Source organism: Erigeron canadensis, chromosome 4, assembly GCF_010389155.1.
Source record: "Erigeron canadensis isolate Cc75 chromosome 4, C_canadensis_v1, whole genome shotgun sequence".
NCBI lineage: Eukaryota > Viridiplantae > Streptophyta > Magnoliopsida > Asterales > Asteraceae > Erigeron > Erigeron canadensis.
Window position 1 is genome coordinate 19,450,609 of NC_057764.1, and position 72,089 is coordinate 19,522,697.

At 33.4% G+C, this 72,089-nt stretch overlaps 7 protein-coding genes, 1 long non-coding RNA gene and 1 pseudogene across 9 annotated transcripts; 5 read left to right on the forward strand and 4 right to left on the reverse strand.

The window, feature by feature from the left end:
- Positions 1 to 3,955: 3,955 nt before the first annotated feature.
- On the forward strand, positions 3,956 to 8,233 carry LOC122596543. Of its 2 annotated transcripts, none has more exons than XM_043769142.1 (3): positions 3,956 to 4,146; positions 6,876 to 7,075; positions 7,880 to 8,233. In XM_043769142.1, exons 1-3 carry the CDS (start codon positions 4,057 to 4,059, stop codon positions 8,133 to 8,135), a joined length of 546 nt encoding a protein of 181 aa, XP_043625077.1. In that variant the 5' UTR covers positions 3,956 to 4,056; the 3' UTR covers positions 8,136 to 8,233. The 2 variants fall into 2 exon arrangements, with proteins under 2 accessions (XP_043625077.1, XP_043625078.1); XM_043769143.1 differs by lacking the exon at positions 3,956 to 4,146 and adding an exon at positions 6,520 to 6,749.
- A 7,637-nt stretch (positions 8,234 to 15,870) lies between these two features.
- LOC122597740 (probable small nuclear ribonucleoprotein G) lies at positions 15,871 to 17,320 on the reverse strand. The gene is made up of 4 exons (XM_043770308.1): positions 17,186 to 17,320; positions 17,065 to 17,087; positions 16,145 to 16,266; positions 15,871 to 16,049 (listed from the first exon to the last, which is right to left on the reverse strand). Exons 1-4 carry the CDS (start codon positions 17,218 to 17,220, stop codon positions 15,987 to 15,989), a joined length of 243 nt encoding a protein of 80 aa, XP_043626243.1. The 5' UTR covers positions 17,221 to 17,320; the 3' UTR covers positions 15,871 to 15,986.
- An 801-nt stretch (positions 17,321 to 18,121) lies between these two features.
- LOC122597100 lies at positions 18,122 to 19,945 on the forward strand (annotated as a pseudogene).
- Positions 19,946 to 21,823: 1,878 nt separating this feature from the next.
- On the reverse strand, positions 21,824 to 23,345 carry LOC122595736 (acetylglutamate kinase, chloroplastic-like). Its single transcript, XM_043768164.1, has one exon. The coding sequence runs from the start codon at positions 23,080 to 23,082 to the stop codon at positions 22,069 to 22,071; it is 1,014 nt and encodes a 337-aa protein (XP_043624099.1). The 5' UTR covers positions 23,083 to 23,345; the 3' UTR covers positions 21,824 to 22,068.
- Positions 23,346 to 25,969: 2,624 nt separating this feature from the next.
- Positions 25,970 to 27,028, reverse strand: LOC122597101. Its single transcript, XM_043769734.1, has 3 exons — positions 26,819 to 27,028; positions 26,518 to 26,752; positions 25,970 to 26,442 (listed from the first exon to the last, which is right to left on the reverse strand). Exons 1-3 carry the CDS (start codon positions 27,026 to 27,028, stop codon positions 25,970 to 25,972), a joined length of 918 nt encoding a protein of 305 aa, XP_043625669.1.
- A 6,532-nt stretch (positions 27,029 to 33,560) lies between these two features.
- LOC122597102 (dof zinc finger protein DOF1.4-like) lies at positions 33,561 to 34,304 on the reverse strand. Its single transcript, XM_043769735.1, has one exon. The coding sequence runs from the start codon at positions 34,302 to 34,304 to the stop codon at positions 33,561 to 33,563; it is 744 nt and encodes a 247-aa protein (XP_043625670.1).
- A 7,085-nt stretch (positions 34,305 to 41,389) lies between these two features.
- Positions 41,390 to 43,098, forward strand: LOC122594822. The gene is made up of 3 exons (XR_006323112.1): positions 41,390 to 41,634; positions 42,407 to 42,480; positions 43,044 to 43,098. It is a non-coding gene; the product is annotated as an uncharacterized LOC122594822 (long non-coding RNA).
- Positions 43,099 to 45,595: 2,497 nt separating this feature from the next.
- LOC122597103 lies at positions 45,596 to 46,618 on the forward strand. The gene has a single exon (XM_043769736.1). It carries the CDS (start codon positions 45,596 to 45,598, stop codon positions 46,616 to 46,618), a length of 1,023 nt encoding a protein of 340 aa, XP_043625671.1.
- Positions 46,619 to 51,157: 4,539 nt separating this feature from the next.
- LOC122597105 (protein ALP1-like) lies at positions 51,158 to 52,402 on the forward strand. Its single transcript, XM_043769737.1, has one exon. The coding sequence runs from the start codon at positions 51,158 to 51,160 to the stop codon at positions 52,400 to 52,402; it is 1,245 nt and encodes a 414-aa protein (XP_043625672.1).
- Positions 52,403 to 72,089: the final 19,687 nt, after the last annotated feature.

Consider the following 72,089-nt stretch of genomic DNA (forward strand, 5'->3'; position numbering starts at 1 on the left):
GGAATCAAATTGTATGTCTTGTGAGTCAGAATCAAATAGCGTTGGGATTGGGTTTGTTAATTTCAATGGGACGAGGGTTTGTGTATATGCGTTTATTTGCTAAGATTTAGGGTTTAGGTATTATATGCTCAAAATGACTTCATTAAAGGCCAAAAATAGACGGTCATTAGTATTTGGACTGCGAATGCAAAAAAAATATGTTTTTATACCAAAATCACAACTTTGTATAAGTTTGGATCATTTGTGAGCTGAAGGATAACACAGGGATCAAAAAAATAAATAGTTCTTAAACATTAGAAAGAATTGAAATTTTTTTCTTTCCTTTTTTTTTATATATATATAATTTTAGTGTAAATTGCATTTTTGGTCCCTGTGTTATCACCTAACTTGCAGATATAGTGCAAATTCACTTATCGTTGCAACCACGATCCAACTTTTAGCTTTTGGTTGCACTTTCAGTCCAAAAAGTGATGTTCGTCTATTTTCCATTGTTAGTTGGATCATGTAAGAAGCATATGATGGATAAATATGTCATTTTCAGACAAATACCATTCTTGCCATTAACTCTTTTTTTATTCTTTTTACCTCTTTATTTATCTTCTTCAAATATATATATATATATATGTGTGTGTGTGTGTGTGTGTTTTCAAACACAACATATACATATAAAGTATATATATCTTCATCAAAATTACACGTATATAATATATCTATCCTCGAAATCTATATCTATATTTCTATATATCTACTCTAAACTATTTTCATGTCCACATGATAGCTATGTCTCATTCCAAAGTCCATGGATTAACAAAAAATAGTTTTCAAAAATAAGAAGAATTGAAAAATGAAAATAAAACAAAACCCTATAAATTTGAAATTCAAGAAAAAGAAGAAACAAAAAACCGGTGGTTGTTTCCGGCTGAGGAAGGTAGCGGTGGTTGTTTTCGGTTGTGGGGTGACGGGGTTTCTGCAATACATATCTCTCTTTTTCCCTCAAAACAAACACACAAACACTCTATTTGAAGACCCACTTCATCTATTCCACTTAAATCTGGCCACTACTGTAACATCCCAAACTTTTCGAGTTTGACTTATTGACTTGATCGTTAGTCAACATTAGGTTCGTTAAGTTTATATGCCCTATATGTGATTATGTGACTAAATGCTTATGTGTTTTATGTGAAACGATTAATATGATGTATACGAAAGTAATTAAAGCAACGTTATGAAAGTTAAGTGCTGGTTAGATCGTTAAGTCCCCCGGTAGGTGAATTAAGCTAAGAAAGTCAAGTTTAAAAGTTGAGGGGCCCTAAGTGTAAGATTAGGAGTTGATGGCCAGGGGTTAAGGTGCAATTAGGTATCCCTAATTGTCACAACATCAGGTCATACGTGAGAAATACCCCCAGCCGATCCTCCCCCCCTCTTCGTGCAAGTTTCCTTCAAGATCTCATCGTTTTGTGCCGTTTTGATCAAGTTTTGTTTAGATCTTGAATCCATAAAGTTATCTACAGGTATTATAGGTAAATTTCCTTTGAAATCTGATCATATGAGTCTTATATGTGAATTCAATTCAGGTCATGGGGTATGGGTTGGGTTAATTAGTTGATTGATCACCGATTTCATGTATTCGGGTGATTAAATGATTGATTTATGTTAGCAAAAGAGTAAAGGTTTTATTGATGGATTAAAGTCATAAAAAGTGTTGTAAAAGAGGTCAATTTTAAGTCCCCAGGTCAGGCTAAGGGTTTGAGATTGAATGAGAATCGTTTAGAGCAATTTCGAAATTGGGTTTGCTGGTGTGGCGCACCACTGCCCAGATTGGGAATTTTGATTTTCGAAGGGAGTCCGATATGCGACGCACCAAGGGCAGGTGCGGCGCGCCTATACCTGATCTGAGTTTTCTGTATGATTCGTGCGACGCACCACTAGGGAGGTGCGACGCACCTGATGCTCAGGTTGTACAAAATATTTCGTTTAGCTTATAGATCGATCGTGTACTCATTCTAGGTAGTCGGAAGCACTTAGCAAGCACTGTAAGATACTCATAACTGGTTGGTAAGTTGTATCGAGATAAGATAACATCTTTTGTCACCTGTTGGTACAACAAAACACATTTTCATAAGTTAAACGTTCCAATTGAATATGTATGTACATTTTGTGTTTATGGGTGATTATGGGAGGTTACTATGGGGTATGATGCTTACCTTTTATGATATATGAAATGTATATGCAGGTTGCAAAGGCATAAGGTAAGTTGCCATGTTACGAAGTGATGATATGCTTATGTAAAGTGAATATGTAATGATGACATGATTATGATAGGTGATTATGGAATGATGTTATGATTATGTTATATGGCCATGAAGTGATGATACGTTTATGATAAGATTTCATATGTGGCTTGATCACTTAGTAACTAGTCCTTTGATTAGGATTGTCATGTTCACGTGCACGTTAAGGGCCCTAAAGTAAAGATGATATGTGATTAACTTAGGTGAAAGTGTAACCTACGTTAATATAAAGTAAAGATAAAAGTGATTAGTTTAGGTGAAAGTGTAGCCTAAACTAATGTAATAAAGAAGTCTAGAACATATTTAAAGTTGTGTTAAGTTTAACCCGTGCTAGTTGTAAAGCTAGTGCGTATGTGGTCACTTGAGTTGCTCCTTGTGGCATAGTTATGTTTGTTTATTTCGGGTGGTGTAACTAACCACCAATGGGTAACGGCATAAACGGTTTATTCAGTTGGAAATGACTTAATTTGTCTTTCCTTAACGACGCCGATGGACCCCTTATTGGTTACCCATCATGTCGGGTATGAGGACTCCCTGTATGGTCTATGACCACCTACACACAATCCCACATCCCTATGTAAGTGGCATAAGTCACTTAGCCTACGTCTAGGCAAAGAAATAAAGAAAAGATACGAAGTAAAGAAAGTTGCGTCTAGGCATAAGTCACATTCCGGTTATGAATGGGCAGAATTATATGAGATCTTTTTCCGCTATTATTAAACGCCGTTAGGCAAAAGTTTTTGAAAATCCAGGTTTTTAAATGATGCGTGTTACAACTACCGCTGCGCGAGATACAAATATGGCTGATTGCATTTATATATAGTTGAAGCAACCATTCTACTTTAATTGTTGAAATCATATAGATGGAAATATTCCCAAAAACTCAAAATCAAAAACCCTTAATTTCATATGTTTAGGGTTCTTATAAAAATAATATATAGTATTTGTGAATATTGAACCAAAATATCACATAATAGATGGTGTCGATCGTGTTTGAAACAAAAAATCAAGTTGTGATGGTTGCTTATAAAATTGTATGTAAAGTATTTGGGCATAGTGGGCTTTGTGAGGGGCAATATCATCAAATCATATCAACAAGTAAGCTTTGTGATTTTTTTTCCCCTTCCCCGCTAACAGATAGTAGTTGGTAGTTGGTTGGTAACTTGGTGGCAGGTGGGACACAAATTCACCGTGTGTTGAAATGTTTCGATGAAGAAGATGGATATATTAGATTGTTAGCGATGATGATATTCATAAGTTCAGAATTTAGATGGATGAGATAAAATGAAATTAACAATGTATTATTAGTATTTATATTAATTAATTAATACAATATATAAGGTGTTAATGAAAGGACGATATTACCCCTCACATGATCTAGCTGAAAGTTGGTGTTAATGAAAGGTGTTAATGGTGTAAAATAGAAGATGATCAACTGAGAATGCAACCAAAAGCTGAAAATTGGACCGCGGTTGCAATGATAAGTAAATTTGGACTATATATGCAAATTGGGTGATAATACAGAGACCAAAAATACAATTTACTCATAATTTTATTTATGAACTATGAAAATCCACCGCCAACATATGACAGGGAAAGGCAAAAAGAAAAGAGAAAATAAAAAGAAAAAGATACTCACGCTACTTTCACATTTAAAGGGAAGAAAGAAAGCTTCTTTTTTACAAACAAAAAAAAAAAAAACCATTTTCTCCATATTCTTTAATTTCTTGTTAAGAAACAAAAACCCCAAAAACCAAAATCATAAATGGCATCAAAACTGTTGCTTGTTCTTGTATTTGTGTTTGATCTTATTGCTTTTGCACTTGCTGTTGCTGCTGAACAAAGAAGAGCTTCTGTCAGTTTCTTTCTTTCTGTCTTAATGTTTTTTATGTGTGTGTTTTGTTTGATCTGATATGGGTTTTCTTTGTTTCGTTATAAAAGTGATTGATTTCATGTTTCTTGAAATACACTTAGAGCAATTTTTGTTAACTTTATGATTTAAGCCACTTTAATATAAAAAAGTTATGGGGTCTTTTAGCTCATTGTTTATATAGATTTATTTAGTAATAATCTGTTCAAAGTAGTAGTGAAGCAGCCAAGAAATCATTATCGAGGGGGCAAATTTCGAAAAATACCTTATATACATTGTTTTAGTTTAAAAAGATAGTATACCCAGAAATTATTTTCTTAGACAGGGTTGGACTGTTGGAGAAAGTAGCCGAGGGGTCAACCGCTCTGCTCCAATGTGACTCCGCCCTTATATACTCTGTTTTGTTTGAGTGTAAAAAGAGAAAATTCGAGCTTTGTTTTACGGAAGTAGCAATGTGTGTCTTTTGAGCTGTTGAGCTAGATATTTACAGTATTTGCGGTTAGTTCATGTTAGGAGTAGGACTTGTTCCCTTGTTAATAACCAAGAACATGCTTAACACTTTTTACATAAGAAAACTGGTCTGTTTGACTTGTAAAATTCAATTTGGACTCTAAAGTGGTTTATAAGTTGTGTTCAAAATAAGCAGCACAGTTCTATTAAAGATAAGTGTATTTTCTTTAAAGTAATCTTTTGCACCTAAAAGAATGCACTCTCAAATCTGATGTTTCATGTGGGTATATGTTTAAAATAGTCTTTTTGGTGAGTAGGTAAATGTTGCTTTTGTCCAATTTGAAAATTAAATTTCGAAATTAAAATATTCAAATTCAAATCCGCATTTCCTCAATTATTTTATTAGTATTTTATTGGAATACTACTTTGTTATGTAAGTGTGGTCAATATTTCCTAGAAACCGGAATAGCCTTTATTTATTAACAGTTTAAACTTATGAAAATATGAACTGTATTATCTTATAGGTATTAAACGAGAAGTATATAATTGTTACTATTGAATTATTAAAAGCACTTCTATCAGTATAAGTATTGCAATCAGAAATCATCGTATGAGTGGTTAATTTAATCTTTTAAAACACTAATTACCAAGTAGTGTTGCATTTGATCATTTTCGTGTTTGAATTATGTACTTGCCCAAACATGATAATGAGAACTTAAATGTGAAACCATAATCTGTTCAAGTGTCATGTTTTATAAGAAACTGGTAAACTGCTGGGGATCGCTTTTCAGACCAGGGAAAAGAGATTTGATGTGCACGGCATAAATGCTATCCCGGTGACCATTTCCAGACTTTATCCCTGGCCATTCCAAGATGTTTATCTAGTGACGTTGTACCCGAGTATCTTCTGAAACCCATAGGACACTATATCACTAGGCCACCTTGGAACATTTATACTACTTTTTTTTTTTTTGAACGGCAGAAAGCCAGAAAATATTTGTATATTTATATATATGTAAAATATACATGGAACACTAGCAAGGTGCTAGGGCCCAAAATTACACGGGTTACATAGTTACATCTAGATACACCGAAAATCGCTACGATCTAGAACCATCCCGAGACCTTAACTGCTAAGACCATAAAAGAGGTGAAAAAACTCCCGCCAAAAACTGAGGCGAGAGAAAAACCCCCGCCCATGGAGGCCGAGCCACCGGTTTTCACTCCAAGGCGTTTTTGATATGGTCCCAAACAAGCCCCGGGGAAAAAAATAATAAGGATCAATTATAAACTACTTCATTTTGTCTTATAGAAGTGAGTAGAAGGATCTCATTTTTGGGAAAGGGGAAGTATATGGTTGTATTATAGCTGGATCCTAAATACATCGTCTGTGTATTGAGGTCTCATAAAGGAGTTCTTAGTCTCATGTCTAATGTCTTGGAACAATACATACTGCGGTTTTTGCTAAATTTCTGATTTGCTACATTTAGTACCGCTGAAGAATTTTTTTTAGCCCAAGTGCCTTCATTTGTAATTTAGTCTTTTTTAGATTAATGTGGCCATCTGTACTTCCTCAAACAACTTATTCATTTGACTTCTACAGCTCAAATCGGATTATTGATTCATGGTTTAATGTAGTGTAATACATGATGTATGTTTTCAAGTTATCTATGTGTTGTTTTAAACAGTAAAACTAATATGTTGTTTAGCTTCTAACAAACAGAGAACACTAGGATCAGTATAAAGGGTATGTATATTATCCTCTTCCTAAAATTTACGCACTTTGTGGTTAGATTAGTGTATTACTCCCACCTTTCTAGTTGAAATTCACTTTGTCACTTGATGTATAGTTTAACCAAGTGTTTGACTATACTACTATAGTCAGAATACCTAGAAAGCCATTGGAAAATAAAGGTATCTTGTGATCCAAATCAATGCTGAGTTATTTTTTTAAAACACTTAACTTTAATTTGAAGTTGGAATAGGTTGTTTTAACTTGGCATCATTCCATAAAATAAGTTGAAGTTGTAATAGAACCTCTCAGATACCTTTAATTTTCTTGGAATGAATGAAGTATTAGTCATCAAGCACCAGAGTTTTGCTACATGGACTATATTCTATCCACTACTGTAGTGAGGGTAATTGATGTTGCACTTGTACTTAATAGTAGATTCATATATACCATAGAGAATGCTTGAAATTTTCAAATTGATGATAAGATTTCCCAAATGCTGGTTCTAATCTAATGTTTTTTTGTATGACAGGCGCGAATTGCTCAAGATGCAAATTCAAAATATTGTGTTTACGAATCTGATATATCAACAGGGATGGGTGTGGCAGCGCTATTGTTCCTTCTTTTGAGCCAACTCCTTGTAATGCTTGCAACTCGTTGCATGTGCTGTGGGCGAGCTCTGAGCCCTGGTCGTAACAGGGTATTAGCCGTCTTCTTGTTCATTACCTGCTGGTAAGTAATGTTCGTGTCCTTGCTCGTACCTAAAAGCACTATACTATTACTTTTTAGGTCAAACGAGTCGCATTTACCAAAGTCAAACCATACCTCTTAGCTTGGAACACATTCTAATCATAGGAACTCAATCAGTATAAACACATTATTTACATTATTGAACAAGTTGGATTCATTTACAGACTTTTCCAGGATTCGTATTTTGTAAATTGTTGATAGAGATTCAGACAAACTTAATAGGCTGATATCTTGATTATTAATGTACTTTCAAATATGTCTATTTATGTCCCTTAGTACATTTTGTAGTGAAGTCCCTCTATTGGACAGTTTCAAAAGAACATTGCGTTTAAGTGGTAGTAGCCCAAGATAACTGAGAGACACAAACTGCCTTCCTAGATATGAAGATCAATGAAATTCCGGCGAACCAAGCCCATATCTGGCAAACGGCTCAAAATGTTATTAGATGTGGCAATTTGACTCATTCACATATAAATTGTTTGGCATGATTAAAGTTTATAATAATCATCTGAATATATTCTTAATGCATATAACCTTTTCAATTTGCTTTGGCAAAACTGGAGTATCATTGTTACGATTTTTTTAATGATGTTTAACACACAGTATTCATAAAATATTAAATTTTACAACTTTTTGGACAAAGCAATGTTTAGGGCCAACATGACTCGCCCTTTTTCACCAGTATTCAACCCACCCAACCTGTCCATTTTGGCACCTTTACTTCAGGGCGACATGGACTTGCATTTCTTGCCAATCATACTATTTGTTGTGAATGATTTTCATTAGGGTGACATTCATCATTGCTGAGGCGTGCTTGCTTGCGGGCTCTGTCAGAAATGCACATCACACAAAGTACAGGACTATAATCTCAGCTGACCCTCCTTCATGCGAGACGCTAAGGAAAGGTGTGTTTGGTGCCGGGGCAGCGTTTGTGGTATTCACTGGCATCGTCTCTGAGCTGTATTATGTTTTCTACTCAAAATCTGATGAAGGTGTCATCCCTACCAGAGATACCGGCATAAGAATGGGAGCATTCAACTAAAAGTTTGTCACAAATGTTATATCATGTTACTTCCGTTTTATGGGTGTAGATTATTGATTTGGTTTATATAACATTCTTCATATGGTTTCGTTTTTGTAGTACTAAGGTTAGAATTGAGGATTTGAGATATTCTGACATGGTGCTTTTGCCTTTAATTGCATTTGTGATTGTTGTACATCATAACCAACGTTTGAACTCAAGACCTCACATATATATGGATTTCCTATCTGTTAATTGTTGGCGCAAGTACTCTATACAATTCGCAAGTTATGTCAAACCTACAATTTTCAAGCTAAAAAACTAGAAAACATGATGTCTGACTTTATTGCTCAGTAAATATTCATACGTCTTTACTTTACCTCAACACTGAAGCTCTTGTTGATACAGTGACCAACTTCGTAAATTTTTGTTTCGTGTAGGTAAAAGAGTTCCGTGCTAATATCATGAACTTGAAGAAGTACACAAACAAATCAAGAGGAATGGTCCAAGTTATCCTTTTTACAAGACTCCAACCATTTGATATCTCGTCAAATGGTCCAACTTTTCCTTTTTACAAGACCGAATTTGATAGCGAGTCACATACCTGGGAGTTGGGACCAAAGCAAATGGAGCTCAACGACCATTTAGCTTGAGTGGACCTTAAGTTTGTAGTACAAAAGGTAATTAGCCGCCACCTTTTCATTATGTCAATCGGAATTTCTCACATTAAACACTTTGGTGTGGATGTGGTCTTTCTTACTCTTGTAATAAATAACTAATACGGAGTATTACATAAAGAGATGATTATGCACATAACATGCATAGACCTTATAATTGCATAACATCTTATGGTTATATATTATTTGATCGAACACATATGTGACTATGTGAGACATTGTGTAACTTCACCATCAAATAATTACTACTAGTAATTTCTTTTTCGGGTTTTTGTAAAAATGGGATCAAGGATCAATCACGCGTATATGAAGGTCGAAATATAGAAAAAAATTCTAGATTTTAGACTTGTGTCCAACACTAGACATATGGTTTATGATATTTATCAATATAGATCTTCATATATTTAATTTATAAAAGTATAATTTTGAAGATATACGGTTCCAAGTGTTATATTTTGCAAGTTCTAGTACAATAATCACATGTTCATCACTGTCATTATTAGCTGAGACATATTGATGAAATTATTTGTCATAGTCGATCCACAAGACGCATGCTACAATAAGTTCTCTATTATATAATTGTTTGAAACCAAATGTACTCATAATGTGATATTATTATTAAAGATAATTAAGATTTAAAATATAACATATTTGTGATCCTGTACAGTTTATGTATTTGATCATGATATAGGCCCATAACATGAACATGTTTATTTTCAATCACTTATATTATTATATTAGATTAAAATTAAGATTTTTTTTCATATTCTTTGATTACAATTATGACTCTTGATTTGAGTGACAATTGTAACTTTAAAAATTTAAATATAAATACCTTATTTTTAAAATTTTTTTAAGAAAATTTACTCAAGTTGATGGCTAAAAGTAAATATAAATTAAGTATTCAGGGTTAAAAAGTGTAGATTATTGATGGAAAACAAAAAAATATAAATTAATGAGACTTTTTTATAAATTAATATAAATATCAATTAATTATTTACCAATAAACTAAAACAGGATTGTACCATCTTTTAATCGACACATGACGTAATATTTAAGCGACATGTGTTTTTTTAATCGATATCTTAATTTTGAGCTTCCTTCTACTAATCAAACTTATATTATACTATTAATATTTATTTACTTACCATATATATTATGTCAAAAAATATTGTTATTATTAAATAATAATTAATTTGGATACAAAACCAAACGGAATTTTAGTAAGTTTATCTCATTTACGTTTAAATATAGCCTAACTTAATGAACACTATGATTAATATTAAAAATTTGATACGTTATATTTGAAAGCCTGATAAATATTTTTATAATCTTAACATCTTATCAAAAAATATTATTTTATATCAAGTGATATATATATATATATATTTGATTATTATCCACTAACAAACTAATTCTTAATCGTGTCTTTTTAATTAATTAATTTGTTTTATTAAATTAGTTTTTTTAATTGTATATAAATTCAATTTCTTTATTATACTTATAATTAAACTCTAACTCTTGACTTATAGATACAAAACATATTATAACCTTATTTGATTGATCATTTTCTCATTAATAAAATTGTCTTTCTTTTTCGCAATTTTTCAACCCCTATTACTTATATTACTTATAATAAGTTATTAACATGAAGACTTCAAAGATTTGAGTTTACGATCCGAAATCATAAGTCTATTTTCCATAATCCACTATGCTTACAAGTTCCGACTTTGATGTGATTGTAAAAATTTAAGATAAATCTAAAATTCTAACTAAACATATATTATATTTATCATTACTGTTTATTATAACTTAGCTTCGATCATCGGTTTACTTTAACCACAATTTATTTCATACTGACAAATCATGTATGTGACCTATTCGAATTTTTTTATGATACAATCTATATAGGTATATAACTACCGTACATCGTACGGGTATTAGGACTAGTATAATAATATATTTGGATAATAATTATTAGGATTTTTAATTTATAGTTAATCTAAATGATGACATAAATGAGAGTCAATTTGATTAATAATTCATTAGTTCAACTATTTTATAGTATATATTAAGATTAAGATAAAGATATTTTTTTGCTGCAAGGCATAGCTTCCATTCACGGGCCCTGAGTATGTGGGAGAGGTGCGACGGAATAGGGCGGCCCTGATTGGAAGTATTTCCTATACATGTAAATTTTATAAAACTAGGAATGAAATTCAAATAAACAATAATATAGAAGCTTTGTATGTTCACAAAACATGGACTTCTATGTATACTTCAATTCGTTTTATTTCCATTGGGGATGTCTTTCATATGGGCATATAATTATGCCAACTACTACTAGTACAATATATATTGTCATATTGTGTTGTGTTTTTATTTTACTTCGAATCAGAAATAATAATAATAGACTTGTCAAATTTACTAGCTATAAAGTGAGTTGCTCTCATGCTATTTTATTTATATGCTAGTTGCATAAATCCGTGTATAGTATATATAAGTTTTTTGTAACATATATATAGATTTTAAGTAATACATGTGAGCTATTATGTATTTGACGTTTATCTGCTACATATGATTTGTACATGATTAGTTTGAGAATGAGATATCATACACAGTTTAGCTAATCATACTAATCGGGGTTTGAGTGAGTTTTTCCCTTTATATTTCTAGATAATGTGGGTTTATCATTGAGAAGTTTAAATTGAAAACCCAACGACAAAGTTTCCATACTTAATATGCCGCCTTAATAATATTGAAAATAATACAAATTAACAATCTTATATTTTTGGACTTTTTTTTTTTTCGAGGTAGTTTGTTAGATGACCAACACGTACTTTTAACGTTTCGTTTTTTAACAAGGGATAACTGTTAAAAATAGAAAGCACCTTTCGACCAATTCACGAAAATAGTAGTGACCTTTAAAAGTTTTCTTTTTTAGAAATGAACTTTCATTTATTAACGGAAATAGCAACATTTGACACGTGTACATGATGATGTGGACTTTTTTTTTATTACGTGGCATTTTTTTAATGACGTGGCATTATTCTTTATTTATTTACTATTTAATTTTTATCAGTCATGTCATTTCCCCCCAAAAAAAAATAATATGGCTCCGTTTCAGTTACAGTTCTGGCAAGGTATTTTTTCTCGTCTTTTTATTCTGAAGCTAATTTTAGCTTCTTTTCATTGATTTTTGTTGAATCTCTTCCATTTTCAAGCATTGAGAAGCTTTGTATGAAGATCATAAAGGAGACATAGATCTATATCTTCCTCATCTATCTCGAGATTTAAAAAACTCTAAAATTAAATGCCAAAACGTCTTTGTTTTTATCGGAGAGAGATCCCGAGGGTGTTCAAGGTGAGACGAGAGTTTCATAGGCAGGATTTGGGTCATTTAAGAAGAGTTTGTCCGTGGATGACATATATCCGGATGACGAAGGTCTAGAGGTTAGCTCGAACTCGAACAAACTGTTGGCAGTTTCTAAGTTTGTTAAAGAAATCGAAGAAAAAATCATCTCCACATCCAACACCAACAAGGTGTTGGAGTAATCCGACAATAAATTAGAGTTCTAAAAAGTAAACTTTTAAAGGTTATTGTTATTTTCGTAAATTGGTTGAAAGGTTGTTTCTATTTTCTGTGTTATAAAGAATGTCACATCATTAAAAAGTGCCACGTAATCAAAAAAATGTCCACGTCACCATGTCTACTTGTCAAATGTTACTATTTCCGGTAATAAATGAAAGTTCATTTCTAAAAAATAAATTTTTTAAAGATCACTGCTATTTTCATGAATTGGTCGAAAGATGCTTTCTATTTTCTGCAATTATCCCTTTTAACAACAAGCTTACACGCGCAATTAGGTTTATTTAGTATTGTTTGTGAAGTATGCATGTACATATAACATTGTGAAAAATGGTTTTACATCTTACGTATCCCTAACATACTACCTAAGCAACTCTAATAAGTTACTCGTTTGATCCACCCATTTTATGACTACCCAACCTGTTTTTGCCACCTCTACTTTTTATCTTTAGCGACATCTTTCTCATTTGTGTGTACATGCAGACTAGCTATTGGCCTATTGCAAGAGCTCTCTATCAGAATCCTTCTATACTGGTTTTAGATGAAGCAACTTCTGTTTTGGATTCGAGGTCTGAGATGTTGGTGAGACAAGCTTTGCAACGTTTAACTAAAAATCGTACTGTAATTAAAAACTAATGACTTGTCAATTTATTTGCTCCAACTTTTACTATGGACCATTTCTGAGAATTTGGTTAAGTTATTGATCGATAATAAATCATGCAGGTTATTATCATTGCTCATCGCTTGGAAACTATTCTAATGGCAGAATGAGTTTTTTCTCTAAATGATGGACGAGGAGATATCTCCCTCATCCCTCCAGACTGCTCAGAATGATCCATTGGCATCAATTGGCTTCTGATGTGAGTGCCAATGGTCTTCTCACTTTCTTCACTTTAAACTTTAAAGACACCACTGGCACAGTGTCTTTTCCTTTGGCTAGTCGGTTTCTTTTGTTCGGTTAGCGACGAGGTCACGAGGCAAAAAACTGCACGCATTTGACAATCTTCTTCTTATTGTCTGATTTTTTACTATTACCCTTTCCACCCATTAGAGATAAAGTACTAAGTTATTAACCAACATCATCCAATTTACGTAGAACGGATTTAATTGCTATTTTTGTCTATGTTGAACTGTAGACCCAATCTCTTAGAGCTGATAATTGTGTCAAACACTTTAAATGGCCCGTGGCTTAACCAATTATACAAGAACAAAACAAAAAAACAAATACAAAACGGGGACTTGAGTGCAATATTAATAAATAGAATTCCTAAAACAGTTTTGTTTTTTATAAATGGAACTACATTCGACACCCTGCTTAATTTCTCCGTGTAAGATACTACTGTGTAAGATACAACGGACACTTTGACCACGGATTGATAGTTTTCACCCATTAGCCAACCCACCGACCATGCTCATTTTGCTTCCTCTTTATGCAAATTATATAGGGATAAATGGATAATGACTTGCGAGTGTAACTAACTAAACAAACATGTCTATGTAATATAACCATTTTTAAAGCCGTCTATGCAATGCAACGAAAAAAGTATTTGTGTCTATGTGATGTATGTAACCGACTAATCTATAGGTCACCGGTCATCAAAAGGTTAAAACATGATTTATTTCATATAAAATGACAAAAAAAACTTAACTACTTGATTAACCATGGCTAAACCATTTTAGTTTTCTCCTATTGTAGCTAGAAGGTGAACGGAATAAAGGGAATATCTGTTGGGTTATACAACTATTATCAAATCAAATCACAAAGCACGTAGCGGAAAATAAATCTATGTAGTTAATTAATTAACCAAGATAAGAAACGTATACCTTAAATTGGAGAGAATAAAGCAAGAAACCTTTATAATAAGGTTTAAATTAAACCTCTCTACGATAGCACACACAACGTTGTAATGTATGTATGCTAGTACTTGATCACGAACCGAACAACCCTTTGTCAATACCCCTATTACTCGAACCAAACATAACCCGAAACCCTTTGGTGTTGGTGGGATCGGCCGAAGCCAAGAGAGAGGGGAGAAGGAGAGATTTTTATGGATTTAGAAAACCTAATAAATTGTGTGTTAAAAAACAATTAGATTAGGCCTCTATTTATAGTGTTTAGGAAACTTGATGACCAAGTTTAGGGTTTTGGAACCCCTTGATCGACCGGCCCCTCTAGGAACATTCTAGAGGGCTTTCTAATTGTTTCCTAATTCCAACTCTCCTTTGTTAAGTCCGTTACTTAAGTACCGTTAACTATTAACTCTTTTAACGGATCATCGTTAGTTTTTCGTGATCAAATTAATCAATAAATTACATTTAATATATTAATTAATTGTTACATTTACGTTGAGGTGTGACTCTGTATGCTTAAATACTTTCCGGACATACATTCATTTTACGTGATCATATTCTAACAATATCTACATCATATCTATATCTCTGGTAAAGTGTATATCTATATCATCATCATGGATTCATCCATTCACACAAAATATATATCTTCCGTTAAAGAAATATAATACTCTAGTATTCCATTCATCCTTCCATTCTCACTAAATCAGATATATATATATATACACACACATATATTAGAATGACAATAAAGCTGAGAGATGAGAGTGAGGTGGTGGTGCAAGCGATTACCGATAGTAGTGGTGGTGCCTCGTGAAGAGGCAAAAGAGTTGCTGCTTTATAAACCTCATAGCCGCCAACAAAAATTGTCGCTAGAATTACGTGGGGGAGATCTATATGTGTTTATGTATAGATCTATATGTATATAAATCGGAATATGTATAGATCTATATGAATATATATTAATAGAAATATGTATAGGTCTATGGCCATATTTTTCTTACGGTGATGAGGGGCATGCTGCTCTTGGGGGGCTGCTACTCTTGGGGATGGTCTATAATCTGGATTTTAGATAGAGAGACAACATACACACTCTAAAATTGTGTATACATACATACCATTTATCCTCTGAACTAAGACGGGCTTGTGAATCTAAAGGTGTCTTTAGAAGGGTTCGACCCGATTCTGCTTCAACGACCCACTTCTCAAATTCCATTAGAAGTGAAGTAGCAATATCTTGCATCATTGTTTGCAAGTGAAATTCCTGAGCACGCTGATTCGAAGGAGAAAACTAAAATAGTTTAGCCATGGTTAATCAAGTAGTTGAGTTTTTTTTGTCATTTTATATGAAATAAACCATGTTTTAACCTTTTGATAACCGTTAACCTATAGATTAGCCGGTTACATACATCACATAGACACAAATAAGTTTTTCGTTGCATTGCATAGATGACTTTAAAGATGGTTACATTCCATAGACATTTTGGCTTAGTTAGCTACACTCGCAGATCATTATCCCAATTATATAATATTTAATATGTAAAACTGGTAAACTAAAAATTATCAAATTGAAAAGTTTATAAGGTTGAAGTCAAAACACAACTAGTTTGCACTAAATAAGCAATTGAAGATAGATAACTGGCCGCCAAAAGTGCAAATCAGCTTTTAGTTGAATTTAGTCACTACTAGAACTGTTCAGGGAAAAAGGAATTCAGTTACAGAATACATCGTTATCATACTCATAAGGATCTCGAATCATTGACTCCTAGCAACTGGCTCAAGTGCTTCAACAGTGACCACACTATTCCCTCTTATAACCTGTTGAAATAAGAAAGGATGATTTTTTTTTATCAGTATGAGAATATAGATTAGATATTTTATACGATCTCTAGTCTTGTATACAAAATACTTACCACCATGCCAATATCATTTTTCTCATCACCGTTAACTTCCACTGTGTTGTCGATCACGAGGTTCATGAACTGGTCAAAGCCACGAAGTGTTCCAACCACTGTCCTGTTAGCATTCAGCTTGACTGCAGAACGATATTAAGATTGTTATTCTTGCATCATACCACAATTTGATTTTCTAGTTGTAAGTTATAACTGAAACAATGAAGATAGATAGTAATGGTGTAGCATTACACAGTAGCATATCGTGAAAGTTTGTTTCGGGCAAGTAATTTAGACAGTAACAAGGAAAATTAATGCCGTGCCAAGAGTAAATCCAAAAAGTAGAGACATGTAGGGACTAAACTGAGTAGTGTTGTGCCAACTTCTAAATCAAAATCATAACTCGGTTTTTCACTTAATTACAGAAAGACGTGATTTGTACACCAATATAAATTGATTCACGTACAACTAAAGTAAGGATTTTAAAAAAAATGATCCAAATCAATCCTCTCCTAGAAAATATTTCATACTTAGACCAGCTATAACAAAACTTAGCAAAAGACAGACTAAACTACAAACTAAACTTCGTAGTAAAAAAAACAGGCCACGGACCATCCTAACGTCCATATAGCAGCTGTTTAAAGTTGAAGAACAAAGTTTTGCCTAACGAACATTTATATAAGAAACAGGGATGGTATATACAAATATAGTATATCTTACCGGACAATATGTCTCATAAATACATTAAATAAAACTAAACTAAAATTATTCAATATTAAAAGTAAATAGCAGATATACATACATCAATTTATTTACCGAAATTGTAACAAGACTTATTTATTTTATTTAGTCATTTGCCCTAATTTAGCGATTTAATAAAATACGACATATTAATTTATATGATTGATGATCAAAGATAAAAAGAAGGAAGAAAAACTTACTCTGGAGCTGCTTGTCCATGTACCTGTAATACAATTATATAAAACAGAGTAAGAAAAAAAATTAGGAGTTTAATTAGGTTAAAAAAGGCATTAAAAAATTTTTAGAGAGATAGGGATTTACTTTTTGAGATCTGGAGGTTGACCGGATCTGCTCATAGCGAAACCCTAAAAAAGCATAAAAATACAGAGAGTAAAAAGTGAAAGAAGAAGAAGATGGTGTTGGTGATGAGAGGAGAGTTTTGAGAGGTTTATCAGAAATACTAATTTATGCAAGCCTGCCTTTTTAACCGTGGATAAAGACTGGAACAGTCAAAGCAATCGGATCATTTTTTTATTTCTTTCTTATTAAAAAAATTCGCCGCGAAGAAATAAGTAACATCCATCTTTTCAGAAAAATCTCCAACCGACATGAATTAATCAACAACTGATACAGTAAAGGTTCGCGAGTTCAGTTTTCAAATCCAATTAACAGTACTTTTTACGTTACAATTTATTCATTAATTTTAAAAAAAATCAACAAACTTGCTCCAGAACTTCTCTTTTCAGATTCTCCTTCGTTGTTGATCGAATCGAGTTGAAAAACATAAGGATTTGTTCGCGAGAAGATTCTGAACACAGTGATACCTTCATTTGTCCGATTTGTGAACTTTTGTTGGCAGTTGAATTTTCCAGCGACATCGAATTTTCTGGCGAGTCTCAATCGGATTCATTTCCGGTCAGGGTTTGTTCGTGGCTTCATTTTGAGTATTTTGGTGGTAATTTCGTGGTCTAATTCGAAGAAACGAAGGTTTATCGGCGTTTGAAGTTTTCCGACAAGGTTTTGTGCAGATTCCGGCCGCCGTGTTCTTCATATTTTCTCAAGAAATTATCCATTTTCGGAGCTGATCGAAACTTGCATTTTGGTCAAGGTTTGTGCGGGATCAAATTTTGAGTCAATTGGTGGTAGTTTCAAGTCTTAATTCGATGAAACAACAAAGTTATCGCGATTTTAATTTTTCCGGCAAAAAACCATTTTTCCGGCGAGTGTTGGACTAGTGAGGATGATGATAGAAACCGGATGGAAACCTATTGTAGCAGGTTGCTTGCGTTGAATAACCCAAAAAACGTAGTTGGTTACACTGAATAGCAAGTCGAGTAGTATGATACATTACATAGCCTTTTTGTCATAGTTAGGTACTTTCCCATGCCTTTATCCCTTTAACCTTTTCAGTCGAGACTTTATTTTTTATTTGTAGGAATTTTCAAATGGAAAATCTAATATGTAGTTGATTGTAAACCTCATAGATGCAGACACACATCTATGATCTATCTATATTTATATCTATGTCTATAATTTATAATACCTTATAATGCAAACTGACATTTTATTTTAAATAATTAAGAACTTAAAAAATTATATTGCCTCTCCTTTTATCTCTTCTATGCATAATAGTTAAATCCGGATTGTGTCTTCAAGTTTCGTGTTTATTTGCATTTTCTAAGACCACCTCATCACCAATTTTATTTTTGTTCAGTTGGGTCACAAATTAATAAAAAAATTATTAAACATGTTCATACTATGCCGACTTGATCAGCCTATCAAACATTGTTTGGAGACTTTGATTGATATGTGGCAGCTTACTAGTTTGCATATGTTGAACACAAAATCCACTTGCATCCATTTTGCTTTTGTTTTTTCTTCTTGATGATATACATAATAATCTTTTTATTATGAAGATTATTAATAAATTATTTAAATAAGATATTTAATTAGTTTTGACTAAGAGAAATGTTAAATAAAATAGATTATCTATTATTAAAAAATATTTCTTCCGTCCAATTTTAATTGTCATGTTGACTAACTTTGATCGTAAATAACTTTGTTTGTGTCATATAACACTTGATATAAAATATATGAATGGATTGAGTTTTTAATGTACTTTTCGTTCATATAAGTTTCATCAACTACTATATAGTACAAACAAAATTATTTACAGTCAAAGTTAGTCAACATGACAATTAAAATGGGACGGAGGGAGTAGTTTGATTGAGTTGTTGATGGGAGTGTAAAATTTTGGTTTAATTGGGTTGGATAGAATTAAGAGAAAGAAATTAGTTTTTTAATGAATAGTGTCATTGGATTGGATTGTTGATGGTCTAATCGCTTGAAACTTTTAATGATTTGAAACTTTTAATGATTTGACACAGACCGAATTGGATGTTTGCTTCAAGTTTTCGAAGTTGAGGAAAGCCGAGGCATACAATAGAAACTGGGACAAACTTCCACGACAAAATCTTGATGAAGATCTATGTGGCATCATGGGTGCAACCATACAAGGTGGACTTGGCCCGTTGGGATTTTAACACTTGCCTCCAAGAATCTTGAAGAATTTACTCCAGTTTCCTTTCGAGTTTTCAAGACTTGTGACATGAAATATAAAGCTCTCATGTGCTCAGATGCTACAACGTAAGCAGATCCATAATCATCATATGAAATTTTGCACTCAACCCGCCTTACACGATCAAAACAAGATACTAATAAGTGTAAAATGGGTCGGGTTTAATACAATTTCCAATCTAAACTCTACTAACATTATATCATCGTCTTTGCTTGTTTCATTATAAATACAGTTCCTCGACTAATACACAAGAATACAAGCCATCATTTGGAGGGTTTGTGGACGTCGATTTAGCTGACAAGAAACTTAGCCTTAGGAGCTTAATTGATCACTCGGTTGTGGAAAGCTTCGCAGAGGGAGGAAAAATGGTGATCACATCTAGGGTATATCCGTTGCTAGCAGTCGGTCTTGATGCACATTTGCAAGTATTTAACAATGGTACTGAACCTATAACCATTAAGGGAGTGGATGCTTGGTCCATGAATACACCTATAATGAACTGAATTAGGTTTCATAATATTAAATCATAGAGACAGAAACATAAGGTTTAGATGGTATTTGTACTACTGTATTATCTCCTATATGTTCTATCTAGAAAATTATAATGAAACTATCATCTATCAAATTATTATTGAACAATCAACACAAATTTATATGAAAATTGTGATAAATAAAACAAAATTGTGACTTCAAGTGTTGATCTTACACACCATATAACCATAATGAAATGAAATACATTAATTGGTTGTTCATATTTCATGTAACATTATCTCCCTTGAAACACTCTTTACCACCACCTCACAACTCCCTCAAAACATTCATCACCACCACCTAAATATCAGCCTGATAAAAGGATTCTAAAGGTCTGTGCTAGGTAAGACATACAATATTATTCCGTAGCTTGGGAGGAAGACTGTCAGCCAAAACTCAAAGAAGTTCCATCCATTCAAAAGGGGATGTGAACTGTAGGAAATGGTCAGACCTGAATTAAGGGTGAAGGCGGAAACATGCAAACGGTGACGTGAAGGTAAAATATGGAGTTGAAACTATGTTAACAAATCATGGAACATTAGAACATTGTCACAGATTACACTTCCCAGGCAAAAGAAACTAATACATAGAACCCGGAAGAAGCTGGACACAATGGCTCTGAAAAAACAAACAGGTTGCCCATATGCAAATACAGTTTGGATAATATCTTGACTACTAAATAAAAGACATGGGTATATCAATCATGAGTTCATGACTCGAGCTTAGGCAGTTAAATATCCTCTTTGAATTGGAGCTTAAAACATGCATACACATTCCTTTCTAAAGTTGACAAAGCCATGATCCCAATTAGTTCCAACAGGGGTGCAACAAGCAACCTTATGACAGTTGAAACTTCAACATGACAATTTTACCCTAAGTAGTTGCATATTATATTTACATTAAATAGTAGAGTAGTAGACACACACACAAAAACTTCAACATGACAATTTTACCCTAAGTAGTTGCATATCATCAGACACAAAGAGAAAGTAAGAAAGAGCAACAAATGAGCTTGCAGAGACTCCAGAGCTGCTACATCCATAGTGGCTATAAACAGGGAAGAAGACGGCCATAGCATCAATGATTTATTCGACATTTGCATTAGGCGATAATGCACATTTATATATAGTTTAGCAATTATATTTAACATACTATAACAAATACTTTCACTCGTTCATAATGAAACCTGTGTTTGATGATAGCTAACTACAGTACTACACGAATGGCAACTGATTTCAGCAGTTACATTTAACTGAGTCCAAATTGAACTGCACTAAGCACACTAGGACCATTCAATAATTCAAAATTAACTGGTACCAGAAAGATCTAGATAACAGAGTACCCAAATTAATTTTTAATGAATCTAAAAATTGTTCTACTCTGAATGAATATGCCAATTAGAGTGAAATTGTTAGTGTTACAATGTCTAAAGAAGCTTTAAACAGGCATCAGGCCTTAAAATGATGAACATATGGTTCATATTTGACACAAGTAAACAACTGATAATATTTATAAAGAAGTATATAAACTTATGAAGTGCAATACTGCAACTAAGTGGCAAATGGTAACTTAGAACATGGATATACATGCCTTGCTAAAGTAAAAAATGTTGTGACCCCAACTACTTTCGCTAGAGCATTGCCTAATTTATTTTCACTATTTAAACAATTTATATGAGATAGAAGTAACTGAATGAAACTATTTGGTCAGATGTATTAACATAACTGGCAAGACATTATGATTTTCTAGATTGTTGAATAACTATTTATCATCTATAATCAAATGAGTAAAGACACAATGAAAACGTACGAAATAGCATCAACTGAGCTTCTGTCAAGCACCAAAAATAATAATAGCCAAAATTAAAACTTTATTGATTTGACAAATCCACTGTCAACAGACGTCAATGCTACATCAATGGTAATTCTATAAATTACAATCTGTCTACCAAGAAACCAATATTCAGGACAACAAACAGCTTACACGATTCAGCCATGTCACTACAGAAATCTAACTAAAACTTGAACTAGCCAAAACTTCAAACTTCAAACAAGAAAGTGCTACGGTAAACATCAACAAACCAAAAAACTAAATCTTACCCGGTAATCATCGTTCCAGCACCTTCATCTGTAAGAATTTCCAAAAGCAAAGAGTGTTCCAATCGTCCATCAATAATACTCGCAGTCTTAACCCCTTGAGCCAATGATTTCACACAACAATTCACCTTCGGAATCATCCCACCAGCAATCTTCCCATCCTCCATCATTTTCTTAATACCTTTCACATCAATCTCCTTCACTAAACTATCGGGATCCTCTTTATTCTCAAGAATCCCAGCCACATCCGTCAACAAAAGCAACTTCTCCGCCCCTAAAGCCGCAGCTAGCTCCCCTGCAGCCGTATCAGCATTTATATTATACGACTGCCCTGTCCCATCTGCAGCCACTGAAGCAATCACTGGGATCAGATTGTCATTAATCAACGGCCTTAACACCGACGTGTCCACACTTGAAATTTCTCCAACAAACCCTAACTGAGCAGCATTCGCACAAGGAATAGGCGTAAATATCCTTCCATCAGTTCCACATAACCCTACTGCAGTCCCACCAGCTTTATTAATCAAACTAACCAACTGTTTATTAACCTTCCCAACCAAAACCATCGACACAATCTCCATAGTCGAAGCGTCCGTTACTCGTAGCCCGTTAAGAAAATTAGGCTGAATTCCTAACCTATTAAGCCATTGATTAATTTCAGGCCCACCCCCATGAACAAACACAATTCTAAGACCAATGCAAGAAAGAAGCACCAAATCAGAAATAACAGACGACTGCAGCGCTTCAGATTTCATTGCTGCACCGCCATATTTCACCACAACAGTCTTTCCCCGAAACTTCTGGATAAATGGCAGGGCTTCAGAAAGGATTTTGACTCGGGTTTTTGCAGGGGCTGCCGATAAAGTTTCCGTCGAAACAGATTGAGACGATGACTTGACACGTACATATGAAAATCTTGACGGGTTTTGTAACGGTTTGATGCCAGTTTTTACAAGTTTTGAGCTTTGTGGGATAGACGACGGACCCGAAGAGAGGGCTTTTGCTGCTAACATATTTCTATTCTATTGTAAAGTTGCAGAATGAGGGATTTTAATAGTTATAAAGAAATGCAGTTTTTAGCAGAAATTAATTTATGCAATGTGCTCAACTTTAACTTGGCTTAAGGGAGTCTTAATACAAACAAAATTACAGCAGTAACTTTTGATTATTAATAACTACTGGGTATCTATTCAAATCAAATAATGATACCAATAAATTACATACACACACACACACAAAAAGTTAACAGACACTTAATAATTAACAATTAAGTGAAGATATATATGTAAATTAATTAGCTTGATTAACTTACTTTGGCTGAAATCAAGTTTTGCATGAGAAAAGGCGGGGACTCGCCGGCGGCCTTTGTGTGGCGATTAGAATGCGACCAGAAGCCAAAAACAGTAGTTGGGTTTGTGAGACTGATGTTGATGGGCTTGGGCTTTGTGGGTTCAAGGTGACGTGTTTAATGTGGGCTGAGGGCCACATTTATCGACTAGAGGTCTAGAGGTATAGAGTAGAGTAGACACATTAGAAATTTAGAACCCCAACAACAACAACGAAGACGAACCAAATCCAAACAAAAATTGACTATAGGGAGGTAAGATGTACACAATTTTACCTTTGCTGAAGGTAAAAATATTGTTTCTAAAAGTTTAGGGGTGAGTTATTTTGAGAATTTAAAAGCCATTTTGGACCAAATATTTTTTTTCTCTTTTTCTCTCTTCAATTAAATAATAAAATTCACTAAAATCATTCAAAATGTTTTATCTTACAAACCGTAAATCGTTATACGAAACAAAAAGCATGGGTAATCTTAAAATTTCGTCCTCTTTCATTAGAGATCCAATTCAATATACATTTGACGACTTTTTAATTTTCGTTTTCGTTTTGGTACTTACACATAACTTACACATGTATAAGTTGAACCAAAATTATGATTCGGAGCAAGCTTCGCCCTTAAGGATATTCATAAACCAAAGCTGGTGGGGGTGATAGGTCATTGAGGGTGATAGGTCATAGTGTGATAGGTCATAGAGTTGATTGGTCATAGGGGTGACCGATGATGGGTAATCTACCTAAAGGGCTCCGCCCTTAGTTGTTATGGCTCCGCCATGGACTGACGGGCTCCGCCCTTAACCTTCATTGTTGTGTACATATGTTCATTTACTAATTTACATGTGAAAACAATTATCCTACACATGTGTAGGTACACAAGTACAAGAGGGAAAAAAAAACAAAAATTAAAAAGTCGTCAAAAGTATATCGAATTGGATCTATAATGAAAGATGACGAAATTTTAAGACTACCCATGCTTTTTGTTTCGTCTAACGATTTACGGTTTGTGAGATAAAACATTTTGAATGATTTGGGTAAATTTTATTATTTAATTGAAGAGAGAAAAAATATGTGGTTGAAAATGGTTCTTGGATTTTTTTTTATTTGTGGGTTATTAAATAACCCTTCCTCTTAGACATTATAACCTTGTTTTTTGCTTTTGTTATCTGATTATAAATTTGCAACAATTGTTTAACATGTTTTACGATTTTACAACTATAAAGATGTTAATAGTGTGACTTGAAATTTTATATAAATTGAATGAGATACAAATTGAAAGTTGGAAATACAGACTTATTATCTCTATCTAGATCTAAATGAATAAGGTTCTGTTTGTTTTTGAAGACAAAAACTGTCTGCAATCTGATTTCATGTATGCAACTGAAGATGTGGTCTAAAGATCTGTAAGCTGAAAATATAACACTGTTTGTTTTATAAACTGGTTACTGTCTGCATAAACCGAAAATATATAACTATCAAACTTAAATAACTAGATTGAAGACTAGAAGTCATTAACATTCAAGTTATATCAAAAATACAATAAAGGGATAATGGCATGAGAATGTACCCAACTATTACCAAAAGGTTATGTAATGTACCCAACTACACGACTAGCTATATAATGTAACCACGTTTGTTTTTTGGGTTATGTAATGCAAGCAACTGGCTATAGCAGGTTTCCATCCGGTTATCATCATCATCATCCTCACTAGTTCAACACTCGCCGGAAAAATTAAAATTGCGATAACTTTGTTGTTTTCTCGAATTAAGACTTGAAACTACCACCAATCGACTCAAAACTTGATCTCGCACAAACCCTGACCAAAAGTTTTCGAATCTAACACTCGCTGGAAAAAATGGTGATTCGCCGGAAAACTTAAAATCGTGATAACTTTGTTGTTTCTTCGAATTAAGACTTGAAACTACCACTAATCGACTCAAAACTTGATCCCACACAAACCCTGACCAAAAGTTTTCGAATCCAACATTCGCCGGAAAAATCGATGTATGAATTCAGCTACTTGATTGCTTCAATGGGTCTGCATTCTGCAAGTTATCTGGAGCTTTAGCCTTGCATACCTTGACGCAAGTGCTTTGGTGAAGAAGAAAGCTATTACGCAACGGTCAGCCTTTTTGCTGTTGGAGATTAGGTTAGCATCTATAACATAGTCATGTCCATGTATTAATCACTGAGTGTTTGGGATTTTGCGTTTCGAAGATAATCTATGCATTTGAAATAAAAAAGATAATGTAACTTTGAATATGCTACACTCAAACTGAATTTCAAAACATAGATTATTTCACTATGTACGTATAAACTCTCTGGTGGCAAATTTTTTAATAAAAAGGGAGTAAAAATGAAAGTGGTAACCTGCAACTTGTTTCCTAGCCGGTTGCTTGCAATACATAACCAAAAAAACAAACGTGGTTACATTACATAGCTAGTCGTATAGTTGGGTACATTACATAACTTTTTGGTAATAGTTGTGTACATTCTCATGTCATTATCCTTACAATAAAAGCACAAAATAACAACTACCAAAAAAAAGAAGCAAACTACACTTAAAGTACATTGTTTTGCATTAATTCTTGGGCTATTTGATCTCGAAGTTGACTCATGAATTCATGATCTGCTGAACTTCCATGTCGTGCTACCTCGTCTTCTCCATCTTCACCACCATCTTCTTCTTCTCTATTTTGAAGGCTTACATTTGGGCGATCATATTCATCAAAAAGCTCATCACTTGAACACTCTTTCCTTAAAAAATTGTGAAGCGCAAAACATGCAATCGTGACATTTCGTTGTGTAACCAACGAAAAGGGGGCCATGTTCTTTAATATTGGAAAACGTTTTTTTAATACACCATAAGCACGTTCAATAACATTTCTAAGTTTTGCATGTGCATGGTTGAATCGTTCTTTATCGGTCAATGCACGCCTTCGGCGAAAATCTCCAAGCCAATACCTCACATTTCGATATTGTGCCATAAATCCTCGAGTGTATGCATAGGCAACATCACATAGATAATATTTATCTAAAAAGAATAATACGACCATCAATCTTCAATTTATATAATATAATAACTAAAGTTCAGATCATAATTATATACCTGGAGGAGGAAGTGGAAACGGTGCATTAGAATTTGATAAAGATTCAGACAATATTCTAGAATCGTGTGCCACTCCTTCCCAACTGGCTACGAGAAAAGTAAATACCATGTTGAAATCACATATTGCCAAAACATTTTGATAACACTCGCCCTTTCCTCTCCCTCTATACAAATGTTGTTTTTCAATAGGGACAATAGCATGTATTAAGGTTCCATCAAGTGCACCAACCGCTCCCTACATATAACTTAATAGTTAATAACTTACGTAGAAAGAAATCACAAAAGTATTTGTATAATGTACCTTAAAAACTCGTCGTAATCTCTTGTGATTCCCTGGAATATTTGGATTAGGATTAAAAGATGTTGGTACTATAACCTCTTTAGCAAACTCCATCATTCTTGACAATACTTCATGAAAATATTTATGAATTGTTTGTTTCGAATGTTGAAATCTACGCTTAACGACCGAAAAACGTTGATTGTGACCAAGCATCATCAAAAGCATAGCCATTTTTTCTTCGAGGGATATATGTTTACTATCCTTTAACCAACCTTTTGCTCTAAAATGTGTGCAAAGTCGAACAAAGGAATCACGTGACATACGTAGGAGTTCAATGCATTGTGTACATTCCCTTGCAGCAACTCTAAAGTAAAATGGTGTCCGGACATAACCGAAGTATTATCTCCTTTTCTTTTACGATGTCTCGGCCAAAAGTATCGGAGATATAAGAACATCATGAGGAGCAACAACTTTTGATTATAATCCATGATAAACCTGTTGAAAACATGCAAGAAAGCTGTCAAAAACTAGCCTTTTTGCTGCTAAATAAACAGCTCAAAAAACAGCATTTTTTATGTCTGAAACGACCCAAAAACTGCACAAAAAATCAGTTGTTTTGCTGCTAAATAATCTGCTCAGATTACAGCATCTTTGCTGTCCAAAACAACCTAAAAACAGCTCAGAAAACAGCCTATTCGCTTTCCAGAAAAACTGCACAGAAAACAACATCTTTGCTGTCCAAAATAACCTAAAAACAGCTCAGAAAACAGCCCATTCGCTGTCTAGAAAAACTACACAGAAAACAACATCTTTGCTGTCCAAAATAACCTAAAAACAGCTCAGAAAACAGCCCATTCGCTGTCCAAAAAAACTGCACAGAAAACAGCATCTTTGCTGTCCAAAATAACCTAAGAACAGCTCAGAAAACAGCCCATTCGCTGTCCAGAAAAACTGCACAGAAAACAGCATCTTTGCTGTCCAAAATAACCTAAAAACAACTCAGAAAACAGCTCATTCGCTGTCCAGAAAAACTGCTCAGAATACGGCATCTTTGCTGTCGAAAATAACCTAAAAACAACTCAAAAAACAGTCCATTTGTTGTCCAGAAAAACTGCTCAAACCAGAGCTACTTTACTAATCACATAATGGTTCAAACTTCAAACTAATATATAAGGGTTCAACTAATACAAAACACATAATGGTTCAAATTACATAATTGTTTAAAACACAAAACACATAATGGTTCAAAATACGAATCACATAACACGAATCACACCAAACACATAACACAAATACCTATATCCCTCCCTACTTGAACATCCCCAATGTGGTCCCTGTCATCTTAATCCACCCTTTCAACACCTCGGGGTCCGACGGCAATGTCATCCATGCTTGTCTCATTTGTGTGGACTGACCAAAAATGTTAAATGCTGCCAAAAACAAGGGGTCTATAGGATCTAACCCAACTAATTTCAAATTCTCATAACATTCTTCGGTTGATGGTCCTTCCATGCTTTTCACCATATGCTTAAGTGCATTGTGCATATCACTAGCCAAGTCATCTAAGGTAATGGAGGTTTTAGAGCTTTTAGACTTTTTCTTGGGCCTAACTTCATTATCATTAGAGGTATTAGAGGTTTTAGCTTTTTTCTTGGGCCTAACACTAGGCCCCTCATTATTGGTTGGAAGTTCATCACCATATTGAGCAGTTTGTTCATGAGAGTCTCCATCTTCATCATCATCTTCCAGATTATGATAGCTATCATCTTCTATTTGAAGTGTTTGGACATGTGAGGATGATGAAACCCCGGATGTTTGGGTTGATGTCCATTGATTACCACCATTAGCACTAAGCCCTTCAAACACGGCTATGAAAAGGTCAAGATGAGGCAATGGTCGTGTTCTCAATGACATTGCCCTTGGGTGACCCTGTGCCAAATTAATAGGGACTTCAATAAATATCTTTCTATTATCAATATATGACATGATATTGAAATTCTATAAAACACACACCTTCTTAAATTCTTCCCATTCTTGAGGCGTTAAGGTGAACATATTTGTTTGAGGGTTGTAGAGATTTCCAGTCTTGTTTCTCAAATAGCACCATCCTACATATTTTGATTTCATGGTATCAAAAGCATTTCTAATTTGCTTTTGAGTCAAATCCATGCCAAATTGTTCCTTAAGTTTCTTTCCTAGCCTACCCCAAGACTCTCTACATAAACTTTGTCCACGTTTACCTATTCTCTCCATTTCTTCAATACATGTTTCTAATACGCATTTGATAGCCTCGTCCGTCCACTGTTGTCGACCATCACAAGTTTCCATCTAAACTAAATAACAAACAGAAAATAAAACTGATGGGTTGTTGTTTGCAGAGTATTTTTAGTATCTTATTACTAGTTAACGAACAAGAACTTAAACAAAACAAGATATGAATGAACAAAAAATTAAACAAACAGAATATGCATTGAGATCGAAGAAAGCAAAAAAAAAGCCCTTTTGAGAGTGCACCAACAACAATCAGATAAGAAGAGAAAAAAAAAAGAAATATAAATGACAATAATCACTAAAAAATAAGTGTATTTATCAAAGAAAGAAAAAACAAACATAAAGAAAAACAATATATAATTATAGCAAAGAAAAGGGGAAAAAATATAGATAGAAGACATACCTAGGGTGAAGGGTGGCTGGCGAACAGTGGTGTGTGAAGGAGATGAGATGGAGGGAGTCTGGTTGATGGGAAAGAGAGGCTGTAATGTGTTTAGATTTTGTTTTGTTTTTAGGTTTTGTTTTGCAGATGATATAAGAAGGTGGAATAATGCTTTTTTTTTAAGGTTATAAAAGCACTTTTAAGATCTTATTTCTTTTAAAAAGCAAATCGTCTTCAGCCCCAACGTCTGCGCACCAGCAGACATAAGATGCTTTGCAGATGTATTAATCAAAAACAAACAAAACCTAAATAAACGTGGTAGATTTAAAGAAGTTAAAATGAATACCTCAACGGGATGCAAGAGGTAAAGTTTCTTGTTGTGTTAACGTATTTGAGTTTTGTCTTAGGATAAAATCCGACCTTGAAAATTTAATTGAGAAATAAGAGTTTGTGGATTTATAAATCTTCATATTCAACCCGTGTCAAACTTATACGTTAAAATGTTAAAATATATTTAAAAAAGAATTAAGATATTCAAATGTTGATACTGAATATTATGAAATGTTCATTTGAAAATTAAATTTTCTGTGAAAACTAGAAAACTGCCAAAACACATTGTGATCTGAATTTAACACAATGTGTTTTAATTGTGTTTTTATAAAACACAATGTGTTTTTATTATATAATCTAAAATACGTTGTGTTAAGTTTTAAATCACAATGTCTTTTTGATAACGATGTAAATCAGAAAATTGTTCAAACACACTGTGATATGAACTTAACACAATGTGTTTTCGAAAAACATATTAAAAACACATTGTGTTAAATTCAGAACACAATGTGTTTTGACAGTTTTCTAGTTTTCACGAAAAATTTAGTTTACAAATTATCAAAACCCACTGAATATTAGATTATATTAAGGTTAGATGGTGTAACAAAGTTTCTTTTATACAAACTCTTCTAGAGATGCAATATCTTAATATTGATTACACAATTAACTAAGTTCTCATTGATGTCTTACAAAAAATAATGTTGTTTTCGTTAGCCATGGTCCTTAAAAACAACAAAAGTAGTCATTAGTTCGTGGGTTTTCAATGATTTCGTATTAATAGAAATAATAAGTTTTACAATAAAAATAATCTAAAAATAAAACATTGATATAAATATGAACTCGTATTAATTCAAATGTTGCAACATTTCTAACTTTTAGTTATATTTTGTTATTAAATACACTTTATGCAATATAGTATTAACTATTTTTAAATTGGATTAAAATGTAAATTGGTGATGGAAAATCAAAAAGTGTAAATTGTATTTTAAAATTGGGTTAAAGTGTAAATAATGGTGATGAAAAAACCAAAAAAGTGTAAATTAGTTTAGACATGTGTTGATTTAATTATTTTTGAAAATTAGGGGTTGTGATTGATCAATTAAGGTTAAGCCAATTGTCTTTTAGTATATATTAAGATAAGATTAAGATTAAGATATATGAATATTGATTATTTTTGTTATTAACAATTGAAGCAGGGGTTACGCGAACGCATGCCCCCTCTGCCACAAATTATAATGTAGGCTTGACCACTTGGATATCTTTAGACCCTTGGATAAATTTTAACTTTTAATTAGAGTCATTGAATGTCATACCTTTTATAACTTTTTTAAATTTAATTTTAATTTAATAAATTCAAATTTGGTTATTAATTATGGAAAATAGTTTTCTACATTTTATAATTATAGAAAGGTTCAATATAATGATATAATTCCTAAACTTTATATTATTATTTTGTTGTTTTTTTTTTTTTATATCATCATTTTTCAACATCTTTTATCTATCTTTAGTTCTCGATAATTATTTGATTCTCATAATAACTCAATTATATATATATATATAAATACTTAAATTAACTTTAATAAATCACAAGTATATAATTTAGGAAATATTTCGTGTGTAATTTCTTTAACGACAAATATATGTTCAGCGGTCTCTTTGTATATTTAAGAGAAAACTCTGTCATTCCTAGAAAAATGTCTTTTTTTCAGCCGGTAAGCATTTTACTCACACATCAATTTTAACCCAATACGTTTAAGTTTCAAACACTCTTATGTATCAATCCATCTATGGGTAGAATAGCCTATCCAAATAGACATTATTATGTCTTTTTCAAAAGCTTTATCTATTTAAGAAATGATAAACCTCGATCATAAGCCTTTTCTATCCATTCGCCATGATCAGGGTGTTCTTGGATGCATCCTTCCACGACATTGATGGCACTAAGACGTCGTGGAGGTGTTCTTAGGAGGGGTTTTCTTGTTTATGATGAGGAGGACGAGAGTATGCATGTGTGGCCAAAGGTAAGAAAAAGGGGGTGTTCATGGTTTGTTGGGAACGCTTTGGGGTATATTTTTGGGAGAAAGAGAGTCGAAAATGTAAGGAATAGGTATGATTGGCAGGTGTTTTTGGGGTATTTTTGGAGAGAAAAAGGCAGTGTAATGCTAATGTTATTAATGTGATGCTGATATGACGTTGAAAAATTAATGAAAGAGTGTTTATGGATGTAACACTGATGTTACAATGAAGAATGATACTCGTAGCTTACAAACTCTCCATCTATTATTAGCTATATTTAAATAGAAGTTACAACTTTCCATAGTGAAAATTTAATATCCTATTCAATAATTCCAACACGGTAATGGTAACGGAAGCGATACCTAATTCGGCAACAACTAGGTTTGAGGAGGTATGATGTAAAGAGCCTTAGCCTTACACGAAGATAGAGATGTTGCATCCAGAAGGACCTCCGACGTAAGGGTTTACCCTTGAAAAAATATTCTTGATAGTAGGTAAAACCTAAAACCGAAAGAAAAGACACCGAGTAGATCGCTGGAGAGATAAAGAAGAAAACATTTTCTCTCTCTAGATTATAGAAAAACCAACGGTTGTATCAATCCAAATCCTCTATGCCTACTTTCCTCCTGTCATGTTAAATCAATCCAGCCCAGACGTAACTTAACATCTCTTATTTTTATTACATTTAATTCTAACAATATACAATAATTGATATATATATATATAGATATATATTTGGATACATTCCAATTTGACACAAGCAAGAACAGGGAGAGCCCATATATGAGAATCTTGCATCAACTCAAACAATTGATCATAGACTCTTATGTCTATATCACGTTCATGTCCCTTATCACCATCTATAGTGAACTCAATTCTAGGTGCCTTTAGTTATGTATTAGTTTAGTTTGTGAAAGTCAACCATCATAATCATAAAAATAGAAAATTTTGTTAGTGACAATTTTAAGGGTCATTTCTAAAAAATTACTATAATACATGCTTAAACAAATATGCTAGTTTATATCTACAACAACAAATATAATTAATTTACATACACTGTTAGAAAATTGGTCAAATTCACTGCTAATTTGTCGCTAACAATATAATGAGAAAGTTGGCATAATCAAATGGAGAAATTAAAAGAGTAAATGGCTGGATTACAATTATCATGTGATACAAAATTTAGGTTGACTATCAAGTTGATATACCCTTAAAACAATCAAATTAGTAATTGTTGAAAGTAAAAAATATAATCAAATTATAATTGAGCTTTATGGCATTTTCAGGGGCGGCCTTGAAAAGGGATATCAGCCTACTGTTTCGTACCTATTTTTCAGGTATGACAGAAAGAAAAATATTTTCAAAATTACTCGTTATTTGTAGAAAATGAATTTATATTTGAATTCATTAAGGGCTATGAAGCATTTTACTCGACTTGTCTTGAGCACTTTAATCATTAGGATGGCATGGGATATATTATTGATCTTGATTTGTCTCTTATAAGAGACTAGCTAATTCATAATGATCTCCATATTCAATGGAGGCATTGAGCTAGATTTTACATAATGACTATTAAACTGAATTAATTACATTTCATCAATTACATTTAATACAGTAGAATTTAAGAGTAATCCTTTTTAGCAAAAATATAACAAAAAATAAAATAGAAGAATAAAGAGCTAGTAGGAAATCAAACTCAATGAGCAATAAAACAAGATCATCAAGATAGATTACATAACTTTTTTACTGCAATATCACCACAAACTAAGTTTTGAATGCTGGATCCTCCCATGGTTTATTCATATCTTCAAGAGCCATTATGTCAAGATCATTCCATGTAAGATTGCTTAGCTCATAAAAGTTGTTTGTGGGTTCAAAACTAGGCATGATCATGCTTGTCTCAACGGTCGAATCCTCAACATTTCCAAGCATTTCGCTAAAAGATCTTGGAATAGTTAAACTAGATTTTGTCTCAAAAGAGCTCGAAAGTATTGATAATCCTAATTTTGGAAGATCTTCATGATCCAAATCTTGCATTGTACAACCTACAAAGCTTTCATTGAAATTCCAAGAAACCAAACCTTTTAGCTCTTCAATATTTGTGTATGATTCCTCTTCATCTCTACTTCTTTCATTGCCCATTGGTTCAAAGAGCAAGTCGTTAGAAGCATCATATGTTTCTTTGGAATCAATTAACCCTTGGAGATGACTAGCATGATCTATAGAAAGGGTGTTTGTCATTGTGTTGGTGATTATAGGCCTTCTAAGCCGCTTATTTGTCCTTCCACCACCTATGGGAATATTGCGAATACTTCCACCTTTTGTCCAATGCCTTTTACAAGCTTTGCAAAAGTATCTAGGTTGTGTTTTGTTGTAATTGTTGTAGTAACAGAACTTTGTGTTTGTTGATTCACATCGTGGACACTTTAACGGGTCGGATTGTTGAGTTCGATCTTTCCTTCTTGAAAATTGACGCTTGGGGGACTCCGAACCATCTGAATCGGACATAGTTAATGCAACCCAATTGAGTACACAATGGCTAAGGTAAGCTTGATTTCTTTTGGTCAAGTAGTGAGACAAAGTACTTAAATAGATAGATGGTGATCGAAGATTTAAGGAAGATGAAAGAGAGAATACAAATGAATTCTTTAAGAATGTGCCAAGACTTGAACTCCCTATGTATTATATATAAGAATCAACTATAAAGTTTATTTTGACAAACATGAGTAATATGAACATATAGTGTTTTCAAGTTTATCTTTTGTGAGACTTAAACTTACAACTTTATAGTTGAGTTCACCATATATAGATCACTAGGACCAAGTTCTTTGGATAGAATGAGTTAATACATGATATTGCCCGTAACACATTTCAATGTATCGTAACCAAAAATAACATTCAAGGCCAATGGTTTATGTTTCGTATGGTGACGCGCGCGCTAAGGTTTTATCTATGAGACAAAGGCTCGATTCTCAATGGTTAATTTTTGTATGGTTTTTCTTGCACTTAGAATAACAGTCTGAGTTTCGTATGCTGAGTTGGGTCAACTAACGAAAGCCTTTCGCTAAGGATTACCCCAGATAATATTACGAGTTTTAGCATTTGTGGGTTGTTAAAAAGAACATATTTAATTAAATTTGATTGCCAATATATATGGTGTTAGCCCACTTGGTAAAGGCTCTTCCCTCTAAGAGTAGAGACCAAGGTTCAAATTTTTAAATGGTGCAACTAATCTAGTATTATTGGGATAGTATATAAGATATTTGTAATCTGATGTTAAAAAAAGGATGCTAAACTAACTCCTAAAGCTCAGTTTGCATTAAATATCGGTATCAGTTTTATTTAGTATTGGTGCCTCATTGATAGAGTCTTTTATTTTGAAAAAAATCCATCAAGTTTCGAATCCTATCTCCTACATTTGTAAGAGTGGATTATTAGGGGGGTGTTTCGAGAGTCCTAAGTTTCATCTCAAGCATGCGTGGTTCAAGCTCCGCCAACTGCCTAATTGGATGTCATTGTGGTGTCTTAAATGTTAACTACTAACTACTAACAACTAACTCGCTGTTCAGAAAAAAAAGTTGTAAAAGTCAAAAACCCTTAATATCATATCATATAATATCTACCATTTAGATAGAAAATAGAAACAGTTTCTTTCTTTATTGTTGACGTGACACTAACAAATTAAATTTATTCAGTGTGATGATATAATTAACAAATAAAATCTAGATAAAATAATAGATGAGGATAAAGATAATGAGATTATGCTATTCTTCTATATTAAAGTTCAATGTTTTTTTATTCCCACAAAAGGACGTATGAGTAAAAGATGATACTCAAAATTGGTAAAGAGGAAAACGAAGAACAAAAATAACGAAGACTAGTCATATGCACATTGGGAAAATTGAGACCATTGGTAGTGCTTTGTGTGTCATTTGGTCTCTCTTAGGTATACCCTAAAAATTGTCATACCTATACAGCTATGCTACCTATATAATTACATTATAATGATAATAATGTTGTTGGGGTTGTCTATATACATAGTTGATACTAATCATATATTCATATTTTCTTCATAATTTTATGTTGTCTTAATCCTTATATTTTCAAAATATATATAATCCTTATACGTTGTAGTTTTGGTAGCAATGGCGAAAATAACTTTAAGTCGTTAATATCAAATTTTGATTTCCCTATATTTCTCGAGGTCTATAATCGCAAAAAAGACAATTTTCTTTTATTTCGATTGCCAACCATCCTACTCTACATATAGGTTGTCTTTCATTCAAACATCTCTTTCCATTTAACTACCATTAAGATGACTCGATGATGTGACAAAACAATATGTTTTAATATTTTTTTTGGGTTCGAACATTTTATAAGTAACATTTTGGCTGCCCATGAAAAGAAATTAAAAAGTTAAATCTAAAATAAAAGAACCGTCATTGTTGTCTTTCACGAGTTTTAACTCTCAATACATCGACGATGTATAGAAAAAATTAAGATGTAGATATACTCTACCTCTACTTAGTTACAAAGGCTACTTTCAGTATCTACATACTTAAATGGCAAAAAACAAAAAACAAAACAAAAAAAAAATCCAGTTTTTTGAATGAAATAAGGATTAAATTTCTTACAGAGACAAATGTTTATTTCTTTAAATAACTTGAACAATAAAATCTGCTTAGTTTTGAGTTTTTGGGTATGCAAAATTATAGTTCATTTAACACTTATTCGCTCACATATAACTTCTTTGGATCATTTGTAATTCTTCATCTTGAAATTTTCTAGAAGTATTAGAACGTGAGCATTATCTTCTCACCATATATTTGTTTCTCTTTTACATAAATTTATCACCCACCATTTAGATTCTACATTAATTTACTAAAAAATACAATACATTTTTATTGAAAATAACACATTCTATTAATAATTAAAATAAATAATACGAGTACAACGTTAATTAAGGAAAAGACATACTAATGAAAAAGACATATATAAAGAAGATTAGTGTAAATATAGTATTCTAGGGTAAATCTTTTTTTATTAAAAAAAAAAAAAATAGTGATCAAAGAGTCATACCCAGTCTATTTCAGTTCATGTGTTCGATACTTTGATGTCTAAACTGAGTGTCATTATTCGGTACTATATATTAAAAAAAAATTAATCTTATTATCTCTATTAAATATGAATCTAACGCTAATAACTTTCTTTTTAAGCAATTAAACCATCACCAAAATGGTGATGGTCGAAGGTGGTCACTAAACCACCAAAATAGTTTCACCTAGGCCTGGTTGGTGGATCCGATCTTTACCACCTAGTTGTTATGAATGATCTTATAACAGCATCCATAATGATAAAAAGTTTTTCAAAGCTTTTTTATATGCCACTTCATTAATCCATTAACTTCAACCTATAAAAAATCTATATTCTCCAATGGAAATCTTTTTCTAAAGCTTTTTTTTTCTCTTGATTTAGAAAAAGCTTTTGTTTAAAAGCTTGAAATTTCTCAACCTATTCATAAAAAAAGTCATCTAACCCAATGGTATTAAGTTTTTCTAAAGACTTTTTTTATAAAAAAAACTTTTTATTAATCTCCCATTGGAGATGCTCTAAGTAACATTGATATAACGTCCGACAAAATATTAATAATGATATTAAGAAAGTAGGAAATGATGATACGGAAATGAAAGAAAATAGAGAATGGTCGGTTTGTCTTTTTTCGAATTAAAATTTAAATGTACCATTGAACTTTAATTCTTCAAATAGGATAGGGCTCTGTATATTGGACCTTATATGATGTAGACTATCCATATAATTTTAGTGACACTTTGAATAAATATTATGTTAGTTTGACATATATGATTTAGTAAAAAACAGCATAATATTTGTTTATAACGACTAAATATATCTATATCTATATTATCTTATAAAAGAGGAGTTTTTTTTTTAAAAAGAAAAACTGATTTGAACAGACAAAAATACTCATTTTTTTATTCACTAATTTAAACATCTCTATCTAATATATCTATAATACTCTTAAATCTCAACTACTCATTTTTTTGTCTCTCCTCAAATCTCAACCACTCATTTTTTTTTCTCTCCATAAGTATTTTATTCCTCTAATTCATTCAAAATCATTTATCTCAAAAACCGTATATCGATAAGTTATAAAAGTTGTATGGATGTTATTAAAATTTCATGCTCTTTTATTAGATATGTCATTCGATATACTTTCGACGAATTTTTAAATCCGAATGCGGAGCCCGTACGGCTAAGGCATATGGCTATCACATTTTATGACTTATCACTTCCTAGGATTTATTACTTCCACCATCTCACCGTCGCAACGCGCGGATACAAAAAGGAGTCATCTAGCAAATTACTAGATGCCCCATGAAACATTACAATTATATTATCTAGAATCAAAACAAAAAACCACATTATTCTAGACACTTTTTTGTGATTTGAATTGCTTAATTTAAAATTAAAATAAAAATAAAAAAACAGTTTAATTTAGCTAATTAATTTGTTAGCGAACATAAATTTGAGGAGTTTCGTATATAAAATCAACAACTTAAATCGACTAGATGGCTTTTACAGTTTACTCAAAAAATTTGGTTGTATTCCGTGGATGGCCGGGTATTCATCATTGGCTAAACAATCATTTGATCACGCTATATACATATGACTTGAGGTGTGTATTCGTGATCTGTGATAGATAAATGTGTGAATGTATTTATGTATTGTGTGAATGTATGTTAATAGAGAAAACAAACTATGAAAAAATAATATTTTTTCAGAAAAAAAAAAACATAAATCGAAAGTAACAATAGACGGTACATATGGCCAGTCTTATCTGTAGGTGAATAGCAGAAATGATATGTTATCACCTCATATGTATTACTAGGAGGAGGGCGGTTCCTCTAGTAAAACATCATAGTGTATTAGATAGAGATTTCTTATTTTCTTAATCGTAAAATTAGTTTGCCCGTTGACGCTCGTGTTTTGCTCTTTTAAGGCCTCAGCCAACCGTCGAACTAGTTCGTGCTCGTCCTCACTGCTACATCAGTTTTTCTCTCTCCTAAAACACTTCTTCCTCACTCACTACCAACTCCACCTCTTTCTCACCTCTTCCTCACTCTTTCTCAAATAAAATACAAAACAAAATAAAAAAAAAAAAAGGAGCTGACCCCACTCTTTTCCTTTTCCCCTCCGTCGTCCAAGTTCGTCCCATCGAAGGGGAACTCACGAACTAACTCACGAACTAGCTCACGAACAACCCCCTACCAATGGAGTCCTCATCAATAAAGCTGAGGAAGAGGCCACGAAGGGGGCGTTGGCAAAGGCCTAACAGACGTCATAGGCAGCACGTTGTCGTTTTGTGAAATTGATTTTCTTTGACGATTAACTGATACGGAAGAACTGATTAAAGGGATGTGGGTCCCCAATCAATCCAAGCTGTTAGTTTACTTTTTATTTTATTTTTTGAATTTGATAATAATTATAAGAGGGAAGGAAATATGTGGCTATCTTGTACCTAAGCTTGGGTATAGAATCCCTCACATGTCAATTTTTTAAACCATAAATATCATGAGGGCCATGTGATTTATTTATTTTGCAACAAATATTAAAAAATTAATATGTGAGGGGATCTATACCCAAGCTTAGATACATGATAGCCATATATTCACTTTTCCCTACTTATAAAGTGGTATTATTGGTAGTAATAGTGTGTCAGTTGAAATCAATTTTAAAAATGTGCCGATGAGAAATGATTTATGACATGATTTGAAGCCGTCTTATTATCGTCGTTTCACCATGCAAGCTCTACGAATACTAAAATGTGGACTTATTGGTGTGACAAACTGTATAATGTGTATTACCAAAAGACCAGTCTTTTGGGGTCTATAACTCAGAAAAAGAGACCAAATTTTTGATAAATTCAGTCGTTGCGTGCAACTCTAATGAAGTAATACAGCAAGGATAAAGATCTCATACGTCGAGTCCAGCAATCTGTGTTTAATGATCACAATTGTTGGCATTGATAGAGATTGTTAAAATACCAACCATAGACATGTATTTTCCAATGTGTCACACTTGAGCCTATATTTTGCAATCCAAAGCAAAAATAATTAACTTGTACATGGAAGGAAGTTTTATAACTTGAAATCCTTTTCCTTTGACTTGTAGTCTTCCATATGCATCTTTTGCTTCCTCTTCTTTTAATTCTGAAACATATTAATCCACAAGACAAATGAGTTTTTAATCAGTATTTAAGTTAAAATTTATACTATTTGGAGGAGGGTTGAAACTGAAATTAGTAATGCTGTCAAACACACATCTGCAACCATGTCGCTGAAGTCCTCCCGTTGACTACGGAGTTTCTCTTCCTCACGGGCCTCCCCGTATCTAAAAAATAAGCAAGAGAGATATATAACTAAACAACAACGTTTAGGTTTTAAGGTGATTGGGGATGGCAAGGGTGTAACACTCACTTGGCAGGCAAGACATTTTCATGAGTTCCAAGTTCCAACTCATTCCGGCTGTAATGAAACGTCCACTATATCTGTTTTTTGACCTCTAAGCAAGTCAACTTGTTGAGCAAAAAGAAAATGAGTTCATTTTGCTCCAGCATTTTCAGACTAGAGGTGGCAACCTCGGCCCATTTACTTATGAATTGGTATATTCAGCTTATGTTTTCCAGGGAACCAGACCAAATGGGTGGAGCGGGCCAAAAAAAACCTCTGAAGTATAACTTTAACATTGAAAAATTACTTTAACTTTGTTATCAAATTTAACAGACTAATTATTTAGGGAAAACATAAACTAGAAACTTGGATAAAAAAGCTTTGTTCATCAACCAAACATTGATCAACCCGTACAAAAATTACTACTTATGGGTTTTGACTTTTGACCATCCCCCAAACTGCCTGACTCACCTGTTACGCCACCTCTAACTTTGACTACCATGTGGGGTGTACAAACCCAGACTTCATGATTCAATGGTGCTTCACACTGAAACTCATGGGGTCTAAACATTCCATATCAAAATTCATGTTATATTTAACAAGGTCAAAATCCGGACATATACTCAATTATGATCTTCTATTGAAGTATTAATTAGTACCAAGACATGGAACAGTGTGACAACTCGTAATTTATTAACATCGGGTTAGTCTTAATCTCGTTTAAGCTTAGTCATTATCGTAATCTCGTCTAATTTAGACGGTCTTTGACGTGGAAATTATTAGACATTTGGACTTTTGACTTAGTTCAATTAGAAGTATCCTGAAGACGTAGACTATTAGCTATCTAGATGTATGCCGAGTCTTAAAAATAATTTTAAATAAATATATAAAAGTTATGTCTTGTACAAAATAATTAGACTGTCTAGACTTAATATTATAAAGTTTACCTTGACGAAACTTTATTGACTTGTCTTAATTTAAATAACACGAGGGAAAATACTTTTACTTTAAATTATAACCTTTTAGTCATACGGTATTTAATTGTAAGCATTTTACCAAATTAAGGTATTAAAATATCAAATATGGCCACATGGGCCGATTCCCTTTATTTGTGGTTAGAAATGAACCAACCAAACAGCCCCTCCTCCCTTCTTCTTCCTTTTGGTCGATCACCACACACACACAACACATACACAATTCCAAATTTCTCTCAAATATATCTATTTTATCTCCATCAAAAACCTGATTTATATTGAAATCAAAAGGGGAATTTAAGGGAAGGAATTATTTAGTGGATAATCAAGGAATCATCATCAACATCATTATCATCTTCATCTTTTTCATTTATTTCTCAAGAACTTCAACTTTTGGTAAGTTACCCTTTTTCTACTAAACTTTGATTTGAATTTATTCAATCTTAGTATTGTATCAGTTCTTGGTAATTAGAAATTATAGTCTTTGAATATGAGATGGGTTTTGGTTTTTTTTGTTGGATAAATAAAATTGATTAGAATTAGGTTTTGGAAATCAAAAGTATTGGATTTGTGAAATGGTTAGCAATATGGGTTGTTCCCAGGTCTATTGAACATGTTTATACTTGTTATAATGAAAGGAATTGAGTTAAAAACGATTTGGTTACAGCAAATGGTCAAACACTGCACTCAAAACCCATTTTCTTGTTTTTTGTAATCTGCGGACGATGTTGATGAACTGACGGATGATCCGTGTTCATCACATCATCCGGCAGATCATCCGGCAGATCGTCCGCCAATCCCCTGTCCTCCCTTAGCGTTTTCGTTCGGTTATCGGTCGACTTCTAATGATCCAACACTTATTTACTAGTCTTATATCCTCATAAAAAGAGTATCAAACTTGTTAAAACACACATTTAAACACTTTGATTTTCCATCCAAATTTAGGGACAAAAGATGAACTTGAGTTATGATATAGACTAACTAGTAAGGTGTATATTATGGACACTTGGCAATGACAATGTCAATGACGTTAGTAACTTGAGTCAAATATATATTGAACATTAAATCACACTTGGTCGTGGCATTCTAAGATCGATAGCTAAGTGGTTGTACGTAGGATACTTGTCATCATGAGATTTGATCCTCACCATTGGTACTCATATCCTAGGTTTTGGATAGACGTGGAGACTAGACTGCTCATTTTCTCGGACTACTCATACTTCTAGCTCTTTGACCGCTAAGGTGAGTTTATGGCGCCCTTTTTCCTTTTTACTTTGGGCCTGAAAATCATGTACTGTTGTATACACGACTACTTTATAAATGATTTGTCTTTGTCTATGTCATGTGATTTGGCTACTTGAATTATTTGCCTTATGTTTGTCAGGTTGACGACTGTCTGAAAATGTGTATACATGTCTTATGAAATTTTGTTCTATGTGACTTAGACTTGCCATGTTTTCGGCTGACTAAATGTTTATGTGTTTGACAGACTAAAATGTTCCCCTTAGGTAGTTATTACCATTATGAGATCCTAATGGTTGTCTTGTCAGATTTTGTTCCTGACTGTCATGGTTGTGGTCCGCACCCCACTTTAGACGGGAAATCCTGTGCGAGGCATATTAGTCATATTGTCGGACTTAGGTCTGGACTGTCATTATATATTGTCGGATTTTGCTCCCGGCTGTCTTGTCTTAAATAACTACATGTCATTGTGTACTCTCAATGACGACTAAACTTTGGTCAAACACACTGTAAACTCACCAACTATTTCGATAGTTGATCCTCTCAAATTTCATGCTTTTCAGGTAACCAACAGTAAGTCTTGGATCATCTTGACATGATAGGGCCATTCTTTTGACTTGACGTATAATTAACGTCAGACATTGGAGGACTATTATGTTCTAAGTTCTAATTGTACTAGACGGTCCAAATATTTATCTTGTATTAAGTGGGCCCTGGATGACTTGTATCCATATTCTGGGGTCCACATTTGAACGATTGTACTTGTATTAGACTTGTAATTGGTATTAAATGGATGTAATTTCTATTAGCCTTTGGTTAGTACGCAATTAGTTTGTTAACCCTGTATTTCCGCTACAACGGGGTGTGACAAAAAATTGGTATCAAGAGCCAAGGTTATAGTTAATACAGAGTTTTTCCGGAGGAAAAACTCAATCTATAGCCATTGTCGTTTCAAAAGGAAATCTAAGTCTATTAAGGTTTAGGATACTTATTTCAAGAGTTATATTATTTGTCTATAATTAGACCTAACCTGATCAACTACGTCCCGATTATGTAAAATAATATAAGGCTCGAAATAAATATCCTAGATTTTGTATATACGTGATAATTTGGACTATATTAATAACATACTGTAGATGTGGTGGGAAGGCTGCGGGTGACCCTATATATAAACATTGAAGGTATGTTAGAAATAGAAACCCAAATCGTATGTGTATACATTTAGACGAAGATTTCTTTAAAAACTCATGTATTGCGTACTGTTTCAGTCATTTGACTCGTATTGTCTCATCCATTAGACTTATACGGATATGTTGTCTACCTTTCAGACTTATCATGTCGGACGGAGCTAGCTCTTATGCTGTTGTTCCTGGTACTCCTTGAGTTCCTGTGGTAGCTAACTCTATTCCCCGTGTTCCTCACTCTTCTGAAGAGGAACCATTTGAGGCTTCGGGCACTGAGTCTCGCCCCGTCAATCTGGTATCATCATCCAGTGAATCTGGAAATGAGCATGTGTCTATCCATATTCAACCACCTCTGTCACCGGTAGCTCCATATCAAAGGAGAACTACCGAGGGAGCTCGTCTGCCTTATGCTCCTCGAGATCCTAATGCTCCTGGTCCTTCTGCACCAGTCCAGGACAACCTTGGGTTTGGTCCTTCATTCTTTCTGGGCGATCCGTATGCTGCGGGTCCCTCCAGAGTGCCTGTTTACAACCCCAATCTTGTTATGCCCGTTGTAACTGAAGCTGATAGGTCGGAATATGCTCTCCCACAAATGTCAAGGATGAACAACTCTCTCATCCGTACTAGAGAGGCTATTGTGAATCAAGCTCAAGGATTGACTGGAGCTTATTAGCATGCTTCTGATGCTATGACTGTTGCTAGGGAGGGGAAGGAGAGTGATTCTGATGCTATGACTGTTGCTAGGGAGGGGAAGGAGACTATCTGGACTGTGATATGGATACTATCAGTTTTGGTGGTTTTGGTCATGGCTTTGCTGGTCGTCGTTCTTATCAAGATGTAATCTATAGTAGTTATATATTGTAAGCCTAGAACAGATAACAACTCATATTTTGTACCTAAGTTGCAGTCTATCATTGTAGATGTAGTTCCCACATGTCTTTTGAAACATACTGGTCCGTCTATGTAAATTATCATTGTGGATGTAGTTCCCACATGTCTTTTGAGTCGTGCTGGTCCGACTATGTAAATTATCATTGTGGATGTAGTTCCCACATGTCTTTGAACCGTATCAATCTGACTATGTAAATTTTGGGCATCAATGAAATATGATCATCTTTTGACTTATATACTTGTTCAAACTACGTCACTTGTTCATTTTAACTCTAGAATTATGATGTTTCATATTTCTTGTCTTGTTTAGTACATGAGTTCATACAAGTCAACAGATTTTGACTTGTATTTGTACTATCATCTATATTTCAAAGCAACTTTCTATATAACTTCTCATGGAAATCTCTGAATGACATTTTTGTTCATGTCATAGACTTATGGCTCCTAAGAAGAGAAACAAGACCCAGAAAAAGACTCCAGCTAAGAAGACTGCTCCAAAGAGAGTTACTCGATCAACTCCTAGACCTAATGATACTCAATAGGAAGAACCTGTGATCCAACAAGGACCAGAAACTGCTGCTGCAAATGTGAACACCGGTCTTGGATCTACCCCACCTGCTGGCGGGGAAAATAATATGGCGGCATTTGTGACACAACAACTATTGGCCGCCATGCCTACTCTAGTCGCTCAGATCACAGTGAGTATGAACGCCAATAATAATCATCATGCTGACAATAGTAACAATGTGGAACCTACTGCTGAACAACTTATTCCTCGAGTTCATCTGCACGGGAGTGACTTTAAGACCTTCACTTATTGCAAGCCAAAGGAGTTCCATGGCACCGAAGGTCCTGTCGGCCTAATCAATTGGCTAGAGAGCATAGAGGCGGTGCTTCATATTAGCCGTTGTGCCGAAGAGCACAAAGTGGAATATGCTGCCTCTCAATTTCAAAAGCACGCTTTGTCATAGTGGAACGAGCAGATAAGGACTCGTGGTCGAGAGCCGGCTAATAGCATACCTTGGTTGAACTTTAAAAGGATGTTGATGGAAAAGTACTGTCCTCGAGAAGAAGTACAGAAAATGGAAGGTGAATTCTGGAATCATAGTATGGTCGGATTAGACAACGAGAAATATACAACTCGTTTTCATGAATTGGCAAGGCTAGTTCCTCGTATGGTAGATACGGAGGAGAAATTGATTGAAAGATACTGTTATGGCTTGTCACCTGATGTCCGAAGGTTGGTAGCGGCTTTTAATCCTTTGACTCTTCAAGCGGCAGTTAGTGCCACCAACCGGATGGTGATAGACTTGAAAAGAACCACTGGTTCTTCTGTTGGAACTGATGTGAACAAGAAAAGGAATGATTATGCCTCTGGTAGTGGTTTTTGCAATGGTAGAAATGGCAAGAGGTTTAGGACTGCTAGAAACTTTGCTGTGGTTGCTCAGGATGTCAAGAGGTACACCGGCTTAGACCCAAAGTGTAATAGGTGTGGCCTCCATCACAAGGGAAACTGTCCTACTTGTCACCATTGTAAAAATACGGAACATCTGGCAAAGTTCTGTAAGGACAAGACACCCGGTCAATGCTACGAATGTGGGAGCGAAACCCATATGCGACCCGCGTGTCCACGACTCAATCAAGCCCTGAACAACAATGCTATAGTTCCAATCAGGAACAATGCAGGGAACAATCAAGCTGGGAATCAGGGAAGGAATCAAGGAGGAGAAGGAAGAGGACGAGTGTTTGCTTTGGATGCTGCTGATGCACGACGTGATCCCAACGTTGCGATAGGTACATTCATACTCAATAATCATTATGTCTTTGTGTTATTCGACTCTGGTGCTGATAAAAGTTTTATATCCTTAGAATTTAAGTCTCGAATTAATGTAGTAGCTATCCCCATGAAAGAAACGTATATTGTCGAATATGCAAACGGTCAAAAGTATGTTGCTAGAGATCATTTGGTAGATTGTAGTTTAACATTGTCTAGTAAAACCTTTAAGATAGATCTGATTCCCATAGAACTAGGAAGTTTTGATGTGATAGTTGGTATGGACTGACTGTCTAGAGTTCGCGCTGATATTGGGTGTTACGAGAAAGTTGTGAGAATACCTCTGCCAAATGACGAAACATTGATAGTGCAAGGAGACAAGTCAGGGAAGGAATTGATTTTGGTGTCGGCGATAAAATACACACACACAGACACCAGAAACCAAGTTTCAAACATACAAGTACCTCGTAGTTGTGTGGTTCTTCTTGTTATCTAAAAACATCCCCATAAACCGGCCGCCCAAACTTCATAGAATAAGTAATATGATGCGTGAGAGAAACATATAGTGTTATAAGATGGAAGATAGATAAGACCTAGAGGTGTCAATTTAGATGAGGCCAGGTAAATTTAATCTTCATATTTTTAACGGGTCAAAGAGGATATGATTAGCTATAACCAAAGGCTAGAATAGGAGCATTCAAATTAGCATGTATCAAAACACAGCAATGGCAGCACTCATTTTCAATTAATAAGCCATGTGAGCAGAGGCACCTTCTGGCATTCCTAGTGCCTCTTTTCAAAATTCATGTGTTAAGGTACGTACCTAGCTACATGTCTCCAAAGTCCAAAGATTTTACAAAAGTCGAAAGAAAAGGACTGTTTACGTACCTCAAAAGTCGAAAGATCACCATATGACGTCCGTTTTGGTTTATGACTCTGGTATTTAAAAAATGCATCATATATCAAGATTAGATATAAGTGAAACTGAAAAGGGGGTACCAATGACCATATATATAGTTTCTAAATGTACATAGGAGTAGATAATGATACTCCATAATACCATGTATTATGAGAGAATTAAGCAATCAGGCTTGATAATCAATATCCATCTATGGTGAATAGATCCAGAGCGGGCTAAAAGCCACCTCAGACGTTACAAGTACAACGAAACTTGGACATTTAACCAACAACTGTCCTAAGTGGGAGAACCGGAACCGAGGAAGCTAACTTGATCTATGACTCTCCGAGGAGGATGTTAAACCAACGACTGTCACTCCTAAGGAGAGTGTTTAAATTTTAAATTAAATTTTATTAGTCAAGGTTCGTCTCTTTAATGGTCAAAAATCAGTATTTTTTGTATTACAAGGTTAGATGCGTCAAAACTGAAACTTACTAATATGTAGGTGATACAGACTAGCCCATTAATCATGGCCCATTGGTAGACCCAAGATCTGGACGAGTAGCAAGGCCCGAGAGAAAGCTGGTTAAACCCAAACGGCTATTAGATTAGGTCCATCTGCACGTTTACATTTACTGTATTATCGTCCTTTAACTTAGCAAGTAGTAGGCATGTTTCTTTTGATCCCACGATCTCCTGCATTTAGGTAATCCGTTTCCATTATGCTGTCAGTTTCATTTCTGCATTTTGTATATTTAAGTACTTGTTTTGGAATGAGAATTTTTACAAAATTGCCTCAAAAATCTCTCTTTCTCTATGTTATTTCTTGGAGCCTAACCCCCCTCTAAAGGTTGCTATCAATAGGCTTGTGATTGTGTTATGAATTGGTACTAGATTTAGACCCCGTGTAAAACGCGGGTCTGTTGAATTAATTTGTTTTAAGTATTTTCGATAAGGAGAAAGAATTAAAATGCGAAATCAGTTTGCTAAACTTATATTAATTAAATAGACAAGTAATTAAATGACAATAAGTAAAGAACAAAAGTAAAGGTTAAAAAACACAATCTATACAAGTCTAATCATATGTATCATTAATTAAACACGGTCGATATTATAACTTGACTTACAAGCATGTAAATGAAATTAGTCTAACTAGAAACTTAAACAATCAATTACAATCAAATATCAAACTTTCTAACTGATACACACTTGTGGTGGACAAACACCCAATTGTGAGAGGATATGTTGCCTTATATAGTAGAAGAGATAGGGCAACACATCTGTGACTTGATGGCGATAGGTTGGTGGTTGTCGAATACTCATTGGCTAGAGATAGTTGCAACAGACGTGCTTGTCTTCTATACTATATCGGGTATGAAAGAGAAACCAACTATTTCTTTTTTCTAAATTGTTTTCATTCCATAGAAGGATAAAAACAGTTGTAACCACTGTATCTTATTTTGTCTTTTTCTCTTTTGAATTCTCCCGCCTTTGACATACAATTTGAATAAGAATAAAGATGTGACAAAGAGTTATTAGATTCTCGCTGATGAATCCACGTAAACAACCAAGTGTTATCAATGAATCTCTCACTCAGCAATATTAAATTCGGAGATCCACAGGCATTGAAATGATAATGAGCCGCATTAACTAAAGGTCTTAGCAAATGTCCCACATATAAACTTCAATACGCCATATTGTGATATGGAAGTTGAATGCCGGCACATATATAAAAGCATCAACCACTTTCTCCTTTTTTCTATTATAGGTTTCTATCTATCTAAAATATTCTTTCTTATTCAACTGAACTATCACCTAACAACCAAAAGTAAACTTAATAAAATAATGTACAAAATTCATCCGTTAAATCCTTAATTAACTAAATTATACTCTAAATCAATTACATTTACATCAAAAACTTATACTACTCGCCGCCTCCACCATCACTTGCTGCCGCCACCACAATCGCGGCCACTGCAACCCGTTGCTACCTCCATCGTCTCTACATTGCGCTGACATGAGTCTAATAATAGTAACCGTTGCACTGTGTTTAAAGCAATTTGTCACATTATTATGTTTAAATCAATTATATTACAATTAATAATCTACATTCTCACCATCACCATCAGTTGTTAGCACCACCACCATCGCAGCTAGGCAACCACTACAACCATCATCACCATTGGAGCCACTACAACCCACCGCTAACACCACCACCATAGCTACCACTACGTACCTACACGACTACACTATTCGCCGTCATTATTGTAATGTGAATTGTTTTTAATATTATTGAATGAATGTAGGGTTATATATAGCCAAACACAACTTGCCACCACCATCACCGTTGGAGCCACTACAACAAGCCGCTACCACCATCGCATCCATACCATGTGGGCATGAGTCTATATTAAGATTTGTAGTTGTTGTTGGATTTGTTTGTTAATATAAGATCGAATCGTTATCTGAAATGTAGAGCAATTTTCTCTTTCGCATTATGTGGGTTTCACGGTTAACGTTTAAACTTTCTTTGCTTTTTTCACTACAATATTCGAGTCGTGGCAAAACCATTTCACCGCGTGTCAAACTTATTATAAATGCGAGCTTTCCTTAAGGGGTGTTTGGTTCATGAAATTCTTTGGAATTGGAATGTTGAATTCCATTCATGAAGGTGTTTGGTTGGCAAAATAATGGAATTGGAATTCAAAACTTTTCTTTGTATTCCTTAAAATAGAGAATCTATAATTTTATCACTAACTTGATTCCAGGGAATTTACCCCTTTTACTCAAATACCCTTTTATCTAAAACAGAAAAATCTTCCCTGTACCGTTGAAGCATGCTGCCTCCTTTAAACAACCATCACCATCTACCACCACCAATGTTTCACTATTGTTGGCTGCTGGATTTTAACAACCATTATCATCCGCCATCATTGATCTCTTGTTGCTGGGGGCTGTTTGATTATAACAGAAATAGATCTATGCGTATATATTATAATATTATTATTATTATTATTATTATTATTGGATGAAAAATGAATAAGAGGTAAAGGATAGATAAAGTTGAATGATGGAAAAAAAAGTGTTGTCAATCATGATTCAAGATGGAGAATTGGAGATGGTGAGTTGTTGTGAAAAGATGTGTACATGGTGGGTGTGTACAACATAGACTAACATATATTTGTTTATTATTTTATTAATATTATTATTTTTATTTTTATATTTTATTATTAATACAGTAATAATTTTGAAGATCAAGTCATATGTTTATAAAGAATATACAAGTATAATTTTATGATGATAATTGTTATTATTTATATTTTATTATGATATTATAAAATTTTAATAATAAAGGGTAATTTTGTCATTCGTTATAATTTCAATTCAGATTCCTTAGTTGAATTCTGTCAACCAAACACATGACAAGTTTTAAAACTTTCTAATTCCAATTTATTCAAATTCTAATTTTTTTGACAGATTTTAATTCTTTCAAAAACATTCTATGAACCAAAGGCTCTAAGTGTAATTTAATCAAAAGTTTGCAAATGGAGACAAACAACATATTCATCCTCAATTTCAACACACTTATAAAAGACTCCTAAGGGCCCCGCGTGGGAACACCGCCGCCGGTGGGTCGGGGTGGGGAAGAGGAGGAAGAAAACGGGGAAGCTTCCCCGAGGAGAGAGAAATTGGAGTGGGGCCCGCGCGCAGGAAAAGAGCCAGTGGTGGCTGGATACGTGGCGAGGGGAGCGTGTTTGTTGTAGCCGTTGCTTTTTTTTTTTCTTTCTTTCTTTTACCTCTTTCTCTATATATATACACTCTTTTCTTCTTTAAACAACACACAACTACTCTCATTTTCACTACATTTTTATAAAATTCAAACACCCCAACCTTTTCATCACTAATTTCTTACACCCAACACCAGAAAATATGGCTTCCGGTATTTTGGATAATTCGAGCGACTCTCCCGACGAGTCAAACGATAGCTCTATGGAATTCTTTGTTAACGCGTTACACTTTCTTGAAGATACGACAACTTCTAGTGCTCCTCAAACTCGACGGTATACGGACCGGCATTGGGAAATTGGTCTTGATACTCTTTTGAATGATTGGTTCGTTCAACAACCAAAATACGAAGACGATTACTTTCGAAAGAAGTTTCGAATGGACAAGACCATGTTTTTAGATATCGTGCGCGACATTGAAGCAAACTTCCCGTATTTCCAAGAACGTTATGATGCAAGAGGAAGAAAAAGTTTTACGGCGATACAAAAATGCACATCCGCCGTTAGGCAACTCGCGACGGGTAACGTACCAGACGAGTATGACGAGTATTTGTGCATGGCAGCCAGAACCACACGAGAGACCCTTGATTATTTTTGTGACGCCATCATTCGGTTGTATAGCCGAGAGTACCTACGCAGGCCGACGTCACACGACGTTGCACGCATCTTCGAGGCCCACGAGCTTCGTCATCATATGCCTGGGATGCTTGGTAGCATCGATTGCACACATGTCGAGTGGTCGGCATGTCCTAGACGTTTGAGAGGGCAATACACAAGGGGTGACCACAACGGTCCAACTATTATGCTTGAAATCACCGCGTCACATGATTTGTGGATTTGGCATGCTTTTTTCGGTGTCCCGGGGTCGAACAACGACATCAACGTGTTGAACCAATCCGATTTGTATGTCAAAGTGCGTAACGGAACGGCTCCGGATTCTTCATTCCACGTGAATGGGCGAGATTATAAACGTGGCTACTATCTTAGTGATGGGATCTACAACAAGTGGTCAACACTTGTTAAAGCATACCCGTATCCAACCGACCCTAAGGAAAAAAGATTCAAGAAATTGCAAGAGGCGGCCAGAAAAGATGTCGAGCGAGCTTTTGGTGTCCTCAAAGGTAAATGGAAAATTCTTCAACGACCTCTTCGACCTCTAACGAAAGACAAAATTGGAAAGTATGTTCATACATGTATTATCTTACACAACATGATCATTAAGAGGGACGGGAGGGCAATCTCACCGGTCCATATAATGGACCCGCCAGTGCAACCGGTGTTCGATGAAAGTGTGTATGCGGAGTTGATTGACGAAGAAGTTCACCATCGCCTTCGATATGATCTTACGGAGCACGTATGGGCTCAAGATTTGGCGTATCTCGATGATTAGTTTTTTTTTTAGTATTATGTTATGTTTCTTTTTTTTTTTAAGTATTTATTTAGTTTATTGTTTTTTAGTATTATGTAATGTTTATTTTTTTTTAAGTATTATGTAATGTTTCTTTGTTTTAATATAATAAAAGGGTATGTTTTTTAATTTTAAAATAATTTGTGATTTTGTTAAGTAAAAATAAATGGAAATAAAAAAGATGATGTGGAAATTGGGGTTGGGATGAGTAGCGCCACCATTTTGGGATGATTTGGGGTGAATTAGGGAAGTTTGAGGTGGAGAGTTTTTATTGGAAGATGGTGATGTGGATATTTGGGAAACTTTGGGGTTGGGGAAACCACTCCCACCCCCCTAATATCTCTCGATCAGACTCCTCATACGCCTCGTTTTGTGTTTCTAGTCCCAGACGTCATTATTTATTCCTATAGAGACTACCTAGACACAGAACATGTGAGAGTATCTATTATATTAATAAAAGAAAGATTGTGATGATATAAGATTTTTTAAATTTTGTATTACCATACATCCTATTAATTTAATTATGACATCATCATATTTTTCTATTTAAAATTCAAAATATATTTTTTTAATAGAACTTTTTTTATACGACTTTTGTTTCCATTTATTTTTGTTTTTCGACAACATATTGTAAAGCTACCGGGTATCATTCGGTTTATTTGTAAAACGTCTATCAGTTAACCGGGGTTGAAACCGGGTTGATTAGCTAGTTCCTAGTATAAAATAATTACAAGTTAAAAAAAAAAAAACTACAATATGAAGGCTATGACGAATATGGGTCCTCGGGGCTATATTTTAGGTTTTGCACCAAAAATTCTTGGAAATCAAAACCAATAGTTCAGTTTTTGTTTGGTGGGTTTTTTTAGCCTTGGTGTAATCTTTAATTTGCTTGACTTTTTCGTTCTTTTTACAACCTTAACACTTAAAATTAAACATGAATACGGATCGAAATCCTGCCCACAACAAACATACCCAAAACCCGAAGATACATTTTAGGATATATATATATATAGATTCTGGTGTACTGTAGTTTTTGTATATTGTGTATGTATCTTTCTATGTCTTTTAGTATCTTTTTAGATAGCATCTTAAATAATATTTCATTTTTTTTTTCGTTTTAAAGACAAGGCACGTTGAATTCTCGACAAACATATTAAGGATATTTAACCATAAATATCGTTCATCAGTGGGGTATTAGGGGAAAGGGTTTTATCTGAGCATGGAGCATGAGTGCTTAGAGTACTCATGAGATAGAGATCCTCTCAAGTTATCCCAACTTGAGGGGTAAAGTTGAAAGCATCTTGACCTTTGATTTAAAATTAAGGGTTAAGATCCAAAGATGATTATTTAATCTTGACCTTTGATTTTAACTCAAAGGTTAAGATCTTCCTAACTGTACCCCTCAAGTTACTACTAATTCTAGGGAATCCTTGTCCGTGCTCATGTCAGCATCAAACTGTTAATGTGATACCCGGAATCGGAGTGTTCCCTATATATCTATACCTTTTTACCAAAATCATATTTCAACCTATGTATAAGAGTGATACTTATCTAAAGGGATAATGACACCGGAGTGTAACCAACTATGACCAAAAGTTTATGTAATGTAACCAACTACTCGACAAGCTATGTAGTGTAACCACATTTTTTTTTTGGTTATGTCATGTAAGCTACCGGCTACTTCAAGTTTTCATCCAGTTAAGCCAAAAATAAACTTAGGGATAATGGCACCGGAGTGTAACCAACTATGAGTAAAAGGTTATGTAGTGTAACTAACTATGAGCAAAAGGTTATGTAATGTAACCAACTACTCGACTAGCTATGTAGTGTAACCAACTTTGTAATTCCACTAACAAAAATAAAGTTATAGAATTATTCATTTCTTTTGCTTCGTTTATCTTCTTCATTTCATCACACGGACTATGGAACACAACCCAATGATAATTTAAACCCAAATATATTAACCCACCCGATTTACCATATCATCATCAATCAATATATCTTATTCTATCTATCACTATATATCTATATCTATATAAATTTCTCCCTCGCCGTCGTAGACAAATGGTTTCACCACGCCGATTCGTAGAAAAGAGAGGTCACTTGTTGCCGAAATCTTCAAAATCAAAACCGTCGCCACCATGATCAATGTGGTGTATTTTATAGAGAAAAGAGGTGTATATATATACATATAAATATAATTGTTTATATATAAATAATTAGTAAATATATATTCTTAATATATGTGACACGTGACCCCTTTTTTTAATTAAAAAAGAATAAAGATGAAAGTGGTAACCGACAACTTGTTTTCCATCCGGTTGCTTACATTACATAACCCAACAAATAAAGGTGGTTACACTATATAGCTAGTCGAGTAGTTGGTTACATTACATAACTTTTTGGTCATAGTTGGTTACTCCGGTGCCATTATCCCATAAAAATAAAGGTGGTAACCGGCAACTTGTTTTGTATCCGGTTGCTTACATTGCATAACCCAAAAAACAAAGTTGGTTACACTACATAGCTAGTCGAGTAGTTGGTTACATTACATAACCTTTTGGTCATAGTTGGTTACACTCACGTGCTATTATCCGTTATCTAAATATGGTTATTTAGTGAAGTTAAAAAATATATATAATTGATAGAAAATAAAAATATATATAAATTAATGAGATTTTTTTTTACAAATATTGATATGTATATATATTTCAATATAATGATTATTAGGATTTTAAATATATATATATATTTAATTAAGAGAAATTATCACAAATCGTCCCTGTGCTTTATTGGATTTGCATTTTCATACTTGTGCTTTTTTTTTCTCACTAGATATCCCTATACAATTTGTTTTCATTGACAGTCATCCCTAACCCTAACGTTTGTTAATTTCTCTAACACATGAGGGTACATTAGTCTTTTTTGTGGATTAGCAAGCTGTAATTAATCAATAAATTATTAACTCAATTATCTTTTCGTATATGTAAAGATAAAAATTTTCATCGTCCATATATATAAATATGAGTGTACATGTATTCTAGATGTATATCCGTGCAATGCGGCGACGATAGTGGTGGTGGTGGTGGTGTGATGGTGAATGTAAAATTAATTGATGAAAAAATGGTTAGTATGGTTATTTAAGGGTTGAATTATTTATATTGTAAATTTTATTTCTTTAAAAATATTATAGGTATATTAGATGAAAATGTTTAAATGATGAAAAAAATAATATGGTCATTTCAAAGTCCATATTGAGGTAATTTGTTTTATATAATAATATAGAAGTATATATATACATTATTTAAACTACAAACATATATAGTTGCCAAAAGTTATTATTAATATCAATTATAAATCAAATAACGTTCTTTATTATTATTAATTAGTTCTAATACTCGTACGATGTACGGTAGCTATATAGATTGTATGATAAAGAAATTCGAATATGCCTCAAACATGATTTGTGAGTCTGAAATAAATTATGGTTTAACAGAATAATAATAAAAAAATGATAATATATGTTTAGTTAAAGTTTTGGATTTAGCTTCAAGTTTTAAAATCCCATCAAAATCGGAAATTATAAGCATAGAGGATGGCGGCAAATAGCCTAGTGATTTCGGATCGTAAACTCAATTTTTTGAAGTATTCTTGCTATTAACTTATTATAAGTAATATAAGTAATAGAAGTTGAAAAATTGAGAAAGAAAAAGAGACAACTTTATTACTGAAAAAACGATCAATCAAATAAGGTTATAATGTGTTTTTTAACCTATAAACTAAGAGTTAGAGTTTAATCTAAGTTTAATAAGGAAATTGAATCTACATATACAATTAAAAAATGCAATTAAATAAAATATGTAAACTAAAAGGAGACGTGTCAATCAAGGATTACACCACGTGTCATTTCAAAAGCATCCCAATCCTGTTTTAGTTTATTGGTACATGTCAATTTTATTCAATAGTGTGAGCAGTTTTCTAAATAATCGTAAATCTTGCAAGTAAAAGCCTGCTACAATTTTAAACATATTAAAAGACAGCCTGACATAACTTCAATTAACCAATCACATTTCTCAATTTCTCAAAATTAATTAAATCAACACATATCTAAATTAATTTACATTTTTTGATTTTCCATCACAAATTTACACTTTAACCCAATTTGAAAAAAGTTAATACTTTATGTCTATCTAATAACAAAATATAGTTAAAAGTTAGATAGGTTACAACACTTGAATTAATACGAATTAATGTTTACATCAATATTTTATTTTATATTATTAATTGTAATCAAACTAATTATGATATTGTGGTTATTAGTGATTGTAATCAAGCTATAATTAGGATAATCATCATTGTTATTAGTAATTAAAATCAAACTATATTCAGGATAGAAATTCTTATAAAATGAACCATATGAATAAAATCACAACACACGAAATCATTGAAAACCCCACAAAAAATCACAACACACGAAATCATTGAAAATCTCATGAACCAGCTGTTACTTTTATAGTTCTTAACAACCATGGCCAACAAAAATAAAATTACTTTTTGCAAGACATCAATGAAAACTCGGTCAATTGTGTAATCAAAGTTAAGATATTGCTTCTTTGGAACAGTTTGTATAAAAGAAACTCTACTACACCATCCAGTCTTGATATGAATTACAATTCAGTACGTAGTTATTTGAATATCTCAATTTCTTTTTAAGTATAATTTTACACTTTGAGTTCTCTATATTATTTTGGTTACATATACTAATTCTTATATTGATCATGATGTAAACATGTGTATTTGACACGGTTTAAAATCTAATATATTTATACAATATTCATTATTCTTAACACCCATACAATACATAAATATACTATATAACAAAATTTTCTTTTAATCAATTATAAAATACAATGTGTTATCATTTATATTTCTATAAATACTTTGTTAAACTTAAATTACTATGCATGCTACTATAGGATGTAACAAAACATTTAATTGGTTAGTCGTTTATGTGTTTGTTTGATAAGTGATACATATATCTATACTCCTTATATAAACAAACTACCATTTCCTAAATTAAGCACTTTACCTATAAAATCCATGTTTTACTCTTTTAATTTACACTATCACCAAACCTTTATTACTGAATCTATACTATCTATATCTATACTATCTTATAAAATATTTTGCCTTTTTTGAAAATCTCAATTAATTTTGAAGTACCTAAAATACCCCTTTTTTTTATTCAATAATTAAACATACTTAGCTAATATACCGATAATACCCTTAAATCTTAACCACTCATTTTCTTCTCTCTTCTCAATAATCATTTTTTCCTCTAATTTTATTCAAAATCTTTTATCTCAAAAACAGTATATCGATAAATTATAAAAATTGTATGGGTGTTCTTAAAATTTCATGCTCTTTCGTTAGAGATGTCATTCGATATATACTTCCGACGGATTTTTGAATGCGAGGGCGGAGCCTGTACGGATAAAGCATTTGGCTATCACACTCTATGACTTATCACCTCCTATGACCTATCACCCCTACCATCTCATTGCCGCAATGTGCAGGCACTTTCCCTTGTATTAATAAACAAACTATCCCCTTTTCAACTCTCTACCTTTAAAATACTTAAAATAACCTTAATTTTCAACACATTCCTAACTCACACACTAAATCTACCCAATATATTCCTAAAATATTTTACACCCATATTTTTCCAAACTCTTTTGTTAATTAATTTAAATATTTCCACCTATTATCTCTATAATATTCTTAATAAAGTTAGTTACAAAATATACATCTCTTAACTATAAAATAACTACACTACCATTTACGACTATTACTTTTAGATTAATAACCACATCGTTACCACCACTGCCAATAGCACCACCCGTGCCGCCACCGCCACCGTATTGCGCGGGTACCCATCTCGTATATATATATATATAGGAGAGAGATCAAATAAGAAGGTGTGTTAAGGAGAGAAGGGAGAGAAGGTTATATTAACCAATAAGAGTGTGGCACGCCGTTTTTAAAAAAAATTTGCGCGGTGGCACTCTTGTAAATAAATCAAACTTTTGGTCAGCCTGGGTTCTGGGTCAGCTTGGGTGGTCAGGTTGGTTGGTCAGCTTGAGTCAGTTTGGTCAGCCAGGTTCTGGGTCAGCTTGGTTGGTCAGCTTGGTCAACCCCAAGCTAACCCAACCCAACCCCAAGCTAACCCAACCCAACCCCAACCTGACCCAAAACCCAAGCTGATTCAACCTGACATAGACCCAAAGCTGACCCAACGTGACCCAAGCTGACCCAAAACCCATAATTTACATTTGTGTAGATTATGTGTAAATGGTGTCAAGCTAACCCAACCCCAACCTGACCAGACCCCAACCTGACCCAACCTGACCCAAAACCCAAGCTGATGGAACCTGACACAAACCCGAAGCTGACCCAACGTGACCCAAGCTGACCTAAAACCCATAATCTACATTTGTGTAGATTATGTGTAAATTGTGTCAAGCTGACCCAACCTGACCAGACCCCAAGCTAACCCAACCCAGAACCTAAGCTGACCCAAAACCCATAATCTACATTTGTGTAGATTATGTGTAAATTGTGTCAAGCTAACCCAACCCCAACCTGACCCAACCTGACCAGACCCCAAGCTAACCCAACCTGACCCAAGTTGATCCAACCCAGAACCCAAGCTGACCCAACCCAGAACCCAAGCTGACCTAAAACCCATAATCTATATTTGTGTAGATTGTGTGTCAAGCTGACCCAACCCTGACCCAGACCCCAAACTAACCCAACCCCAAGCTGACCTAACCTGACCTGACCCCAAGCTGACCCAAACTGACCCAGACCTAACCCCAAGCTGACTCAGGCTGACCTAACCTCACCAGGCCCCAAGCTGACCCAAACTCACCCAGACCATAAGCTGACCCAACCTGATCAAGCTAACCCAAACTAAGCTGATCCAACTCAGGCTGACCCAACCCAAGCTGACCAACCCACTGAGAGTTGAAGCTTACCAAGCTTCACAAAACTTTAAATTATTTACAAAATTGCCACCGCGCTTTTTTTTTTTAATTTAGACACATGTCGCGTTCTGATTGGTCAATAGGATCTTCTCTCCCTTCTTTCCTCAACACCCCTTCTTCCAGAATCCTCACCCTATATATATATATATATATATATATATATATATATATATCGTATAAAAGCTTCAAATTGAGACTATGATTAGAGACTTAAAGTTGGAGCTTAAAAATGGAGCTAAGAGGTGAAACTTTTAGTTATTTCAACCCTTCTTTATTGTTACTTTCAAATTATATATCAACACAGTTTTATCTTTATTCTAAGTTATCTCTTTTACTTGTAAGATAAACAAATTAATTAATAAGACAATGATTATGTTTTATCTAAGTCCGCTACTTTATATATGACTTAATTATATATCACAAATAATAATTTTGAATTCTATTCAAATTACTTGTCAATATTTATACATTAACCGCTAAAAGAGTAGATATCGAACCTCTCTAAGACCTTTACGAACCGATTCATGAACTTCTATTATTCCAAACCCCATTTATCACAACCCCATATTCATTTTTAGATTAAGTTGGGTGTGACACAATACAACATTCACTGTTCCATATATATATAAAATTTTATATAAATGTTAAATATTTGAATTAATTTTTGAGAGTTTATCTTTCATCTATAATAATTAAAAGAGAGGTTGGGGGTACACTTGGCACCCTTAATCCCCCTCCTTATATATTCTCTCCTTATTATTCCTCTGTTTTTTTAATATTTATTTAATAAAAATTGGCTGACCTTTAATAAAAAAAATCTTTATTATTATTATCTATATATATAGAAAAATCCCTCTATAATATAACTAAAAGATGGGTTGGGGGTACACCTGGCACCCTTAATCCCCTCTTTTAGCCTAACACTCTCTCCTTATTAATTATCTATTTTTTTAATATTTATTTAATAAAAAATGGTTGACCTTTAATAATAAAATCTTTATTATTATTTTCTATATATATAGAAAACTCCTCATATATTTTCAACTCTAAGAAAAAAACCTACAACAAAAAAGAAGCTACGATCGACTAACAAAAAGGTTTTTTATTTATATAGATTGTTCATATTTAATCATCATCATCATCATCATTCATTACTATTATTATTATTATTATTATTATTATTATTATTATTATTATTATTATTATTATTATTATTATTTGAACGACATGGAGTTGGGTACCACAGGTATCCGGACTGGTTACCGTGAACCTACGACCCGCTTCCCCACCCCCTCCTGCCCCCCGCCCAGAAAACTCCACGAAGACCCGCCAAAGGCAAGATCTATACCTCAATATAATCACAGTCCAACCCTGCAGTAAGAATCGAACATGCAACATCGAGGATAACAACCGGGTGTCCTACCACTAGACTAAGTAGTGAAAGACATTATTATTATTATCATTATTATTATCATTATTATTATTATTATTATTATTATTATTATTATTTATTTAACATTGAATTCTTATGTTATTGTTATTACTATCTATTTTAATTTAGTTTGTTGTCAATTATAGGTTATTATGGCTTATTCTTCAACAACAAAAAATAAGACCACACTAGTTCATCTTTAAGATCTTAAGCCAACGTATGTTAACCATCATCTACGACTCCGTATTGTGCATGTATGGACTGTTTTGGAGTGGAACAACCCGAAGAAAATCAAAATGAAAGAATGATTTTGGAAGAAGGTGTTTATATTTATGATGGAATACGAAGGATTTCCAAGACAAAATAAATAAAAAGAATCTTGAAATTCAAACCCAATAAAATAGAATAATATTTTAATAAAAGTAATTTTGATCGGGTTTGAAATCCGAAATAATTTTTAGTTACACGTCCGCATTTAATGCAACAACGGCTGTGACCCTACATTTTCCAAAACAATTCAACAGCTTTTCATGCAAAAGTAAGCATTTCATTTTTCTTACGGCGCAACTTGGGTGACACGTCAGCAAAAAGGTATCGTTATACAGTGAAATCACGTGTCCACATACCAACCAAGTATCCAACAGATATAAAAAGGTTTTGAGTGACTTCAGGTTTGACTTGATAAAATTCTGAGTATGGTTAGATAGTGCAATCTGAACCATCTCATTCGAAAAATTCTGAAGTTTCTTAGATTCCGAACTATTTCAGACAAAATATTTTCTGAGACAAAAAATTTCCCTTCGGAGAAAAATTTCCTTTAAGAGTAAAAATATTTTTGTCAATTCCCCCTGAAATGTTACACTCGATTTAGCATTCTTAACTCACTAATGAGATGTTTAAAAGTTTTGACATCCAAAGGTTTTGTAAAAATATCAGAGTTGTTTATCAATGGGAATGAAATGAATTTCAATGTCATCTTTTATAATGTGATCACGAATGAAATGATACCTGAGGTCGATATGCTTGGTTTTGGAGTGCATAATAGGATTGTGAGATATGGCAATGGCACTTGTGTTATCACAGAAAATTAGAATCTTTGTATACTTAACACTATAATCAGTTAGTTGATTCTTTATCTACAAGATCTGAGCACAACAGCTTACTGCAGAAATGTATTCAGCCTCAGCTGTGGAAAGAGATACTGCAGTCTACTTCTTGCTCGTCCAACTAACTAATTTGCCACCAAGGAAATGACAACCACCTATGGTACTTTTCCTATGTATCATACAACCTGCATGATCAGAATCTGAATAACCCATTAGATCTAGACTTGAGCTTATGGGATACCAAAGACCAAGTCTGGGGACACCTTTAAGGTATCTGAAGATCCTTTTCACAGCATTCTGACGTGCTTCCCTGGGGTCAGATTGAAATCCTGCACAAAGGCATGTTGCAAACATTATGTCAGGTCTACTTGCAGTTAAGTACATGAGAGATCCCACCATACAACGATATTTTGTGGGATTAACTGGTTTCCAATAGGATCTGAGTCCAAAGTTAATGGTGCAGAAATAGGAGTATCTTTTGATGAAACTGAGTCAAATTGATATTTCTTTAATAAATCTCTGACATATTTTTCCTGATTTATAAAAATATCATCTTTGGTTTGTTTTACTTGAAGACCCAGAAAATATGTCAGCTCACCCATCATACTCATTTCATACTCAGAAGACATAATTTTAGAAAACTTATCACACAATTTCTCATTCGTAGACCCAAACACAATATCATCAATATAAATTTGTACAAGTAAGATATCACTTTTCTCATGCAAGATGAATAAAGTGTTATCTATTGCACCCCTTTTTAAAACCATTATCTAAAAGTGTCTAGTTAGAGTATCATACCAGGCTCTAGGTGCTTGTCTCAGACCATATAAAGCTTTGTTGAGTCTGTACACCCAATGAGGTTTTTCTTTATTTTCGAATCCTGGTGGTTGATAAACATAGACAACTTCTTCCAATTCTCCATTCAGAAATGCACTTTTAACATCCATTTGATAGACTTTGAACTCATGATGAGCTGCAAACGCTAAGAAAATTCTGATAGCTTCATGTAACATCCTAAACTTTTTGATCTTTGACCTTGACTTTGTCCTTAGTTAGTCGGCAACTTCTATCGGTTTATCGTTAATTGCTAGGCGATTAATTTGATGATAAACGATGATTAATGTGCCTATATGTGAATAAGTTATTGAGTTATGTGATGCTAATATGGTGTGTCGGTTCACCATTATGTGCTTAAGACGTTAATTAGTCGTCCGTTAGTATACGTATTAGCTTCGGGCCTTAGTTTTTATGCTAAAATGACTTTTTGGACTTGTTGTAGTGGACTTTAGCCAAGCCCAATCCTTATGCACGAAATTTAAAGATAAAATCTGGTCCATTAGGTTAAATCAAGTATGATAACCACCTTTTAAATAATCATTATCATCTAATAACCCATTTTCACTAAGTTTTACCATTCTCTCACTTTTCTCCATCTTTTTTTCTCAAATTTTGTGGTTCACTTCCTGGAAATCAGTAGGTATTATATTCTTGTTCATTATGTGTTCGTTACAACGATCCTTGCTTGTGTCTAGAGATTTTCATACCGAAAATTAACGTTTTCGAGGTTATTTTGGGATCTCAATGATGACGGTTATACAAGAAAGGTTAAGTACAGTAAAGTCATTCTCTTTTGATGTATTTCAATGTTATGTAGTTATTTGAAAGTATTTTGATTCATACATATGGATTTCAAAGCCGATTTGTAACGTGTTTAACATCTTTTTCTTAAGATCCGAAGAAATAAATATTTGAAAATGGATTTTCTTCTGGATTTAGATTCTCTACTGAAAATCATGAGTTTTGCAAAAAGAATCACTAGATTTGGTTGAATAACAAATCGGGAATCTCGTTTTAAAGTTTTATAAACGTGTTGTAACATTTCTGTCGTTTTATTATTAAAATGAATATTAAAACGAAATATTTTCTGAAGTTATATTATTTAATGAAAAACAAAGATTATGCAAAAAGAATCAATTAAATCCGTTGTCTAACGAAGTAGAAATCATGTTTTGGAGTTACATATGCAATAAGCATTTTAATGTTCATCAAAAAAATAAAGCAACTCACGAATTTTTCCAAAGCCCCGTTGAGACCTGATGTCACATTAGACGCTGACATCACATCATGCTGATGGCGTCTTGCTGATGCTTAAGAAAAGACGATTTTGATCCCTGTAGTTTCATAAGTGACAGTTTTGATCCCCTGTAGTTTTAAAAGTGACGATTTTGATCCCTATAGTTTTAAAAGTGGAAGTTTTGATCCCTGTAGTTTTGAAATTGACAGTTTTGATCCCTGCATTTCCAGATTGACATATTTGGTCCTTGCAGTCTAAAAGATTGAAATTGTTGTTTTGAATCTTGTGAGATTGAAATTGTAATTTTTGATCTTTATGGTTCAAGATTGAAATTGTCAGGTTTGAATCTTCTAGTTCGAGATTGAAATTGTCATTCAAAAGTTATTGAATGTTTAGCACTTTAAAGTAGCTAGTATTTACTAAAGAAAGCATGATCTTGAGTCTTCATTAAAAGACAATAATAGTGAGTATTTGTTAAAATAGAAATTCAACAAATTAGCAATTGGTTTCTTGTCCCAATTAGGGGTGATCAAAATGCGGGTCGACCCGTGGAATCCGTTGAAACCGCCCGTAAAAAACCGAGCCCAGCCCAACCCGTGAAATATATGGTCTGGTTCACGGGCCTGAATTTTATGAAATTCTGGGCTTCGGTTTGGGTCGGGCTAACCTGGGTAAAAACCCGAGAACCCGACCAACCCGTATTATATTATGAGTCTTATACATTATAGATAGTCACGTTAATACTAATATACATATATGATATAGAAATTTGTATTGTATTCTTATTTTTATATATTATAGTCATCTTCTATTATTGAGATGGAACTATGGAAGATGTTGATATATATACTGTCTTCTTTGTTCTTTCTTTTTCCCATATATGTTCACGCATGCAATGTAGTAACAAACGAACACATACACATAATCAAGCGATATTGTGACACAAGTATTAGAGAATTAACAATGCAAGAAAGGATCTCTTAATTATACTAAAATCATGATAGGCATATATATACACGTAAGTACATGCTTTATCGGATCCACAATCGATCAAAATCATCACCTCTCGAACTACTATATGTTCGAATCAAAAATGTTAAAAGACAGTAAATCTCGACCAAGCTCACAAACCATCCGTGGGTCGTGGCCGCAATCTTTGACTTTTGTGGAAAATTGATTAAATCTTAACCGCAACCTTTGCATTGTTCTGGCTAATTGTTACATTGTATCGGTCACGGGTTGGCCCGGAAAAAACCGAACCCGTCATATAACCCAGACCGAACCAACCCGTTGAAACATGGGCCGGTCCTTGGTCTACATATTTTGTATTTCACGGGTCACGGGTTGGGTCGGGTTAAGACCGGTTTGGGCTGGATTGAGCCCATGATCACCCCTAGTCCCAATTGGTTCTTTCTTCAGATTGCTGGGACATGGAGTAAGTTCCCAAACATTGTTCCTCTTAAACTGGTTGAGTTCATCTTGCATGGCTTCCACCCAGCTTGGGTCCTTCATAGCCTCGTCAGTCTTCTTCAATTCTATCAGTAAAAAGAAGCTGATATTTAAGCATTGATCGCTTGTGGCTCTTCTGGTCTGAACCCCTCTACTTGTATCTCCAATGATTTGATGTAACATCCGCGAATTTTGACCGTTTGACTATGTTTGACTTTTGTTTACTATGTGGTTAATTGTAACACTTATGGTGTTGGACCCATTGACTTTCGTTAATTATGTATGTAACACTTGCTTTTCCTTTCGGATTCATCCTTCATATGTGTAACTTGTGCTACTAATTCTTTGAGTATTAGTCTAAAAGTGACAAAAATGGAAAGTAGACAGAATAAGACTAATTCGTGGAATATTAGTCTAAAAGTGGCAAAAATGGAAAATAGACAGAATAAGACTAATTCGTGGAGTATTAGTCTAAAAGTGGCAAAAATGGAAAATAGACAGAATAAGACTAATTCGTGGAGTATTAGTCTAAAAGTGGCAAAAATGGAAAATAGACAGAATAAGACTAATTCATGGGGTATTAGTCCAAAAGTTTTGAAAAAGAAATTAATTACATTTGACCCAACCTTATCCTCCCCAAACTTTTACACTTTCCCTTATCCACCCATTCATTTCTCTTTCACTCTTTCTCTCTAAACACACTTAAGAACACACGCACATACTTATCTCTCTCAATCTCTAGATTTCTTCTTCAATTAGTGTTGTTTCAACAAGATTTATACAAGAATCATCATCATTAACATCATTTAATCATCATACCAAGGATTTGAAGGTCAAAGTCCAAGAAATCTTTTCATTTAGCTCAAATTCGGGTTTGACTCTTTGAAGGTAATTTTGGTAAGTAAAACTCATCTCAAATCCACCATTTTATGTTTATAATCATGTTTCAAGTCTAACCTAAACAACCCTTAGTCAATTTCCGGCTTAAAAGCTTAACGGGTCGATTTTAGGGTTGGCAACTTGGATAATTTAGGTCAAAATCGGATTTGAGGCTTAATTGAAGTTATGGAATGACTTTTAAAGTATGGGTTAGTCTCATACACATTACTTATGTCAAATTTTGCTCAAAACATGTCTTGACATTCTTCAAATCGAGGTCTAGGTCGAATTAGGGTTTTGTGAGGTCAAAATAGGTCAAGATCGAATATTGAGTTAAAGTGATGTTATGGAATGAAATTATGAAAGGGGTTATGTTTGTTATGTTCAATCATGTTGATTATATGCCGAATTGAGTCTTGAATCTCACAAAAATCAGATTTCAAGTGTCGAATTAGGGTTTGGATGTTCTTGGCTTTTGACTTTTTTAGTCAAACCATTTCCACCCATGTTGTTGCCCGCTTTCTTCCTTTACGTCTTTAACTCGTTTTAATCCATCTCAAGTCAATTCCTAACATTCCCCTAATCTCATAGCCACCCAACAAAACATAATTTTGGATTCTTATGAGCAAACGAGTCTCGAATCATGAACGTATGAACGAATATTAATATGTATGTATGTATGTATTACTATAGGTTATGAATGTGTGATGAGGATCTTACGCTTATATCCAATCTTAACTTGTCATAGCCGCTCAAGTTGAGTTCCGTAGCTCCCTACTCCATTGAGATTCGGGCTGAAAAGTGTACATACGTGCTTGTTTGATTTTGGTTGATTTGATTGATGACTTATTGCTTGTTGTTGATTATTTGAGTGATTGTTGGATGGTGTACGCATATGATTGTGACATTGTGATTATTAGGATAGTCGTACATACATGGAAGTCGGTTATGCCTTCAAAGGGTTGTTAGATGTGGTGGGAAGGCTATGGGTGACCCTATATATAAGCATCTAGGACTTGATGAAAGCAAAATCCTCCGAAGTGTATGTACGTGTTGTTCGGTGGGAATGAATGGACTTGTGATTGGTTGATGTACTTCCAAGTGTTTTACACTTGAGAACATGCTTCCGTACTTAATGATTGGTTGATGTACTTCCAAGTGTTATACACTTGAGAACATGCTTTCGTACTTAATGATTGATTGATGTACTTCCAAGTGTTTTATACTTGAGAACATGATTTGCACTTATTTATTGATTGGCTTGAGTTATGATTTGTCTTATTGCTTGATTTCTAGTTAGATTCATTTGTTGACGGTATAACCTATTGTTGTTGGATTATGTATTTGGTTTGGATTGTGTGATATGATTAGAATAGTATTACATACATGGAAGACGATGATACTTTTAATGAGTTGTTAGATGAGGTGGGAAGGCTGCGGGTGACTCTGTATACAAGCATCTTCGATTCCTTAAATGTGAAGTCATATGAAATGTATATGCATTGTGGTTTGGATGATTGGTTGTCGTACTCCCAAGTGCCTTGCACTTGAGAACATGTTGTTGTACTTATAGTTTGGTTTGTGTACTACCAAGTGTCATACACTTGAGAATGCGCATTTGTACGACGTACTACCGAGAATTTCATACTTGAGAACATTGTGGCTGTGGTGGCTTTTGTTGTAGTTATGATGCATTTATGATACATTATTTTATGTCTTATTGTTTGGACGTGCATGTTATGTTTTCTTTAATTAATGTGATTAGACTCTCGTGCGAGTACTAACATGTGGCAAGGGTACGCCATGAGTAACCCTCTCTACATTCTTGTGTGATGCGATGGTTTACCGTAAGTTATGATTTACTTGCACACTGTACATGTCATGATTTGCCTATACTTTACACATGTTATGACTTGGATGGTTCCTAGTGAACCATTACTACCAACTCACCAACCTAGTGTTGACCTTGTTTAGTACACTTTTCAGGTAATCGGGTGATTCAAGTGTGAGAAGCATGATTGAGGTTGCATTAGAACCCGGGCTTGGACTTACGTGGATCACAGATTCATTTGCCCTACTTTGACTTTATGCTTAGGATCGTTTGCCATCTTTTGATATCATTTTGTACTTGTTATGTCATGTTTGGATCCACCGGATTCCTTGTTGATCATTTAGACTTATTCTACGATAATCCCATGCATATGCTACATTTGATCAATTGGATGTGAACGAGTCCATTTAGAGTAATGACCAGGATGAACAATGATATCAGTGCAAGAATTCCTCTGATTTGTCTCAGGAGAAGCTTCAGAAAAGACTATTTCACTCTCATCATCATCATCGTCTTGTAAATCATGATTTGCATCATGAAATTCTTCATTCTGGGGTATTTCAGTGGAAACCGATATCTGAGGAGAAGCAGCACGCACATCTGATCCAATAGTCATTTCAGAAGGTAGTTTAAAAAAGGTAAACTAATATCAACATTTTTATGGAGTTAATTTTTATATGTTTCTTCTTTAACTTTCTTAGTGATTAAGTTATGATATTGGTCATACACTTTTTGTTTCTCTTTTTATTTAACTAAAGTTGGGGGGAAAAAAAAGTAACTGAAATGAATATTTATATGGAGTTAATTTCATATGTTTCTGTTTAGCTTTAGTATTCATTAAGTTTTAATATTGGTTATACACTTTTTGTTTCACAATTATTATAAGATTTATATATCTTGAGACTACTCGTCTAATGAACGGGCCTGAGCACTAGTAGTAATATATAACTTTTCAAACGTATAATAATACCATTGTATTTGATTTGTTTTATCTAAATTTAGATATAACTTTGTCACAATCAGAAATCAAAAATATAATAACTTTGTCTGATAAAGCTTAGACAAAATACAATTTATCTGGAATTTAATGTGTGTCTTCTATAATAATTTTTTTTGAACGTTTATTGAATATGATACTTAGCTTGTAACGTTAAACTTTATTGTTTTATTTGAAGATTTAAGTTAAGAGGATTTGCTAAATACAACCCTAAGGGCTGTGTTTAAGGTGCATAAATTGTTTGTACATTTACCATAAAAATCAGGGGGCGGACTTTTAATATGGAATGTACAAATTTTTTTATACACGTTAAATACAGCCCTAAAGAACTGTATTTAGCATTTCCCTTAAGTTTATTAGTCAAATATATATTTATTGTTCTTGTCAAGAAAATCCATAACAATATTAAAATTCATAAAAAAAACGTGCATGTTGTACATAAAAATAAAATATAGAGTTATTTTATCTAACTCAATTAGGATCTTTATCTTTATTTTTATATATACTAAAAAATTGTGAGTCCCTTACATAAGATGTTAGTCGAATATAACAAGATAATACAAGTATATCAAGTAACCCGACTGGCAAGTAATTATGATCTTATTTAAAGACTAGTTCAGAAATATGATCCAGATATGGATATGAACACAAAGTAAATACGAGAAATAAGTGCTTGAAACTATATAAATAATATGTATAATCAAGTATTAGGCAAAGAGTCACGATGTATTTTTCAATGTATTTTATTCATTGATATAAATAAAATACAAAGATTATTGCGGAACAAAGATAATCACACTTGTGAAAATATCTAAACAACCTTGAAATACAAATGATCTATCAACTAGGAAATACTCGTAAGAATTACTTAGAGTATATCTCACAAGTTGCAATGCCAAAGTTCCAAGTCGTTTGCAAAATGTGAGAAGCCTTGTATTTATAGGCAAAGTCCATGATGACATGGACTAGGCCGCACAGTACTTTGTTGGGATACATTTAAGGAAATCAATAAGATTCCTTAAATTGTGTATTTAAAGATAAAGTGTGAAAGTCATTTGATGTGACATTTCACACTTTATTCCCAACCATTTGACTTAACCAAAAAGCTTTTCAAAGACAATGTTGTTGTCTGGATAAAGCATGGTAAAGTAAAAAAGCTTCCTAGTAATCAATGCAAAGTGGTGTAAGTACTTTACACTGAGCAGCTTTAGATCTTTAATCAGATAGAATCTCCTCAGAGCTCTACTTTTCAGAAGATTCTCTTCTTCAGTATTCAGTCTTCGACTTCAAAATGAATGTCTTCAGTTTGGGCTGATTTTGATCTGAAGTGAAGCTTCAGAGAACTAATTCTGAGAGAGTTCTCGGAATTTTTGAACAAGTATTTTCTCTGAACTTCAGATGTTTCTGAACAAATTATACTTGGTCGATTTTTGACCTAATAAAAAATAACTGACCTAATAGCTTATTAACCAATAATAGTTCTTGATTTTATCAAATTGAAAATTGAGAATGTCATTATTTCTAATTTAATAATAAATCAAAAGTTCTAATAATCATTATCCAAATATATTAATGTATTATACTTATATTAATATTTGTATAAAACATCTCACTAATTTACCCTCACTAAATACTTAATTTATAGTTTTTTACAATTTGTAGTTATCAAGTTGAGAATTTTGTTTTAAATTTTTATCATTTAATTAAATTTTAAAAAATCCATATTTTATTTCTAATTTTTTTCTTCCATAAAATCTTTTCTTTTAATATACTAAAAGGTAGTTGCTATTAAAACTTATTGACCAATCACAACTCTCGATTTTTTAAAGTTGTTTTTTGTTTTCAATTTAACTTAATTTACACTTTTTTGTTTTCAACTACAAATTTACATTTTTTAACCATTATTTTCAATATAATAGATAAAGAATAATAGTTAATACATATCCAATAGAATAATAGATAATATATATATTCAATAGAATATAGCTATTATATCTCATAATTATACGTTCTATCATATAACATAAAATTAACTACTAAAAAATAAATAATGTTTAATGTAAATATATTAAGATTTTAAAAGTACTTGTACTATTATTCTTTTTTTGAAGTTTTTTTTAATTGTCATCACACATATACGAAAAATATAGTATGTAAAACTATAATCTTAATAGGAAACATATATAACATTGTCATATTTTAAGTGAAGTATTTATAATATTTTTTATCTAAAAATAAGATATAATTATTAAAAGTGTAAAATAAGAATGTAATATCACCTTGTGTAACAATAAATCAAATAAAATAATAGTGACCTATTATGATTTTTTAATATTTAAATATCGTTAAGTATGTCACAGTTTACAACTTTGATGGACATATTGTGATTTTGTAATATTCAAATATCATTATGTATGTCACCATAAACAACTTCGATTAACTTATTTTAGAAAATATTTCACTATAAAACTCAAAGTTTTATAATATAGATCAATATTTTATTACTAAAAATTGTAAACTAAATTTTGAATCATAATAAACTAACATCTAATACTGATAAAACTGTAAATTCGTGTATTTGACACAGACCTAAAATTTAATAAAAACCTATATCGAAATGTAGGAAAATAGTTATGCCACAACGATGTATTAATTTTTTTTTTCTAATGCATCAAATTTTAAAAGTTAAAAAGTTTCATATATTTATCACAAATTAGATCTTAAAATAATATACATTAAAATAAGTAAGGATATACCTAATAGTTAGTCTATTTTATTCATTTGTGACACACATTTTATAAATTTGCTCCTTTTTAATTTCCCTACATTGATTTTTTAATGTATCTATCCTC

Excerpts from the sequence above, each read along its gene's own strand:
- LOC122596543 (XM_043769142.1), top strand. The coding sequence starts at position 4,057 with ATGGCATCAAAACTGTTGCTTGTTCTTGTATTTGTGTTTGATCTTATT. Across the intron at positions 4,147-6,875 it reads CTGAACAAAGAAGAGCTTCT|GCGCGAATTGCTCAAGATGC; the intron begins GTCAGTTTCTTT and ends TTTGTATGACAG. Across the intron at positions 7,076-7,879 it reads TTCTTGTTCATTACCTGCTG|GGTGACATTCATCATTGCTG; the intron begins GTAAGTAATGTT and ends GATTTTCATTAG.
- LOC122597740 (XM_043770308.1), bottom strand. The coding sequence starts at position 17,220 with ATGAGCAGATCCGGTCAACCTCCAGATCTCAAAAA. Across the intron at positions 17,088-17,185 it reads CAACCTCCAGATCTCAAAAA|GTACATGGACAAGCAGCTCC; the intron begins GTAAATCCCTAT and ends ATTGTATTACAG. Across the intron at positions 16,050-16,144 it reads AAAATGATATTGGCATGGTG|GTTATAAGAGGGAATAGTGT; the intron begins GTAAGTATTTTG and ends TTATTTCAACAG.
- LOC122595736 (XM_043768164.1), bottom strand. The coding sequence starts at position 23,082 with ATGTTAGCAGCAAAAGCCCTCTCTTCGGGTCCGTCGTCTATCCCACAA.
- LOC122597101 (XM_043769734.1), bottom strand. The coding sequence starts at position 27,028 with ATGGCTATGCTTTTGATGATGCTTGGTCACAATCAACGTTTTTCGGTC. Across the intron at positions 26,753-26,818 it reads GATTACGACGAGTTTTTAAG|GGAGCGGTTGGTGCACTTGA; the intron begins GTACATTATACA and ends AGTTATATGTAG. Across the intron at positions 26,443-26,517 it reads GTTTCCACTTCCTCCTCCAG|ATAAATATTATCTATGTGAT; the intron begins GTATATAATTAT and ends TATTCTTTTTAG.
- LOC122597102 (XM_043769735.1), bottom strand. The coding sequence starts at position 34,304 with ATGTCCGATTCAGATGGTTCGGAGTCCCCCAAGCGTCAATTTTCAAGA.
- LOC122597103 (XM_043769736.1), top strand. The coding sequence starts at position 45,596 with ATGTTGATGGAAAAGTACTGTCCTCGAGAAGAAGTACAGAAAATGGAA.
- LOC122597105 (XM_043769737.1), top strand. The coding sequence starts at position 51,158 with ATGGCTTCCGGTATTTTGGATAATTCGAGCGACTCTCCCGACGAGTCA.